The sequence below is a fragment of the Nannobrachium achirus genome (genome assembly GCF_963921795.1).
Source record: "Nannobrachium achirus genome assembly, chromosome: 9".
Taxonomy (NCBI): Eukaryota; Metazoa; Chordata; class Actinopteri; order Myctophiformes; family Myctophidae; genus Nannobrachium; species Nannobrachium achirus.
Window position 1 is genome coordinate 67,184,534 of NC_137818.1, and position 72,089 is coordinate 67,256,622.

General features: G+C 41.4%; 3 protein-coding genes across 3 annotated transcripts; all 3 read right to left on the reverse strand.

Moving 5' to 3' along the window:
- Positions 1-500: 500 nt before the first annotated feature.
- LOC308291084 (protein FAM200A-like) lies at positions 501-2,630 on the reverse strand (the record flags this gene model as incomplete). The annotated part of the gene is made up of 1 exon (XM_080732998.1): positions 501-2,630. The coding sequence occupies one exon, from the start codon at positions 2,628-2,630 to the stop codon at positions 501-503; it is 2,130 nt and encodes a 709-aa protein (XP_080589124.1).
- An 8,442-nt stretch (positions 2,631-11,072) lies between these two features.
- On the reverse strand, positions 11,073-13,214 carry LOC308291085 (protein FAM200C-like; the record flags this gene model as incomplete). The annotated part of the gene is made up of 1 exon (XM_080732999.1): positions 11,073-13,214. The coding sequence occupies one exon, from the start codon at positions 13,212-13,214 to the stop codon at positions 11,073-11,075; it is 2,142 nt and encodes a 713-aa protein (XP_080589125.1).
- A 10,833-nt stretch (positions 13,215-24,047) lies between these two features.
- LOC308291086 (protein FAM200C-like) lies at positions 24,048-26,195 on the reverse strand (the record flags this gene model as incomplete). The annotated part of the gene is made up of 1 exon (XM_080733000.1): positions 24,048-26,195. The coding sequence occupies one exon, from the start codon at positions 26,193-26,195 to the stop codon at positions 24,048-24,050; it is 2,148 nt and encodes a 715-aa protein (XP_080589126.1).
- Positions 26,196-72,089: the final 45,894 nt, after the last annotated feature.

The following is a 72,089-nucleotide window of genomic DNA, read 5'->3' on the forward strand; positions in this document are numbered from 1 at the left end:
TAACATTTTCTCTCTTTTGAATAATTCTGTGGCAGTGCAATGATAATTCTAAGAGCACATTCAACACAAACAACTGTTTCCATAAAACAAATTAATGTACATTTGTCTGCTATCTGTCAGTCAGACAGACAGACAGACATTCATTAACATTAAACATTAAAGATAGCTGAGCAAATCTCTTTCAATTGCTTCCCAATGGCATGCATGCCATGGCCCACATTTAACACAAAAACATAACCTTGTGAAAATAAATAGTTATATGGCTAATGAAAATAAAATAAAATAAAATAAAATAAAAGCAATCTACCTCAAAATAGATTAGCCAGCCTTCTGTCTGTGTAGCTAAAATTGATACAGTTGCTAAGTAGAGCTACAATTTGTAATTTATGACTGGGCCCACATTAAACAGTGTTCTCTCCATAAAAGCAAGGAAAACAGATAAAATAAATTAATGAAGTATAAAATAAAATCGACCTGAAAATGTATTCCCCAGTCTGAGTTTAGTGAGATGGGTGGCATTGCAGCCTGTCCATTGCAATGCTGCTGAACACTGGCTTGTGAGAGGTGAGGGCGATGTGCATGCACTGGTTGAGGTGCACGTCTGTCAGCCTGTTGCGCTTCTTGTCTTTAATCAGATTCATAGTTGAAAACCCCGACTCACAAATATAGGTTGATCCAAACATTGTCAAAAGGTAAATGGCAAGTTTGTTGCAGTTCTTGTAATGCTGTGCAGCGTGAGTCCACAACGCGCACAGCTCTTTTTCCTTGAACTTGGCTTTCAGGAGGTCGTCTGTCTGTAGTCGCGTCATTTCCAGCTGGAATCCGCCCTCGTCTATGCCGGGCAGCAGAGCCTTAGCCTCGGCTGGACATGTCCCCGTGGCTGCCACGTTGAACGGGTCCCGCAGAAATCGGAGCAATTCACTGGGGATTTTGAAATGCTCAAAACGGGTTTTAAAGTTATCTCTCAAACATTTCAGCAATTCTCCCATTGCTGACAGCGAGGCTGCGTTTGCAGGGACATCACGCAGAGTAGCGAAGTGTAACTTTCTCCCCTGCAGATCGGACAGGAACACATCTAGATCAGCTTGGAATGCATTCACTTTGTGGATAAGCTCTCCTACACTCGCACCTCCACCCTGCAGCTGCAGATTAAGCTTGTTAAGGTGGCTTGTGATATCACACAGAAAAGCGAGATAGGATATGAACTCTGGATCTTGCATTAATGACAACAACTCCCGTGATTTGGCAGACTTCTGACCAGAAAGAAACTCATTGACTTCTTTACGCAGGGCAAAGAATCTCTCCAGCACACGCCCCCTGCTGAGCCACCTGACATTGTTGTGCTGGAGGAGATCATCGTAGTCCGCGTCTTGCTCTTTAAGCAACATTTTAAAAAGACGGTGCTGCAAACTCAAGGTTGAGCGAATATGGTTCACTGTTTTAATCACCACCTCCATGGTTTCTTTCATCTTGCCAGACAGCTTCGCACACAAAACAGTCTGATGGATGATGCAATGTAGTGAGTTGACAGTGGGATATTCTGCTCTTACACGCGATGCAAAGCCCTTCTCCTTTCCGATCATAGATGCTCCTCCGTCAGTAACGAGAAGGTTGATTTTGCCCAGGTCTAATGAATTTTCAATAAAAAAATTCTTCACAGATGCATAAATCACCTCTCCAGTCGTGTTAGTTTTCAGGGGCAGAAGGCACAGTAACTCCTCTTTGAACTCATGTCCATCAAAGTACCTTACAAACACAGATAGTTGAGCTGTATCCGTTTGATCCGTTGATTCATCCACTGCAATGGACATACACTCCAACTCCGCTGATTTCAGATGTGACAGCAAAGATAAAAAGCTGTTCTCATACAAAACTTCCACCCTTCGCATCGCTGTTGAGTCAGATAGCTGGACTGTTTTCACACGGTTGACGATCTCCTCCTTCTGTTTCTCCCCAGCATATAATTCCTCCACAATGCTTAACGTGCATTTTTTCACCAGTTCAGCATCCATAAATGGCTTGCATTGTTTAACCAGATCCCAAGTCACACGTAGTGAGGCCACGGTGGCCTTTTGCGTTGCTGTTGTAGCTGTTGTTAATATAGTTGTGGAGGTGATGTATGACTTTTTCAATGTAGAAATCCTTTCTTGTCTGGCTGTGCAACCGAGGGGGAACTCGGCGTGGAAGTCGGCATGTTTACCTGAGTGTGTTTCTAGAACATGTGTGGTAACATGTGTGTTAGCGTGAACACCCTCAGCAACGTTTGTGTTAGTGTGAACACCCTCAGGTAAGTGTGATGAAACATTAGCATCAGAAAAAGCATCAAATACAACATCTGCACTAGCCCCTGTAGTAACATCACTCTTATTACGTTTAGCAATGATTTCTTCAATAACCTTCAGCATATCAATTAACTTTGACATGCCACAATCATCCAATAATAGCATATCACTGCTCTCCATGTATGAACACAAATAATCAATACAGCTCTCTTCATCCTGGTTGACCAACTTAGCTTGAGCAGGCTCTTGTGAGATGACCGTGGCAAGCTGTAGCAGTTCATCTGAAGAAAGGTGGAACAGCTTCTTCTTGACGGTCCAAATCAGCTTCTTCCTCTCGCTGTCTGCCATCGTGAACATCAATCAGACGCCCTCAGCTCGTGCAGTCCTTGCTCTGGCAACAGTCAGACGCTCTCGACTCCCACAGCTCCTCGCTCTGATGATGAAGCACCCTGGCCCACAGGTTCAGAAATGTTACTCATTATGCATGCCCTGCATGTTAAACAACTATCAATGTCCTCACCTTGTTATTCAAGCAGAGCCATTAAGACACATTCAAGGCCATTCAAGTTCCTATAGAAACCTCCTGTGTACATTACAGCGTCACACAGAAGCAGTGAACATAAAAGAGCATGTGGAAGAGGAGGTACACACCCAAAGAACACAATAGTGCAGACAAGGTGGTATGTACAATGTTATAATTATTAACCCTTTGTGATGGGAATGAAACCAGATCTAGGTAATATCTGACATGGACAGTGAAAGTCTACTCGACCAAAGCCTTTGTTTTGTAACCATTATATTACTAAAGGTGAAATAACTTAGATAAGTTGACTACAGGTTTAGAAGTACAAATTTAATGTAAGGTAATGGGGTACAACTTCACACTGGCTTTAACTCTATACAGTTCATTACTACTCATTATGCATGCCCTGCATTCACATGTTAAACAACTATCAAGTTTCTAGACCACCTACAGGATTCTACTTCCTGTAGGAGCTAGGATGCAGCAGATAGGACAGATCAGAATAAGGGCCACTTGTACGCATGCCCCTAGCCACAAAATTCATCAACATGTTTGGATGAATTTTGAGCATTTTTTAATGAAAACATTTTAACGCTCTTCTTTTATTTTGTTCTAATTACAACCTAAAATATGAACCTTTGTTGTAAAAAAAATGTTGCAGGTATAACAGAAGAAATATTTACCTTTACAAACCACCGTTGGACACAGTGGATATCATAATCATGTGACAGCACATCATTGCACAATAAGGCATGCATATCCATGAATTGCTCATACTTTTCATAGACAGATAACGTTTGCAGACAGGTTCCCAAAGCATGCTTCTCTATATCAATCCTCATATATATACACAGTACATATAATGTGCACCCGTGTGCACTCTCTGGTGTATTTCAAGTTTGGAGATGCTAAGGAAGTGTTTTCCACACTGATCAAAGCAATGTTGTGTTTGCTTAGCCAATCGTCTGTTTTCATTCACCTCTGGTAGGATGAGCTGATGATGCATTTGGAAACAAATACAAAGGAAAAATCATTGAGATGTAGACATTACCTTCAACGTAATACATAGCATGACACAAACTATAGGTATTGAGTGGTTAAGTCATACTAAAATCAATTGCACTCTCGAATGGATATAATATGGATATAATATGTTATAATTATTAACCCTTTGTGATGGGAATGAACCAGGTCAAGGTAATATCTGACATGGACAGTGAACGTCTAGTCGACTGAAGCCTTTGTTTTGTAACCATTGTATTACTAAAGGTGAACTTTAGTAAGCTTTAGAAATGTGCAGATACCCTCTATATGCCAAACTTTATGTTAGTTTGACATAAGACTGTATAGAAAGAAAAACAACAAAACATTTGAGGTACTAAGCTACAGGTCATTACACAGAAACAAAGAAATGCCATTGAGAAGGAAAATAAGGTTGAGATGTGTTTATTTCTATATACAGCAACATGTCTGAGGGACATGTTCCACAAAAAACAAAAATAGATGCATACAGTACATACGTATAATGTGTGTATAACAATTTCGCTGTCTTAATGGAAAAAATGATCATAATGCTACACTTGGTATATGAATGGGCTTATGTTTCGTCCTCTATTGTGAAGCTCTAGTCTGTTCACACCAATCAGTTTTATCTTTAATGCCTCTCTCTGGTATGAATTATCTGGTGGCGTTTAAGGCTAGACATTTGAGAGAAGTGTTGTCCACACTGATCACAACCATAATGGTTTCTCACCAGTGTGAATTCTCTGGTGGCTTTTAAGGCTGGACATTTGAGAGAAGTGTTGTCCACACTGATCACACCCATATGGTTTCTCCCCAGTGTGAATTCTCTGGTGGTTTTTAAGGGTCTTCGTTCCAGAGAAGTGTTTTCCACACTGATCACAACCATATGGTTTCTCTCCAGTGTGAATTATCTGGTGGTTTTTAAGATTTGTCATTTGAGTGAAGCGTTGTCCACACTGATCACAACCATATGGTTTCTCTCCGGTGTGAATTATCTGGTGGCGTTTAAGGTGTGCCATTTGAGAGAAGTGTTGTCCACAATCATCACACCCATAGGGTTTCTCTCCAGTGTGAATTCTCTGGTGGCTTTTAAGGCTGGACATTTGAGAGAAGTGTTGTCCACACTGATCACAACCATATGGTTTATATCCAGTGTGAATTCTCTGGTGGCTTTCAAGGCTGGACATTTGAGAGAAGTGTTGTCCACACTGATCACAACCATATGGTTTTTCTCCTGTGTGAATTCTCCGGTGGCCTTTAAGGCTGGACATGTGAGAGAAGTGTTGTCCACACTGATCACAACCATATGGTTTCTCTCCGGTGTGAATTAGCTGGTGTCTTTTAAGGCTGGACATGCAAGAGAAGTGTTGTCCACACTGATCACAACCATATGGCTTCTCTCCAGTGTGAATTCTCTGGTGTATTTCAAGTTTGGAGATGCCAAGGAAGTGTTTTCCACACTGATCACAGCAATGTTGTGTTTGCTTAACCAATCGCCTGTTTTCATTCACCTCTGGTAGGACGAGCTGATGATGCAACACTGTATTGGAAACAAAGACAAAGGAAAAATCATTGAGATGTAGACATTACCTTCAACGTAATACATAGCTTGACACAAACTATAGGTATTGAGTGGTTAAGTCGTGCTAAAATCAATTGCACTCTCGAATGGATATCATATTCAGACTTTTGAAGAAAAAAAGTAAGTAAAATACCAAAGTCTTTATTTTCCTCCTGTTCGGCAGAGTTGAGGTTGAGAGAGTTCATCTTCCCCTGAAGTCTGGAGTCCACAGTAAGATCTGATCAGCAATGATGGATATCCTGGAAGACTTGTGGAGAAATGACACAGACCAACTCTTCTTATACTAGAGAGTCTGGGGTGAAAACACTGACTGCTATGAATGATTGGCCAACGACAACAATAGAACCATCTCTCCACCAATCACAGTTTAACATAATGTGCTCCACCCCTCCCTCCTCCCCCATGCATGCTCCATCCAACCTTCTACAAATACAGTGGCAACAAAATAAAATAACAATCTCTGAGAAAAATAAAGAATTAAATAACTTAAATGTATGTTAGTTTCAATATACTAATCTATCTATAATAATGACTTAGCTCTATCCAATTAATACATGTATGGGTATACACTATGCACATCAATAATGTGAATATTATTTTACTGTTGAGCTTTAGTGCTGGGGTAGGAGATTAGGAGAGGTGACCTGAGGATCTCGGAAGGTTTTCATACCTGCTCTGAGGTAGCTCATTTTAAATATAAAATATTGATTTGCTGAGTTTTGACCCTTACACAATGTAGACCTATATTCTTTTATAACGATTGTTTTATGTATGTACATGTTTCCCACTTTGTGATACACGTTAGTCAGCCATGTTCACACATTTATACTATTGCATATGCTTTCTTGTTTATTTTCATATATACAAGAATGCAGATTGTTGAATGTTTCACATCCTCATCACATCTTACACCAGCAAAGTACACATACAGACTTTCTCCATCACCCTGGCTGCCAGCTTATAAACTTATAAAAAATAAAGAAAAACTATAAAGCATTTGAGCTACTAAGCTGTTTTAAAACACCATTTTCAGGTTGAGATTAAATAATGTTGAGATTCTATCTACAGCTAAATGTGTGTGGGAGTCTGCAACCCCAAAGAACACAATAGTGCAGATACGATTGGATGTACAATGTTCTAATTATTATAATTATTAACCCTTTGCGGTGGGAATGAAACCAGGTATAGGTAATATCTAACATGGACAGTGAAAGTCTAGTCTACTGAAGCCTTTGTTTTGTAACCATCGTATTACTAAAGGTGAAATAACTTGACTACAAGATTAGAAGTACAATTTTAATGTCACAGTGTGGACTTGGAGATCTTAAAGAGTAATGGGGGACAACTTCACACTGGCTTTAACTCTGTAAATGTCATTGTTACTCATTATGCATTCTCTGCATGTTAAACAACTATCAATGTCCTCACCTTGTTATTCAAGCAGAGCCATTAAGACACATTCAAGGCCAATCAAGTTCCTATAGAAACCTCCTGTGTACATTACAGAGTCACACAGAAGCAGTGAAAATAAAAGAGCATGTGGAAGAGGAGGTACACACCCAAATAACACAAAAGTGCAGATTGTGCAGGTGGGATGTACAATGTTATAATTATTAACCCTTTGTGATGGGAACACTGAGAAAAATTTCTCTTCCCATTTACAAAAAAAAAAATCCATGCAACCAATTGCATCACTGAATTATGTAAATTATACTAGAATATGTCTTGTATCAAATACTTAATTTGTTTAAGTGGTCAACTTATCTTCTCCACTAAAATCTACGGCAGTACATCTAAGGCAATAAAATCTATTAGAATTATAAAGTAAATTCTACAATGTTTGTCACAGTAAAATATACAACACATTTTAAGTAAAGTCTGCATTCATAAAATCTACAATAATTGTCCCGTAAAATCTACAAGTATAATAAAATTAATTAATGTAATAAATATTAATATACATTTTAAAGAATAACTTATTTTTTAAATTGTAATTATATGCCATTTCTGAAAATACTGTAAATGCTTATATTGTCCTATGAACACCACCAGCATGAGTCAGGTTTAATAACATTTATACAAATATATATAAGTGTTCTAAAGGTCAGTAGGGCCTAATTGTTTCATGGAGGCTAGCCCTCAGGGCTAGTTCCAACATTTCAACATCTATTTTCCCTTAAATGTAACATTTTTAGTTTATGTTCTTGGGCCAGAAGCAAAGGAACTTATAAGCAGTATAGATTAAGACACAGCCACAGTGAAGTTCTTCACTGTTTACTAGTGATGCGCGGGTCATGTTTTTTTCATAACCCGCACAACCCACAGCCCGCACGGAACGTAACCCGCCCGCGCCCGCCCCGCAGGACAATATATAAATCAACAAATCCGCCCGCCCCGCAACCCGCATTTAAAAAAAAGATGGTATATCATCTCCACAATAGCTCATCTTTATATATGGCTCTTCTAAGTACCCAAAGTCGCTTTACAGAAACTTTTACAGTAGCACAATATTGTCATGGGCTAAATTAAATAAACAAACGTGGTGTTCAAATTGGGGTTTAGCCTATAAGACATTCATTCAAAGACGTTCATTCTCTCTGGGGCATCGTCGGGGTAAGAATGGCGTTTCAGGTTTTATGTCAATCATATTTATACAGCGCCTCGCACTTAAACAGACAGCAAAAGACGGACAATATTAAATCCTGTTGGTTATTGATTAATCACCAGATTGGAGAGATGCATGGGAGCGACTGGAGTCTCGAGGTGAGCGTGCAGTCAAAAAATCCATCTCATATGCGAAAGTTGTGTTTCAAATCGTATCCGTTGACTGGCTGGTTATATAACTTAACCGACACAAAGTATTTATAAACGGACTTGTGTGGATGACAGAGACATATAAGTGAAATCCTGATCAGCGACACACGCTGAATTGTTTGTGCATCTTCTCTGCTGTGCTCACGACCTCACGTTGTGTAAAATGTTGGCAAACTGTGGTTCGCGGTCCCAAAAGGAGCGGAATTGGGACGGTCTTCGCACCAAGGAGCGGAGGAGAAACCTCGCTCCTCTCTGGCGCATTTTAAAACTCACTCGCTCGTGCTCGTATTCAAACGTTGTAGCCTATTCTTATTCTTATAGGCCTACTCTTATTAAGAATAAAAGGCAAATAAGAACAGGAGATTATTCGTATTTATTTTTTGCACATGAGAGTGGTATAACCCGCCCGCCCGCCGCCCGCCAATTGAGTCTGAAAACCTCGACCCACCCACCCGCGTGCGGGCGGGTTGGCGGGCGGGTGGGGGCACCGGGTCGATCCGCGCATCACTACTGTTTACAATGTGATTGCCCCTGCTCCTTCAAAACCTGGGGTGCCCTCAAGTTACACTTGTCAAGGAAACATTCAACAAGTCAACTACCGAAGGCATTTGTTTCAAGTGTGAATATTGCAGTTCTACTCTTTCCAACGAGAAGGATTATTTCCAACATCTTGGAGTTCATCTTTAAAAAAAAAAAGGAAACTGTGCGCTGTGTCTTCAAAGACTGTCATTATGAGACAAATGTTAAAGGAACCTTTGCATCTAGGTCTAGAAATCACACAGCACATTCTTCAATTGACTTCCGTGCTGAAATTGTACACAAGTATCAGTCAAATATTACAGATGACATTGAAGAAGCACAATCTTGTGACACTTGAAGTGAAGTATTAAAAGAAGATGAAATTGAGCTTAATTGTCTTCCAAGGTGTATTATTATAGAAAATATTAATGTTCCACAAGGATGAAGGTTTTGAAGAATTGACAGGTTTATTCATCAAAGAGGCAAAAAGTTGAACAGAGTATCAGCATTTACAAAAGACAGAGCTCTGACCTCCATGGCCAGAGCTTGGGCCCCGTGGGGCAGAAGCCTCCTGAAGTGTCATATGGGACACCTCTTATACACTAAGGTGCTCTCCCTAGATGGAGAGAGAATCTAAACAGCTATACTAAGTACCTCACAGTATATAATAAGGCTGACTGGTTAAGTTGCAATGACCATGTATAGCATCACTTAGTACAGATTTTATGCTGACACAGAGTGAAGTAGTGGGGGAGAGAACTCAGCTGTTAGAGTGACAGCTGCAGGTACATCTACATGAGTAAGTAGCCTTGTGAGAGATTTATACTACATACACATATTGCACATTTGTAATAGATTTGTTACACTATAAATATTTCTACCACAGTATGATTTAAGTCTCAAATTAAAGGACTAGGCCAGCCCTCAGGACTAGGCCAGCTCAGGGCTGATTCCGAATATATTTCAAGTGTTCTAAAGGTCGGTAGGGCCACATTTTTTTCATGGAGGCTATCCCTTAGGGCAGGGATACTCAAACTTCTGAGCCAGTGGGCCACTTTACAAAAATGGCAAGGGGCCGTGGGCCAGTTGATAAAATGAGACATTAACACAACTTCCTCCATCCATTTTCTTTATTTCCATAATACTAACATGAAGACAAACGCAAAATGCATTCTTTTTTCCATTTCTATTCTGCTAATGACACATTTTGTAATCAAAGTCATTTTTAACATTTTCTCTCTTTTCAATAATTCTTTGGTAGTGCAATAATGTAAGAGCACATTCAACACAAACAAGTAACAACTGTTTCAATAAAACAAACTAATGTACATTTGTCTGCTATCAGTCAGTCAGTCAGTCAGTCAGTCAGTCAGTCAGTCAGTCAGTCAGTCAACCAGTCAGTAAACCAGTCAGTCAGTCAGTCAGTCAGTCAGTCAGTCAGTCAGTCAGTCAGTCAGTCAGTCAGTAAACCAGTCAGTCAGTCAGTCAGTCAGTCAGTCAGTCAGTCAGTCAGTCAGTCAGTCAGTCAGTCAGTCAGTCAGTCAGTAAACCAGTCAGTCAGTCAGTCAGTCAGTCAGTCAGTAAACCAGTCAGTCAGTCAGTCAGTCAGTCAGTCAGTCAGTAAACCAGTCAGTCAGTCAGTCAGTCAGTCAGTCAGTCAGTCAGTAAACCAGTCAGTCAGTCAGTCAGTCAGTAAACGAGTCAGTCAGTCAGTCAGTCATCAAGTATGTTAACATTAAAGATACCTGAGCAAATCTCTAAACGCAATGTGCATTCTTTTTCCATTTCTATTCTGTTAATGACACAATATGTAATCAAAGTAATTTGTAACATTTTCTCTCTTTTGAATAATTCTGTGGCAGTGCAATGATAATTCTAAGAGCACATTCAACACAAACAACTGTTTCCATAAAACAAACTAATGTACATTTGTCTGCTATCTGTCAGTCAGACAGACAGACAGACAGACAGACAGACATTCATTAACATTAAACATTAAAGATAGCTGAGCAAATCTCTTTCAATTGCTTCCCAATGGCATGCATGCCATGGCCCACATTTAACACAAAAACATAACCTTGTGAAAATAAATAGTTATATGGCTAATGAAAATAAAATAAAATAAAAGCAATCTACCTCAAAATAGATTAGCCAGCCTTCTGTCTGTGTAGCTAAAATTGATACAGTTGCTAAGTAGAGCTACAATTTGTAATTTATGACTGGGCCCACATTAAACAGTGTTCTCTCCATAAAAGCAAGGAAAACAGATAAAATAAATTAATGAAGTATAAAATAAAATCGACCTGAAAATGTATTCCCCAGTCTGAGTTTAGTGAGATGGGTGGCATTGCAGCCTGTCCATTGCAATGCTGCTGAACACTGGCTTGTGAGAGGTGAGGGCGATGTGCATGCACTGGTTGATGTGCATGCACTGGTTGAGGTGCACGTCTGTCAGCCTGTTGCGCTTCTTGTCTTTAATCAGATTCATAGTTGAAAACCCCGACTCACAAATATAGGTTGATCCAAACATTGTCAAAAGGTAAATGGCAAGTTTGTTGCAGTTCTTGTAATGCTGTGCAGCGTGAGTCCACAACGCGCACAGCTCTTTTTCCTTGAACTTGGCTTTCAGGAGGTCGTCTGTCTGTAGTCGCGTCATTTCCAGCTGGAATCCGCCCTCGTCTATGCCGGGCAGCAGAGCCTTAGCCTCGGCTGGACATGTCCCCGTGGCTGCCACGTTGAACGGGTCCCGCAGAAATCGGAGCAATTCACTGGGGATTTTGAAATGCTCAAAACGGGTTTTAAAGTTATCTCTCAAACATTTCAGCAATTCTCCCATTGCTGACAGCGAGGCTGCGTTTGCAGGGACATCACGCAGAGTAGCGAAGTGTAACTTTCTCCCCTGCAGATCGGACAGGAACACATCTAGATCAGCTTGGAATGCATTCACTTTGTGGATAAGCTCTCCTACACTCGCACCTCCACCCTGCAGCTGCAGATTAAGCTTGTTAAGGTGGCTTGTGATATCACACAGAAAAGCGAGATAGGATATGAACTCTGGATCTTGCATTAATGACAACAACTCCCGTGATTTGGCAGACTTCTGACCAGAAAGAAACTCATTGACTTCTTTACGCAGGGCAAAGAATCTCTCCAGCACACGCCCCCTGCTGAGCCACCTGACATCGTTGTGCTGGAGGAGATCATCGTAGTCCGCGTCTTGCTCTTTAAGCAACATTTTAAAAAGACGGTGCTGCAAACTCGACGTTGAGCGAATATGGTTCACTGTTTTAATCACCACCTCCATGGTTTCTTTCATCTTGCCAGACAGCTTCGCACACAAAACAGTCTGATGGATGATGCAATGTAGTGAGTTGACAGTGGGATATTCTGCTCTTACACGCGATGCAAAGCCCTTCTCCTTTCCGATCATAGATGCTCCTCCGTCAGTAACGAGAAGGTTGATTTTGCCCAGGTCTAATGAATTTTCAATAAAAAAAATCTTCACAGATGCATAAATCACCTCTCCAGTCGTGTTAGTTTTCAGGGGCAGAAGGCACAGTAACTCCTCTTTGAACTCATGTCCATCAAAGTACCTTACAAACACAGATAGTTGAGCTGTATCCGTTTGATCCGTTGATTCATCCACTGCAATGGACATACACTCCAACTCCGCTGATTTCAGATGTGACAGCAAAGATAAAAAGCTGTTCTCATACAAAACTTCCACCCTTCGCATCGCTGTTGAGTCAGATAGCTGGACTGTTTTCACACGGTTGACGATCTCCTCCTTCTGTTTCTCCCCAGCATATAATTCCTCCACAATGCTTAACGTGCATTTTTTCACCAGTTCAGCATCCATAAATGGCTTGCATTGTTTAACCAGATCCCAAGTCACACGTAGTGAGGCCGCGGTGGCCTTTTGCGTTGCTGTTGTAGCTGTTGTTAATATAGTTGTGGAGGTGATGTATGACTTTTTCAATGTAGAAATCCTTTCTTGTCTGGCTGTGCAACCGAGGGGGAACTCGGCGTGGAAGTCGGCATGTTTACCTGAGTGTGTTTCTAGTGTGGTAACATGTGTGTTAGTGTGAACACCCTCAGTAACGTTTGTGTTAGTGTGAACACCCTCAGGTAAGTGTGATGAAACATTAGCATCAGAAAAAGCATCAAATACAACATCTGCACTAGCCCCTGTAGTAACATCACTCTTATTACGTTTAGCAATGATTTCTTCAATAACCTTCAGCATATCAATTAACTTTGACATGCCACAATCATCCAATAATAGCATATCGCTGCTCTCCATGTATGAACACAAATAATCAATACAGCTCTCTTCATCCTGGTTGACCAACTTAGCTTGAGCAGGCTCTTGTGAGATGACCGTGGCAAGCTGTAGCAGTTCATCTGAAGAAAGGTGGAACAGCTTCTTCTTGACGGTCCAAATCAGCTTCTTCCTCTCGCTGTCTGCCATCGTGAACATCAATCAGACGCCCTCAGCTCGTGCAGTCCTTGCTCTGGCAACAGTCAGACGCTCTCGACTCCCACAGCTCCTCGCTCTGATGATGAAGCACCCTGGCCCACAGGTTCAGAAATGTTACTCATTATGCATGCCCTGCATGTTAAACAACTATCAATGTCCTCACCTTGTTATTCAAGCAGAGCCATTAAGACACATTCAAGGCCATTCAAGTTCCTATAGAAACCTCCTGTGTACATTACAGCGTCACACAGAAGCAGTGAACATAAAAGAGCATGTGGAAGAGGAGGTACACACCCAAAGAACACAATAGTGCAGACAAGGTGGTATGTACAATGTTATAATTATTAACCCTTTGTGATGGGAATGAAACCAGATCTAGGTAATATCTGACATGGACAGTGAAAGTCTACTCGACCAAAGCCTTTGTTTTGTAACCATTATATTACTAAAGGTGAAATAACTTAGATAAGTTGACTACAGGTTTAGAAGTACAAATTTAATGTAAGGTAATGGGGTACAACTTCACACTGGCTTTAACTCTATACAGTTCATTACTACTCATTATGCATGCCCTGCATTCACATGTTAAACAACTATCAAGTTTCTAGACCACCTAGAGGATTCTACTTCCTGTAGGAGCTAGGATGCAGCAGATAGGACAGATCAGACTAAGGGCCACTTGTACGCATGCCCCTAGCCACAAAATTCATCAACATGTTTGGATGAATTTTGAGCATTTTTTAATGAAAACATTTTAACGCTCTTCTTTTATTTTGTTCTAATTACAACCTAAAATATGAACCTTTGTTGTAAAAAAATGTTGCAGGTATAACAGAAGAAATATTTACCTTTACAAACCACCGTTGGACACAGTGGATATCATAATCATGTGACAGCACATCATTGCACAATAAGGCATGCATATCCATGAATTGCTCATACTTTTCATAGACAGATAACGTTTGCAGACAGGTTCCCAAAGCATGCTTCTCTATATCAATCCTCATATATATACACAGTACATATAATGTGCACCAGTGTGCACTCTCTGGTGTATTTCAAGTTTGGAGATGCTAAGGAAGTGTTTTCCACACTAATCACAGCAATGTTGTGTTTGCTTAGCCAATCGTCTGTTTTCATTCACCTCTGGTAGGATGAGCTGATGATGCATTTGGAAACAAATACAAAGGAAAAATCATTGAGATGTAGACATTACCTTCAACGTAATACATAGCATGACACAAACTATAGGTATTGAGTGGTTAAGTCATACTAAAATCAATTGCACTCTCGAATGGATATAATATGGATATAATATGTTATAATTATTAACCCTTTGTGATGGGAATGAACCAGGTCAAGGTAATATCCAGCAAGAGCCGCTGATACAAACGACCTACGGCCTGGTCGCGACTTAGGCCACGACTTGGAGGTCGTAGGTCCCGGTTCTGGAGGTTTTGCGCGATCTCGGTCGTAATTCAGCGACCTGGGAAGTCCGCGATCGAAACTCTACGCTTGCTAAGGGAAGGGACGCGAGTTTAGAAACTCTACGCTTGCTAAGGGAAGGAGCGCCGCGATCGAAACTCTACGCTTGCTAAGGGAAGGGACGCGAGTTTAGAAACTCTACGCTTGCTAAGGGAAGGAGCGCTCGTTTTCAACAGCGTCGGCAGGTTAGCTACTCAGTGTCGGCAGGTTAGGGTTAGGGTTAGGGTTAGGGTTAGGGTTAGGGTTAGGGTTAGAGTTGGGGTTAGGGTTAAGGTTAGGGTTAGAGTTAGAGTTGGGGTTAGGGTTAAGGATAGGTTTTGGTGCACCTCGCGCGGTCCAAGTGACTACAATGGAGCGCTTCCTACCTCCGGTTCAGCCAATCACAAGCTTCAAAAGGTTGAATAGCGCTGCTGCTCTAGAATATTCTGCAAAAAGACCTTTTAAATACGACCGCGGACTTCCCAGGTCGCTGAACAACGGCCCGATCGCGCAACAACGGCCCGGGGACGACCGAGGTGGCGCAACCACGGCCGGGGGTCGCGAAACTAGACCGGCCGCGACCTAACAAGTATGTACCGCGAACTACGACCTCCAGAACCGGGACCTACGACCTCCAGGTCGTGGCCTAGGTCGCGACCAGGCCGTAGGTCGTTCGTATCAGCGGCTGTCTCTCGTAATATCTGACATGGACAGTGAACGTCTAGTCGACTGAAGCCTTTGTTTTGTAACCATTGTATTACTAAAGGTGAACTTTAGTAAGCTTTAGAAATGTGCAGATACCCTCTATATGCCAAACTTTATGTTAGTTTGACATAAGACTGTATAGAAAGAAAAACAACAAAACATTTGAGGTACTAAGCTACAGGTCCTTACACAGAAACAAAGAAATGCCATTGAGAAGGAAAATAAGGTTGAGATGTGTTTATTTCTATATACAGCAACATGTCTGAGGGACATGTTCCACAAAAAACAAAAATAGATACAGTACATACGTATAATGTGTGTATAACAATTTTGCTGTCTTGATGGAAAAAATGATCATAATGCTACACTTGGTATATGAATGGGCTTATGTTTCGTCCTCTATAGTGAAGCTCTAGTCTGTTCACACCAATCAGTTTTATCTTTCATGCCTCTCTCTGGTATGAATTATCTGGTGGCGTTTAAGGTTAGACATTTGAGAGAAGTGTTGTCCACACTGATCACAACCATATGGTCTCTCACCAGTGTGAATTCTCTGGTGGCTTTTAAGGCTGGACATTTGAGAGAAGTGTTGTCCACACTGATCACACCCATATGGTTTCTCCCCAGTGTGAATTCTCTGGTGGTTTTTAAGGGTCTTCGTTCCAGAGAAGTGTTTTCCACACTGATCACAACCATATGGTTTCTCTCCAGTGTGAATTATCTGGTGGTTTTTAAGATTTGTCATTTGAGTGAAGCGTTGTCCACACTGATCACAACCATATGGTTTCTCTCCGGTGTGAATTATCTGGTGGCGTTTAAGGTGTGCCATTTGAGAGAAGTGTTGTCCACAATCATCACACCCATAGGGTTTCTCTCCAGTGTGAATTCTCTGGTGGCTTTTAAGGCTGGACATTTGAGAGAAGTGTTGTCCACACTGATCACAACCATATGGTTTATCTCCAGTGTGAATTCTCTGGTGGCTTTCAAGGCTGGACATTTGAGAGAAGTGTTGTCCACACTGATCACAACCATATGGTTTTTCTCCTGTGTGAATTCTCCGGTGGCCTTTAAGGCTGGACATGTGAGAGAAGTGTTGTCCACACTGATCACAACCATATGGTTTCTCTCCGGTGTGAATTAGCTGGTGTCTTTTAAGGCTGGACATGCAAGAGAAGTGTTGTCCACACTGATCACAACCATATGGCTTCTCTCCAGTGTGAATTCTCTGGTGTATATCAAGTTTGGAGATGCCAAGGAAGTGTTTTCCACACTGATCACAGCAATGTTGTGTTTGCTTAACCAATCGCCTGTTTTCATTCACCTCTGGTAGGACGAGCTGATGATGCAACACTGTATTGGAAACAAAGACAAAGGAAAAATCATTGAGATGTAGACATTACCTTCAACGTAATACATAGCTTGACACAAACTATAGGTATTGAGTGGTTAAGTCGTGCTAAAATCAATTGCACTCTCGAATGGATATCATATTCAGACTTTTGAAGAAAAAAAGTAAGTAAAATACCAAAGTCTTTATTTTCCTCCTGTTCGGCAGAGTTGAGGTTGAGAGAGTTCATCTTCCCCTGAAGTCTGGAGTCCACAGTAAGATCTGATCAGCAATGATGGATATCCTGGAAGACTTGTGGAGAAATGACACAGACCAACTCTTCTTATACTAGAGAGTCTGGGGTGAAAACACTGACTGCTATGAATGATTGGCCAACGACAACAATAGAACCATCTCTCCACCAATCACAGTTTAACATAATGTGCTCCACCCCTCCCTCCTCCCCCATGCATGCTCCATCCAACCTTCTACAAATACAGTGGCAACAAAATAAAATAACAATCTCTGAGAAAAATAAAGAATTAAATAACTTAAATGTATGTTAGTTTCAATATACTAATCTATCTATAATAATGACTTAGCTCTATCCAATTAATACATGTATGGGTATACACTATGCACATCAATAATGTGAATATTATTTTACTGTTGAGCTTTAGTGCTGGGGTAGGAGATTAGGAGAGGTGACCTGAGGATCTCGGAAGGTTTTCATACCTGCTCTGAGGTAGCTCATTTTAAATATAAAATATTGATTTGCTGAGTTTTGACCCTTACACAATGTAGACCTATATTCTTTTATAACGATTGTTTTATGTATGTACATGTTTCCCACTTTGTGATACACGTTAGTCAGCCATGTTCACACATTTATACTATTGCATATGCTTTCTTGTTTATTTTCATATATACAAGAATGCAGATTGTTTAATGTTTCACATCCTCATCACATCTTACACCAGCAAAGTACACATACAGACTTTCTCCATCACCCTGGCTGCCAGCTTATAAACTTATAAAAAATAAAGAAAAACTATAAAGCATTTGAGCTACTAAGCTGTTTTAAAACACCATTTTCAGGTTGAGATTAAATAATGTTGAGATTCTATCTACAGCTAAATGTGTGTGGGAGTCTGCAACCCCAAAGAACACAATAGTGCAGATACGATTGGATGTACAATGTTCTAATTATTATAATTATTAACCCTTTGTGGTGGGAATGAAACCAGGTATAGGTAATATCTAACATGGACAGTGAAAGTCTAGTCTACTGAAGCCTTTGTTTTGTAACCATCGTATTACTAAAGGTGAAATAACTTGACTACAAGATTAGAAGTACAATTTTAATGTCACAGTGTGGACTTGGAGATCTTAAAGAGTAATGGGGGACGACTTCACACTGGCTTTAACTCTGTAAATGTCATTGTTACTCATTATGCATTCTCTGCATGTTAAACAACTATCAATGTCCTCACCTTGTTATTCAAGCAGAGCCATTAAGACACATTCAAGGCCAATCAAGTTCCTATAGAAACCTCCTGTGTACATTACAGAGTCACACAGAAGCAGTGAAAATAAAAGAGCATGTGGAAGAGGAGGTACACACCCAAATAACACAAAAGTGCAGATTGTGCAGGTGGGATGTACAATGTTATAATTATTAACCCTTTGTGATGGGAACACTGAGAAAAATTTCTCTTCCCATTTACAAAAAAAAAAATCCATGCAACCAATTGCATCACTGAATTATGTAAATTATACTAGAATATGTCTTGTATCAAATACTTAATTTGTTTAAGTGGTCAACTTATCTTCTCCACTAAAATCTACGGCAGTACATCTAAGGCAATAAAATCTATTAGAATTATAAAGTAAATTCTACAATGTTTGTCACAGTAAAATATACAACACATTTTAAGTAAAGTCTGCATTCATAAAATCTACAATAATTGTCCCGTAAAATCTACAAGTATAATAAAATTAATTAATGTAATAAATATGAATATACATTTTAAAGAATAACTTATTTTTTAAATTGTAATTATATGCCATTTCTGAAAATACTGTAAATGCTTATATTGTCCTATGAACACCACCAGCATGAGTCAGGTTTAATAACATTTATACAAATATATATAAGTGTTCTAAAGGTCAGTAGGGCCTAATTGTTTCATGGAGGCTAGCCCTCAGGGCTAGTTCCAACATTTCAACATCTATTTTCCCTTAAATGTAACATTTTTAGTTTATGTTCTTGGGCCAGAAGCAAAGGAACTTATAAGCAGTATAGATTAAGACACAGCCACAGTGAAGTTCTTCACTGTTTACTAGTGATGCGCGGGTCATGTTTTTTTCATAACCCGCACGACCCACAGCCCGCACGGAACGTAACCCGCCCGCGCCCGCCCCGCAGGACAATATATAAATCAACAAATCCGCCCGCCCCGCAACCCGCATTTAAAAAAAAGATGGTATATCATCTCCACAATAGCTCATCTTTATATATGGCTCTTCTAAGTACCCAAAGTCGCTTTACAGAAACTTTTACAGTAGCACAATATTGTCATGGGCTAAATTAAATAAACAAACGTGGTGTTCAAATTGGGGTTTAGCCTATAAGACATTCATTCAAAGACGTTCATTCTCTCTGGGGCATCGTCGGGGTAAGAATGGCGTTTCAGGTTTTATGTCAATCATATTTATACAGCGCCTCGCACTTAAACAGACAGCAAAAGACGGACAATATTAAATCCTGTTGGTTATTGATTAATCACCAGATTGGAGAGATGCATGGGAGCGACTGGAGTCTCGAGGTGAGCGTGCAGTCAAAAAATCCATCTCATATGCGAAAGTTGTGTTTCAAATCGTATCCGTTGACTGGCTGGTTATATAACTTAACCGACACAAAGTATTTATAAACGGACTTGTGTGGATGACAGAGACATATAAGTGAAATCCTGATCAGCGACACACGCTGAATTGTTTGTGCATCTTCTCTGCTGTGCTCACGACCTCACGTTGTGTAAAATGTTGGCAAACTGTGGTTCGCGGTCCCAAAAGGAGCGGAATTGGGACGGTCTTCGCACCAAGGAGCGGAGGAGAAACCTCGCTCCTCTCTGGCGCATTTTAAAACTCACTCGCTCGTGCTCGTATTCAAACGTTGTAGCCTATTCTTATTCTTATAGGCCTACTCTTATTAAGAATAAAAGGCAAAATAGAACAGGAGATTATTCGTATTTATTTTTTGCACATGAGAGTGGTATAACCCGCCCGCCCGCCGCCCGCCAATTGAGTCTGAAAACCTCGACCCACCCACCCGCGTGCGGGCGGGTTGGCGGGCGGGTGGGGGCACCGGGTCGATCCGCGCATCACTACTGTTTACAATGTGATTGCCCCTGCTCCTTCAAAACCTGGGGTGCCCTCAAGTTACACTTGTCAAGGAAACATTCAACAAGTCAACTACCGAAGGCATTTGTTTCAAGTGTGAATATTGCAGTTCTACTCTTTCCAACGAGAAGGATTATTTCCAACATCTTGGAGTTCATCTTTAAAAAAAAAAAGGAAACTGTGCGCTGTGTCTTCAAAGACTGTCATTATGAGACAAATGTTAAAGGAACCTTTGCATCTAGGTCTAGAAATCACACAGCACATTCTTCAATTGACTTCCGTGCTGAAATTGTACACAAGTATCAGTCAAATATTACAGATGACATTGAAGAAGCACAATCTTGTGACACTTGAAGTGAAGTATTAAAAGAAGATGAAATTGAGCTTAATTGTCTTCCAAGGTGTATTATTATAGAAAATATTAATGTTCCACAAGGATGAAGGTTTTGAAGAATTGACAGGTTTATTCATCAAAGAGGCAAAAAGTTGAACAGAGTATCAGCATTTACAAAAGACAGAGCTCTGACCTCCATGGCCAGAGCTTGGGCCCCGTGGGGCAGAAGCCTCCTGAAGTGTCATATGGGACACCTCTTATACACTAAGGTGCTCTCCCTAGATGGAGAGAGAATCTAAACAGCTATACTAAGTACCTCACAGTATATAATAAGGCTGACTGGTTAAGTTGCAATGACCATGTATAGCATCACTTAGTACAGATTTTATGCTGACACAGAGTGAAGTAGTGGGGGAGAGAACTCAGCTGTTAGAGTGACAGCTGCAGGTACATCTACATGAGTAAGTAGCCTTGTGAGAGATTTATACTACATACACATATTGCACATTTGTAATACATTTGTTACACTATAAATATTTCTACCACATTCCATCCTTTTTTTTGTGAATGAATAATCTATTCATTTACATACAACAGGATATTTATAGAGTGCCAAATCAATAGACCTTTCAGACAATTACATGTTGATATAGCAAGTTAAATAATTAATTAATTAATTCACTATTCCCGACTTCGTTAATAGTTAATACTTGTGCATTACTTTTACGTGGATTAAGATCGTCTGGCTACGCAATAATCACTTTACGACTTTTTCATGCATGGTCAATCACAGTTCTGAAACATATGAAATTTGAATTTAGTAAATGTGAATCCATATTTGTTTGTACTTTGAAATTCTGTTTTCCAAAATCAAGAGCCCGCATGTCCACTCTCATCTGACTCAGTCATTCCTTGACCCTTAGTCACCATGCAGAGCTGCGACAACTCTTATGTTGGAATATCAGAATGTAGACCATAAAAACAAATATTCTCACATTAGTGGCAAATGCCTTGTTGACTCATATTTTAGATATCAACTTTTAGCTAATATTATTCCTATATAAATTACTCAGCTTAATATCAAACACATAGTTGTTGTAGTCTTCATGGCATCTCCCCGTTCCTCCCATCTTCATTTGGCTTATGGCATGTGGCGGTTAGTGTCTCTGCTTCAGTGATCTCCTCTGGGCTGGAGGGGTCCAGCGTCCAGTGGCTCTCACACCGCATGTGTGTCTCCTTGGCTTGGTATCCTGCTGTGGCAAAAGTCTGTTGTTGTTCGACGTGGTGTCGATTTCGTCACCTCCGCTGTCAATCTGTGTGATTTGGTGGTAGGCTTGCTTTCCTTGTTAGCGAAGCTTCCCTCTGTCCATGATGTTGGAGCTGTCTTCACAGACCAGATTGATCCGTGAGGTTTCATCCTTGTAGATCTGCTGAAAGTCAGTTCTTGCTGGTTTTGCACAGCTTGCAAGTATCTTCTGTAGCGGTCTCCTCTTTGTTCTTCATGGTGGTGGACCTGCTTTAGGTCTGCTTTCAAAAAATCTCCTTTCCAAAAAAATTCCTTCATCCCCAGATTCTTTGAGCAAGTATCCATCTATGGTGAAAGATGAAATATTGCTCCTAGCTGGCTCGCCAAATATTATAGAAAATATTAATGTTCCACAAGGATGAAGGTTTTGAAGAATTGACAGGTTTATTCATCAAAGAGGCAAAAAGTTGAACAGAGTATCAGCATTTACAAAAGACAGAGCTCTGACCTCCATGGCCAGAGCTTGGGCCCCGTGGGGCAGAAGCCTCCTGAAGTGTCATATGGGACACCTCTTATACACTAAGGTGCTCTCCCTAGATGGAGAGAGAATCTAAACAGCTATACTAAGTACCTCACAGTATATAATAAGGCTGACTGGTTAAGTTGCAATGACCATGTATAGCATCACTTAGTACAGATTTTATGCTGACACAGAGTGAAGTAGTGGGGGAGAGAACTCAGCTGTTAGAGTGACAGCTGCAGGTACATCTACATGAGTAAGTAGCCTTGTGAGAGATTTATACTACATACACATATTGCACATTTGTAATACATTTGTTACACTATAAATATTTCTACCACAGTATGATTTAAGTCTCAAATTAAAGGACTAGGCCAGCCCTCAGGACTAGGCCAGCTCAGGGCTGATTCCGAATATATTTCAAGTGTTCTAAAGGTCGGTAGGGCCACATTTTTTTCATGGAGGCTATCCCTTAGGGCAGGGATACTCAAACTTCTGAGCCAGTGGGCCACTTTACAAAAATGGCAAGGGGCCGTGGGCCAGTTGATAAAATGAGACATTAACACAACTTCCTCCATCCATTTTCTTTATTTCCATAATACTAACATGAAGACAAACGCAAAATGCATTCTTTTTTCCATTTCTATTCTGCTAATGACACATTTTGTAATCAAAGTAATTTTTAACATTTTCTCTCTTTTCAATAATTCTTTGGTAGTGCAATAATGTAAGAGCACATTCAACACAAACAAGTAACAACTGTTTCAATAAAACAAACTAATGTACATTTGTCTGCTATCAGTCAGTCAGTCAGTCAGTCAGTCAGTCAGTCAGTCAGTCAGTCAGTCAGTCAGTAAACCAGTCAGTAAACCAGTCAGTCAGTCAGTCAGTCAGTCAGTCAGTCAGTCAGTCAGTCAGTCAGTCAGTAAACCAGTCAGTAAACCAGTCAGTCAGTCAGTCAGTCAGTCAGTAAACCAGTCAGTCAGTCAGTCAGTCAGTCAGTCAGTCAGTCAGTCAGTAAACCAGTCAGTCAGTCAGTCAGTCAGTCAGTCAGTAAACCAGTCAGTCAGTCAGTCAGTCAGTCAGTCAGTCAGTCAGTCAGTCAGTCAGTCAGTAAACCAGTCAGTCAGTCAGTCAGTCAGTCAGTCAGTCAGTCAGTCAGTCAGTCAGTAAACCAGTCAGTCAGTCAGTAAACGAGTCAGTCAGTCAGTCAGTCATCAAGTATGTTAACATTAAAGATACCTGAGCAAATCTCTAAACGCAATGTGCATTCTTTTTCCATTTCTATTCTGTTAATGACACAATATGTAATCAAAGTAATTTGTAACATTTTCTCTCTTTTGAATAATTCTGTGGCAGTGCAATGATAATTCTAAGAGCACATTCAACACAAACAACTGTTTCCATAAAACAAACTAATGTACATTTGTCTGCTATCTGTCAGTCAGACAGACAGACAGACAGACAGACAGACATTCATTAACATTAAACATTAAAGATAGCTGAGCAAATCTCTTTCAATTGCTTCCCAATGGCATGCATGCCATGGCCCACATTTAACACAAAAACATAACCTTGTGAAAATAAATAGTTATATGGCTAATGAAAATAAAATAAAATAAAAGCAATCTACCTCAAAATAGATTAGCCAGCCTTCTGTCTGTGTAGCTAAAATTGATACAGTTGCTAAGTAGAGCTACAATTTGTAATTTATGACTGGGCCCACATTAAACAGTGTTCTCTCCATAAAAGCAAGGAAAACAGATAAAATAAATTAATGAAGTATAAAATAAAATCGACCTGAAAATGTATTCCCCAGTCTGAGTTTAGTGAGATGGGTGGCATTGCAGCCTGTCCATTGCAATGCTGCTGAACACTGGCTTGTGAGAGGTGAGGGCGATGTGCATGCACTGGTTGATGTGCATGCACTGGTTGAGGTGCACGTCTGTCAGCCTGTTGCGCTTCTTGTCTTTAATCAGATTCATAGTTGAAAACCCCAACTCACAAATATAGGTTGATCCAAACATTGTCAAAAGGTAAATGGCAAGTTTGTTGCAGTTCTTGTAATGCTGTGCAGCGTGAGTCCACAACGCGCACAGCTCTTTTTCCTTGAACTTGGCTTTCAGGAGGTCGTCTGTCTGTAGTCGCGTCATTTCCAGCTGGAATCCGCCCTCGTCTATGCCGGGCAGCAGAGCCTTAGCCTCGGCTGGACATGTCCCCGTGGCTGCCACGTTGAACGGGTCCCGCAGAAATCGGAGCAATTCACTGGGGATTTTGAAATGCTCAAAACGGGTTTTAAAGTTATCTCTCAAACATTTCAGCAATTCTCCCATTGCTGACAGCGAGGCTGCGTTTGCAGGGACATCACGCAGAGTAGCGAAGTGTAACTTTCTCCCCTGCAGATCGGACAGGAACACATCTAGATCAGCTTGGAATGCATTCACTTTGTGGATAAGCTCTCCTACACTCGCACCTCCACCCTGCAGCTGCAGATTAAGCTTGTTAAGGTGGCTTGTGATATCACACAGAAAAGCGAGATAGGATATGAACTCTGGATCTTGCATTAATGACAACAACTCCCGTGATTTGGCAGACTTCTGACCAGAAAGAAACTCATTGACTTCTTTACGCAGGGCAAAGAATCTCTCCAGCACACGCCCCCTGCTGAGCCACCTGACATCGTTGTGCTGGAGGAGATCATCGTAGTCCGCGTCTTGCTCTTTAAGCAACATTTTAAAAAGACGGTGCTGCAAACTCGACGTTGAGCGAATATGGTTCACTGTTTTAATCACCACCTCCATGGTTTCTTTCATCTTGCCAGACAGCTTCGCACACAAAACAGTCTGATGGATGATGCAATGTAGTGAGTTGACAGTGGGATATTCTGCTCTTACACGCGATGCAAAGCCCTTCTCCTTTCCGATCATAGATGCTCCTCCGTCAGTAACGAGAAGGTTGATTTTGCCCAGGTCTAATGAATTTTCAATAAAAAAAATCTTCACAGATGCATAAATCACCTCTCCAGTCGTGTTAGTTTTCAGGGGCAGAAGGCACAGTAACTCCTCTTTGAACTCATGTCCATCAAAGTACCTTACAAACACAGATAGTTGAGCTGTATCCGTTTGATCCGTTGATTCATCCACTGCAATGGACATACACTCCAACTCCGCTGATTTCAGATGTGACAGCAAAGATGAAAAGCTGTTCTCATACAAAACTTCCACCCTTCGCATCGCTGTTGAGTCAGATAGCTGGACTGTTTTCACACGGTTGACGATCTCCTCCTTCTGTTTCTCCCCAGCATATAATTCCTCCACAATGCTTAACGTGCATTTTTTCACCAGTTCAGCATCCATAAATGGCTTGCATTGTTTAACCAGATCCCAAGTCACACGTAGTGAGGCCGCGGTGGCCTTTTGCGTTGCTGTTGTAGCTGTTGTTAATATAGTTGTGGAGGTGATGTATGACTTTTTCAATGTAGAAATCCTTTCTTGTCTGGCTGTGCAACCGAGGGGGAACTCGGCGTGGAAGTCGGCATGTTTACCTGAGTGTGTTTCTAGAACATGTGTGGTAACATGTGTGTTAGTGTGAACACCCTCAGTAACGTTTGTGTTAGTGTGAACACCCTCAGGTAAGTGTGATGAAACATTAGCATCAGAAAAAGCATCAAATACAACATCTGCACTAGCCCCTGTAGTAACATCACTCTTATTACGTTTAGCAATGATTTCTTCAATAACCTTCAGCATATCAATTAACTTTGACATGCCACAATCATCCAATAATAGCATATCGCTGCTCTCCATGTATGAACACAAATAATCAATACAGCTCTCTTCATCCTGGTTGACCAACTTAGCTTGAGCAGGCTCTTGTGAGATGACCGTGGCAAGCTGTAGCAGTTCATCTGAAGAAAGGTGGAACAGCTTCTTCTTGACGGTCCAAATCAGCTTCTTCCTCTCGCTGTCTGCCATCGTGAACATCAATCAGACGCCCTCAGCTCGTGCAGTCCTTGCTCTGGCAACAGTCAGACGCTCTCGACTCCCACAGCTCCTCGCTCTGATGATGAAGCACCCTGGCCCACAGGTTCAGAAATGTTACTCATTATGCATGCCCTGCATGTTAAACAACTATCAATGTCCTCACCTTGTTATTCAAGCAGAGCCATTAAGACACATTCAAGGCCATTCAAGTTCCTATAGAAACCTCCTGTGTACATTACAGCGTCACACAGAAGCAGTGAACATAAAAGAGCATGTGGAAGAGGAGGTACACACCCAAAGAACACAATAGTGCAGACAAGGTGGTATGTACAATGTTATAATTATTAACCCTTTGTGATGGGAATGAAACCAGATCTAGGTAATATCTGACATGGACAGTGAAAGTCTACTCGACCAAAGCCTTTGTTTTGTAACCATTATATTACTAAAGGTGAAATAACTTAGATAAGTTGACTACAGGTTTAGAAGTACAAATTTAATGTAAGGTAATGGGGTACAACTTCACACTGGCTTTAACTCTATACAGTTCATTACTACTCATTATGCATGCCCTGCATTCACATGTTAAACAACTATCAAGTTTCTAGACCACCTAGAGGATTCTACTTCCTGTAGGAGCTAGGATGCAGCAGATAGGACAGATCAGACTAAGGGCCACTTGTACGCATGCCCCTAGCCACAAAATTCATCAACATGTTTGGATGAATTTTGAGCATTTTTTAATGAAAACATTTTAACGCTCTTCTTTTATTTTGTTCTAATTACAACCTAAAATATGAACCTTTGTTGTAAAAAAATGTTGCAGGTATAACAGAAGAAATATTTACCTTTACAAACCACCGTTGGACACAGTGGATATCATAATCATGTGACAGCACATCATTGCACAATAAGGCATGCATATCCATGAATTGCTCATACTTTTCATAGACAGATAACGTTTGCAGACAGGTTCCCAAAGCATGCTTCTCTATATCAATCCTCATATATATACACAGTACATATAATGTGCACCAGTGTGCACTCTCTGGTGTATTTCAAGTTTGGAGATGCTAAGGAAGTGTTTTCCACACTAATCACAGCAATGTTGTGTTTGCTTAGCCAATCGTCTGTTTTCATTCACCTCTGGTAGGATGAGCTGATGATGCATTTGGAAACAAATACAAAGGAAAAATCATTGAGATGTAGACATTACCTTCAACGTAATACATAGCATGACACAAACTATAGGTATTGAGTGGTTAAGTCATACTAAAATCAATTGCACTCTCGAATGGATATAATATGGATATAATATGTTATAATTATTAACCCTTTGTGATGGGAATGAACCAGGTCAAGGTAATATCTGACATGGACAGTGAACGTCTAGTCGACTGAAGCCTTTGTTTTGTAACCATTGTATTACTAAAGGTGAACTTTAGTAAGCTTTAGAAATGTGCAGATACCCTCTATATGCCAAACTTTATGTTAGTTTGACATAAGACTGTATAGAAAGAAAACAACAAAACATTTGAGGTACTAAGCTACAGGTCATTACACAGAAACAAAGAAATGCCATTGAGAAGGAAAATAAGGTTGAGATGTGTTTATTTCTATATACAGCAACATGTCTGAGGGACATGTTCCACAAAAAACAAAAATAGATACAGTACATACGTATAATGTGTGTATAACAATTTTGCTGTCTTGATGGAAAAAATGATCATAATGCTACACTTGGTATATGAATGGGCTTATGTTTCGTCCTCTATAGTGAAGCTCTAGTCTGTTCACACCAATCAGTTTTATCTTTCATGCCTCTCTCTGGTATGAATTATCTGGTGGCGTTTAAGGCTAGACATTTGAGAGAAGTGTTGTCCACACTGATCACAACCATATGGTCTCTCACCAGTGTGAATTCTCTGGTGGCTTTTAAGGCTGGACATTTGAGAGAAGTGTTGTCCACACTGATCACACCCATATGGTTTCTCCCCAGTGTGAATTCTCTGGTGGTTTTTAAGGGTCTTCGTTCCAGAGAAGTGTTTTCCACACTGATCACAACCATATGGTTTCTCTCCAGTGTGAATTATCTGGTGGTTTTTAAGATTTGTCATTTGAGTGAAGCGTTGTCCACACTGATCACAACCATATGGTTTCTCTCCGGTGTGAATTATCTGGTGGCGTTTAAGGTGTGCCATTTGAGAGAAGTGTTGTCCACAATCATCACACCCATAGGGTTTCTCTCCAGTGTGAATTCTCTGGTGGCTTTTAAGGCTGGACATTTGAGAGAAGTGTTGTCCACACTGATCACAACCATATGGTTTATCTCCAGTGTGAATTCTCTGGTGGCTTTCAAGGCTGGACATTTGAGAGAAGTGTTGTCCACACTGATCACAACCATATGGTTTTTCTCCTGTGTGAATTCTCCGGTGGCCTTTAAGGCTGGACATGTGAGAGAAGTGTTGTCCACACTGATCACAACCATATGGTTTCTCTCCGGTGTGAATTAGCTGGTGTCTTTTAAGGCTGGACATGCAAGAGAAGTGTTGTCCACACTGATCACAACCATATGGCTTCTCTCCAGTGTGAATTCTCTGGTGTATATCAAGTTTGGAGATGCCAAGGAAGTGTTTTCCACACTGATCACAGCAATGTTGTGTTTGCTTAACCAATCGCCTGTTTTCATTCACCTCTGGTAGGACGAGCTGATGATGCAACACTGTATTGGAAACAAAGACAAAGGAAACATCATTGAGATGTAGACATTACCTTCAACGTAATACATAGCTTGACACAAACTATAGGTATTGAGTGGTTAAGTCGTGCTAAAATCAATTGCACTCTCGAATGGATATCATATTCAGACTTTTGAAGAAAAAAAGTAAGTAAAATACCAAAGTCTTTATTTTCCTCCTGTTCGGCAGAGTTGAGGTTGAGAGAGTTCATCTTCCCCTGAAGTCTGGAGTCCACAGTAAGATCTGATCAGCAATGATGGATATCCTGGAAGACTTGTGGAGAAATGACACAGACCAACTCTTCTTATACTAGAGAGTCTGGGGTGAAAACACTGACTGCTATGAATGATTGGCCAACGACAACAATAGAACCATCTCTCCACCAATCACAGTTTAACATAATGTGCTCCACCCCTCCCTCCTCCCCCATGCATGCTCCATCCAACCTTCTACAAATACAGTGGCAACAAAATAAAATAACAATCTCTGAGAAAAATAAAGAATTAAATAACTTAAATGTATGTTAGTTTCAATATACTAATCTATCTATAATAATGACTTAGCTCTATCCAATTAATACATGTATGGGTATACACTATGCACATCAATAATGTGAATATTATTTTACTGTTGAGCTTTAGTGCTGGGGTAGGAGATTAGGAGAGGTGACCTGAGGATCTAGGAAGGTTTTCACACCTGCTCTGAGGTAGCTCATTTTAAATATAAAATATTGATTTGCTGAGTTTTGACCCTTACACAATGTAGACCTATATTCTTTTATAACGATTGTTTTATGTATGTACATGTTTCCCACTTTGTGATACACGTTAGTCAGCCATGTTCACACGTTTATACTATTGCATATGCTTTCTTGTTTATTTTCATATATACAAGAATGCAGATTGTTTAATGTTTCACATCCTCATCACATCTTACACCAGCAAAGTACACATACAGACTTTCTCCATCACCCTGGCTGCCAGCTTATAAACTTATAAAAAATAAAGAAAAACTAAAAAGCATTTGAGCTACTAAGCTGTTTTAAAACACCATTTTCAGGTTGAGATTAAATAATGTTGAGATTCTATCTACAGCTAAATGTGTGTGGGAGTCTGCAACCCCAAAGAACACAATAGTGCAGATACGATTGGATGTACAATGTTCTAATTATTATAATTATTAACCCTTTGTGGTGGGAATGAAACCAGGTATAGGTAATATCTAACATGGACAGTGAAAGTCTAGTCTACTGAAGCCTTTGTTTTGTAACCATCGTATTACTAAAGGTGAAATAACTTGACTACAAGATTAGAAGTACAATTTTAATGTCACAGTGTGGACTTGGAGATCTTAAAGAGTAATGGGGGACAACTTCACACTGGCTTTAACTCTGTAAAGGTCATTGTTACTCATTATGCATTCTCTGCATGTTAAACAACTATCAATGTCCTCACCTTGTTATTCAAGCAGAGCCATTAAGACACATTCAAGGCCAATCAAGTTCCTATAGAAACCTCCTGTGTACATTACAGAGTCACACAGAAGCAGTGAAAATAAAAGAGCATGTGGAAGAGGAGGTATATGAAAACAGGTCTAGGTAATATCTGACATGGACAGTGAAAGTCTACTCGACCGAAGCCTTTGTTTTGTAACCATTGTATTACTAAAGGTGAAATAACTTAGATAAGTTGACTACAGGTTTAGAAATACAATTGGACACAGTGGATATCATAATCATGTGACAGCACATCATTGCACAATATGGCATGCATATCCATGAATTGCTCATACTTTTCATAGACAGACAACGTTTGCAGACAGGTTCCCAAAGCATGCTTCTCTATATCAATCCTCATATATCTAGAGATTTATTGTTTCCCCCTACGTATGACTCCTCATGTGTATATTCAGTAGATATGGCCTTTGCCACAAAGTATAAAAGTAAAGGGTCTTTTCCCTGTATGAGTACTCAGGTGTCTTTAGATTACCCTTTTGACTACAGCCGTTGCACAAACTGTACGCGCAAAGGGCTTTTCGCGTGTATGAGCCCTTGTGTGTGTTTTTAGTTTAAGCGTGTCATGACAGTCTTTGCCAATGAAAAATTTGTCATTAGAGGTTAAATTGTCGCTTTAGAAAGCTGCAGATACCCTCTATATGCCAAACTTAAACTTTATATTAGTTTGTTTACTGTTGAGAGAAAACAATGTTGTTTTGTTTACTTACTTTGCCTTATTCACATAAGATTGTATAGAAAAAAAGATAAAAAAAACAACAATATTTGAACTAAGCTACAAGTCATTACACAGAAACAAAGCAATGCGATTGAGAAGGAAAATATTGTTGAGATGTGTTTATTTCTAAATGCAGCAACATGTCTGTGGGACATGCTCCCAAACAAAAAAACAGATGCATTTACAATACGTATAATGAGTGTATAACAGTTGTCTTAATAGAAAAATGATCATAATGCTACACTTGGTTATATGAATGGGCTGATGTTTCCTCCTCTATAGTGAAGCTCTAGTCTCTTCACCAATCAGTTTTATCTTTCATGTCTCTCTCGTATGAATATCTGGTGGCTTTTAAGGCTGGACATTTGAGAGAAGTGTTGTACACACTGATCACAACCATATGGTTTCTCTCGAGTGTGAATTCTCTGGTGGCGATTAAGGTGTGCCATTTGAGAGAAGTGTTGTCTATACAGTTCATAAAACCCCAGGTAACATAAAGTGATGGATGCACTAAAAGGTACGACCAGAGTCAAATAGTGGGCGGCTTAACACTGCACAGGGGCCATTAAGCTAAAGGATAAAAGTCAGGTTTCTCTTTATGCCCAATCTAGAACTATAATCACACTGAAGAAATTACACAAAGCATGCAGCTAATATAAAAGGTGCCACAGTGAAGAGAGGTTCACACTATCACACAGTAAAAACAAACCTTTAAAGTGGACTACAGTGAAACCTATATTGAAGCCCCTGTAGCAAGTCAGCTGCACCACTGGACTCAACACTGGACTGTCAGGCTCAATATAACCAGAAAACATCAATGAATAAGAACTGGTTCAAATAATCAAAATAAATAAACACTGACACTAAAATCAATCTGATCTAATCTAAAGAGGTTTGGAATATAAAACAAACATTAGTATTGTATAAAAAACAAAATAAAATCACAACAACAATTTGATTGATTATATACCTTGAATGTCTGTGCTCATTATTTCTATACACAGCAACATGTCTGAGGGACATGTTCCACAAAACACAGAGACACAGTATGTATAATGAGCGTATAACAGTTTTGCTGTCTTAATGTCTTAATTAAAACAAATGACCATAATGCTACACTTGGTTATATTATTGGTCTGAAGTTTCTCGTCCTCTATAGTGAATCTCTAGTCTGTTCACACCAATCAGTTTTATCTTTCATGTCTCTCTCTGGTATGAATTCTTTGAGAGAAGTGTTGTCCACACTGATCACAACCATATGGTTTCTCTCCAGTGTGAATCCTCTGGTGGCTTTTAAGGTGTGCCATTTGAAAGAAGTGTTGTCCATACTGATCACAACCATATGGTTTCTCTCCAGTGTGAATTCTCTGGTGGCTTTTAATGTTGGGCATGTGAGAGAAGTGTTGTCCACACTGATCACAACCATATGGTTTCTCTCCAGTGTGAATTCTCTGGTGTGTTATAAGGGTCTTTAATTCAGAGAAGTGTTTTCCACACTGATCACAACCATATGGTTTCTCTCCAGTGTGAATTCTCTGGTGGATTTTAAGGCTGGACATGCAAGAGAAGTGTTGTCCACGCTGATGACAACCATATGGTTTCTCCCCAGTGTGAATTCTCTGGTGGCTTTTAAGGCTGGACATGTGAGAGAAGTGTTGTCCACACTGATCACAACCATATGGTTTCTCTCCAGTGAGAATTCTCTGGTGGCTTTTAAGGTCTGCTATTTGAGAGAAGTGTTTTCCGCACTGATCACAACCATATGGTTTTTCTCCAGTATGAATTATCTGGTGGCGTTTAAGGTGTGCCATTTGAGAGAAGTGTTGTCCACAATCATCACACCCATATGGTTTCACTCCAGTGTGAATTCTCTGGTGGCTTTTAAGGCTGGACATGTGAGAGAAGTGTTGTCCACATTGATCACAACCATAGGGGTTCTCTCCAGTGTGAATTCTCTGGTGGCTGGTTGAGCAGAGGGCGATGTTTAATGCCTTCATAGCCTAGGTTGTGTTGTCTTGGTGTTCTTTTTATATCTGTTTATATTCCTTTATGCCCGTGTTGTTATATTTCACAGAGTCCAAGTACGCACGGAGAGACAGACGCACAGACAAGTTAAAAGGGACGTCCTTTGAAAGCCATTTCCTCTCTAAACAGTGCCCAGAAGCACATTTCAAAACAAGAGTCGGTAACACTTTCTATGAAGCCCACATTTATAATTCATTATGAGGGCATTCATAATGCATTATAATGCACTCATAATGCTTCATAACTACACTCATAAACACACATAATGCTTTATGATGCACTATATCAACAGTCATACAACATTATAATGACACTTATTTGACTTAAGACCAGTATTCTATGGATGCTCTTGAATACTTATGAAGACCACATCTATAATGCATTATGAGGACACTCATAGTGCATTATAATGCACTCTTATGACTGCTTGTAATACATTATGATTACCTATACACACAACTCAAGTCAACAGTAGTAACGACTCATAGTATGTTATAATAGCCCATGACGTATCATGAGTCATCATTGTATGTGTTATGTAAAGTGACATACTTATGGATGCATCTATAATAATGCATAATTCATCATAACACTTCATTGTCGGGGTTAAGTAAAGTGTGATGCATTTGCATGCATTTAACCCTTAAGTTCTGTTCAGATTCACTACACCTTCGTTCTGTTCGGGTCATTTTGACCCGGGGGATATTTGGTTTTTAAAAAAAACAACACTAATATAAATTTTAACTTAACAAATCATCATGATACATTGCCTTTGACTCAATACCAAACAATTCATATGATACATATGGTAAATGTTTGCATTTCTGCTTTGCTATATCACATTAAACACTGAAAGAGCGAGGCGTTTTTACTGATTTAGCTGAAATTCATGTAATAAAACTACTATTTAATACTGGGCAATATTGCTCATGCTTATAGGAAAAAAATTAAATCAGACAATGTTTTTATGAACTTTCTTTTTTCTTTTTTTCAATATGCCCATTAATTGAATACTTGTGGTTGAAGAACAGGACATCGTTCTCACATAGAGCTGAACACACATGTGAGGAGGAGAGGGGGTGAAGGGTGTGTGTGTGTGTGTGTGTGGGGGGGGGGGGGGTGAGGGCGATAGGAGGGGGAGGGGGGGAAGGAGGTGACTGTGTGTCTGTGTTAGTATACATGCTTTCTTTTATTTCTGTGCATGGGTGGTGGGAGGGAGGTGGGGTTGGGTTGGGGGGTTTGGAGGGGAGGGGGTAAGGGTGAGGTGAGGTGAGGTGAGGTGAGGTGAGGTGAGGGGGGTTGGAGGGGGGAGGGGTGGAAGGGGTTAGGGGGTGATTGTATATCTGTGTTTGTACATGATTCCGTGTATTTCTGTGCATCAGGGGAGGGGGGGTTAGGTGTGTTTGGGGGGGAGGTGTGTGTGTGTGTGGGGGGGGGGGGGGGGGGGGGTTCGGAATGGGGCTTCGGAAGGGGGGTGTTAGAAGTGGGGGTGACTGTGTGTTTGTGTTTGGGCATAATACTGTATATTTCTGTGCATCTGTGCTTCCGGGTCAAAATGACCCGAACAGCACTTAAGGTTCAAAAAATATGAGGGGGGTGTAGCATGGGTGTAGTGCAAAAATATTTTTTCTACATGTTCATCTCAGAAGAATCTTTAAGGCCAGTGAGTTTCAGGTGGAAAAATGTAAACTTCTACCTTTTTTTTTCAAATGAAAATGTTAAACGGGTCAAAATGACCCGAACAGAACTTAAGGGTTAAAAGAATCTAAGCTGCATCTTAAGTGATTATTATGCACAGATAATAATAATACAGTAAAATGTGGGTGCTGTAGGAATGGAAGCTCAATGTATTAAAAATCCACCCATATTCAAAGTAAGAAAAAGACCAAATACATTTGTCAAGTTTATTTGACACAATGGGTGCTCAGACAGCTAAACGGGAAAGTTTGAAACTGACAGAGAGAGGAATAAGAATGATATACAACATTATGGAGTAGATAGACAAAAATAGTATAATGCCAACACAACATTTCACCAATACAAAAATTACAGTAAGAGGCCTATTAGCTGTTGTATACAAAGTGAATGTAAAGTGAAATAAAAACAAACTGCAACATAAATTAGCAAGCATGCCTAGTTAGCATGGCAGCATAGCAGTTAGCATATTAAACAAACATACTGTACAGTTCACACATGAGAATTATGCACCTACTGTATGAACTATCAAACAAATGCACACTTCTATGCTAAAAATCAGCTTACAGACAATGCCATGTGTAAATGATGAAGCACAGCAGCAACATGTAGCTGCTTCTGGCAAGATCTTGAGAATGAATGAGAAGCACTTCCTGCTTGTGAGGTTATCAAAATAAGATACAAGTGTGCAAATACACAGAACAACCACCAGGGGTGTCAAACATAATACAGACAAATACAATAAGATTCTGCCAGCTGCTTTGAAAACCAAGTGTAAGGTTGAATTAGATGTTTTTCAATAGCTCAAACATTATGAATACACAAGTTTCAGTTAAATGCCAGCTTCAAATTAAATGGGCAGGAAGTTACAATTATCCTTAAAATGATGTGACAATACACACGTTTTTCTAACTCTAATCATAGCAGTCTAATTAATTAATTCAACCTTGCAATCTAATAAAGGAATAGCACTAAAATGCCCATTTAATATGAAACTTCTGGTGAATACGTTTGTCAATAAATAATGTTTTTATTGACACAAGTATTCTCCCATTCAAAGTTTCATATTAAATGGGCATTTTAGTGGTATTAGTTTATTTAGGGTGTCATTAGATTGTTTGATTGAATTAATTAATTAGACTGCTATGATTTGCACTAGGCCTATACTTGTTATGTAATAGCATTCTTTGTGTATTATTCTGTGTTACGTTTGACATCCCCTGGTGGTTGTTCTGTGTATTTGCACACTTGAATCTTATTTTGATAACCTCACAAGCAGGAAGTGCTTCTCATTCATTCTCAAGATCTTGCCAGAAGCAGCTACATGTTGCTGCTGTGCTTCATCATTTACAAATAGCATTGTCTGTAAGCTGATTTTTAGCATAGAAGTGTGCATTTGTTTGATAGTTCATACAGTAGGTGCATCATTCTCATGTGTGAACTGTACAGTATGTTTGGTTAATATGCTAACTGCTATGTTGCCTTGCTAACTAGTTTGTTTTTATTTTATTGTTTAGTATGTTTAAAAGCGGTTGTAATGCTGACATGCAAACACACTTATGGTCTATGTGAAGTTGTAGACAGTACATTTACTTTGTATACAACAGCTAATTAGGCCTCTTATGTTTGGGATGGTGAAATGTTGTGTAAGTCTCATGCTATGTTCTATATCATTCTTATTCCTGTTTCTGTCATTTTACAGTTTCACACTTTCCTGAGTAAAGCTACTAAAATCAACACACCTGCATTTTTCTTGGGAGCTTGATTCGGAACTTGTTTAGCTGTCTGAGCACCCATAATAACCAAATAAACTTCCATCCATCCATCTTCAACCGCTTATCCGGAATCGGGTCGCGGGGGCTCCAACTGAGACTTCCAGATTTCCTTATCCTGCGCAACTTCCTCCACACCCTCTGGGAGTATACCAAGGCGTTCCCAGGCCAGTCTTGAGATATAATCCTTCCATCTGGTCTTAGGTCTGCCACGTGGTCTCCTCCCAGTGGGATGTGCATCGAGGACCTTCCTAGGAAGGCGCTCGGGGGGCATCCGTACTAGATGCCCGAACCACCTAAGCTGACTCCTTTCCAAGTTAAGGAGCAGCGGTTCTACTCCAAGTCTCTCTCGGGTGACTGAACTTCTCACCCTATCTCTAAGGGAGATACCAGCCACCCTTCTGAGAAAACTCATTTCGGCCGCTTGTACCCGAGACCTTATACTTTCGGTCATGACCCACACTTCATGACCATAGGTGAGAGTGGGAACGAAGATTGCTCGAAAGACAGAGAGCTTTGCCTTACGGCTCAACTCTTTTTTCTTCACAACAGTGCGATTAAGCGACTGCAAAACCGCTCCTGCTGCTCCGATTCTCCGGCTGATCTCCTTCTCCGTCTTCCCCTTTCTCTCACTTGTGAACAAGACCCCGAGATACTTAAACTCCTTCACCTATTTGGTCTTTTTCTTACTTTTGAATATGTATGGATTTTTATACCTTGACTTTCCACCCACATTTTACTGTATTATTATTATCTGGGTAACACTTTCTCATAACCTCCAAAAAAAACTAGTAAGTAATACTTTACTAATACATTAGTTAAGTATTACTATTACATTACTTAGACATTACTTAAGCATTTATTAAGCTTCAATTCATGATGAAGTACCATGAAGTACCATGAATTGATCATTACTTCCTGCTTTAGTAACACTATTAGTTAAGGGTGTTACTTAATATATATTAATTCATATGAGCCTACATAGGGGGGTTTGTAGATCTATTTTTTTCTGTAAATGTTATGCCCAGCACGAGTGCTCATATTAGGGGAAGGATACCAAGGATCCAGGGCTAGAGGGGGAAATTGGGACTTGGGAACCAGGTGCAAGGGGCCTTCATTGCTCCACTCGCATCCGACTCTGGGGCCTCGGCCTCGGACCGCAGAGTGGGGACCACCCCCGGGGACCACCTCCAGGGACCCCTGGCAATATGATGACTGTGGACTATATGGCTCTGGAGCAACAGGCGGCCGCCGCTCTGCTCCTATCCGACTTCGGGGCCTCGGCCTGGTACTGCAGGTGGCACACGCTCAGGGACCCCCTCCAGGGACCCCTGGAGGTATCGCAGAGCTCTGGGGACCCCCTGGCTGCACCGCGCCGCCTCCTGCTGGAAAAATTACCTCTCCAACGGAGCTGCTCACGGGGGATTCTCAGGGAACACCGCTCCGGGGACCCCCAGGACGGAAGCAAAAGTGGTTGCACCTAGTGGAGGACCCCTGCAGCCCGCTAAAAAGGCCGTAACTCAGCCCCTGACACTGGTTGGTCCAACTGTTACTTAATAGTTAGTTACTAGTTACTTAATAGTTAGTTAATAGTTAGGTGGAGTTTGAAGTAAAGTGACACATTATTATTATTAACTAATGAGGTACTAATGAGGAACTAATACTTACTTGGAGCCCCAAGTAAAGTGAGACACTATGCATTATTAAGTAATGTTGAAAGTCATTAAGTAATGAATAAACAAGACAACATTTGCTTCTCAATGATTTATTCTCAATTTATTCAAAGGAAAAAAATACAAAAAGTTGACCGTAATAGAACTAACCATTGTTAACCCAAAGAAATATGAAAAATTAAAGGGATATTCCACAAAAAAAACGTGGTAATTTTAATAATAATGTGTCACTTTACTTCAAACTCCACCTAACTATTAACTAACTATTAAGTAACTAGTAACTAACTATTAAGTAACAGTTGGACCAACCAGTGTCAGGGGCTGAGTTACGGCCTTTTTAGCGGGCTGCAGGGGTCCTCCACTAGGTGCAACTACGTTTGCTTCCGTCCTGGGGGTCCCCGGAGCGGTGGTCGCTGAGAATCCCCCGTGAGCAGCTCCGTTGGAGAGGTAATTTTTCCAGCAGGAGGCGGCGCGGTGCAGCCAGGGGGTCCCCAGAGCTCTGCGATACCTCCAGGGGTCCCTGGGGGGTCCCTGAGCGTGTGCCACCTGCAGTCCCAGGCCGAGGCCCCGAAGTCGGATAGGAGCAGAGCGGCGGCCGCCTGTTTCTCCAGAGACATATAGTCCACAGTCATCATATTGCCAGGGGTCCCTGGAGGTGGTCCCCGGGGGTGGTCCCCACTCTGCGGTCCGAGGCCGAGGCCCCAGAGTCGGATGCGAGTGGAGCAATGAAGGCCCTTTGCACCTGGTTCCCAAGTCCCAATTTCCCCCTCTAGCCCTGGATCCTTGATATCCTTCCCCTAATATGAGCACTCGTGCTGGGCATAACATTTACAGAAAAAAGTAGATCTACAAACCCCCCCTATATAGGCTCATATGAATTAATATATATTAAGTAACACTGTTAACTAATAGTGTTACTAAAGCAGGAAGTAATGATCAATTCATGGTACTTCATCATGAATTGAAGCTTAATAAATGCTTAAGTAATGTAATAGTAATACTTAACTAATGTATTAGTAAAGTATTACTTACTAGTTTTTTTTGGAGGTTATGAGAAAGTGTTACCATTATCTGTGCATAATAGTCACTTAAGATGCAGCATAGATTCTTGCAAATGCATCACACTTTACTTAGCCCCTACAATGAAGCGTTATGATGAATTATGCATTATTATAGATGCATCCATAAGTATGTCACTTTACTTAACACATACAATGATGACTCATGATACGTCATGGGCTATTATAACATACTATGAGTCGTTACTACTGTTGACTTGAGTTGTGTGTATAGGTAATCATAATGTATTACAAGCAGTCATTCAAGAGTGCATTATAATGCACTATGAGTGTCCTCATAATGCATTATAGATGTGGTCTTCATAAGTATTCAAGAGCATCAATAGAATACTGGTCTTAAGTCATCATAATGTTGTATGACTGTTGATATAGTGCATCATAAAGCATTATGTGTGTTTATGAGTGTAGTTATGAATCATTATGAATGCATTATAATGCATTATGAATGCCCTCATAATGCATTATAAATGTGGGCTTCATAGAAAGTGTTACCCAAGAGTCTTTCTTTTTTTGTTTGTCTATACAATCGATCATTCAACACATGTTTATTTTGAAATTGTACTGGAAATAGAAGTAGCCAATAGCCCCTACTTCAAGCCACTGATGTCAGAGCCTGACTGATTGCAGAGGAGCAATATTTTTCCCCCAACCCCCCTTTAAGGGGTGCGGTGGGACCTGGGGGAGAGGGTGCGGCCGCCCCCCCAGCACCCCTACTTCCCTCGGGGATGGATTGGATGTACTCATTTCTAATTTCTAATTGTTATAATTATTAACCCTTTGTGGTGGGAATGAAACCAGGTCTAGGTAATATCTAACATGGACAAAGAAAGTCTAGTCTACTGAAGCCTTTGTTTTGTAACCATTGTATTACTAAAGGTGAAATAACTTGACTACAAGCTTAGAAGTACAATTTTAATGTCACAGTGTGGACTTGGAGATCTTAAAGAGTAATGGGGGACAACTTCACACTGGCTTTAACTCTGTAAAGGTCATTGCTACTCATTATGCATGCATGCCCTGCATGTTAAACAACTATCGATGTCCTCACACATTAAGACACATTCACGGCCATTCAAGTTCCTGTGTACATTATACACGTACAAAATGAATAATGATTGGCTCCACTTGGTGAGCAGGAGCTCCACCACCAATCATTACATGATATTAATTACACTTTGAGGACCCTTGACATGAAAAAGTTTGAGAACCACTGATTTAGAAGACATTTATAGAATCGTGTCAAAATATTCAAAGACTTGCACAAATGTTGACCATAAACAATAAAATAAAATAAAAGCAGATCTACAAGCTCGCAGCACGCAGCACTCTTTGTTTTTTTACAAGAAGGGTCATATTTTTTTGTAATTAGAGAAAAGAAAAAGTGAGTGTTAAAATGTTTTCATTTGCTTTGTTCTATTGTTTTATTACGTTTAAGGTGCTAAAAATTTGGGGCATGCGTACGCATGGGGGCATGAGTACAAGTGTCTAAATAAGCCAGCAGTTTCTTTATTGCTATTTACAATAACACTTCTAGCCCCCATAAGTCACATCCAACCATGAAAGTTTGCATTGCATCTTAGGATTGGGCTTATTCTGTGTAAAATGACATATTTAGCCACGTGTACGCATGCCCCCAACCACTGAAATATGAATCTCTAAAACAATAGAAAGAAGTAAATTAAATCATTTTAACACTCATCTTTTATATTATTTAGTTACTATCTAAAATATTAACCCTTGTTGTAAAAAACTAAAGTTGTCCTTTAAAGCATAAACTAATGGTTAACGTAATAATGCGTAATGCGTTCCAGGTCTTCCTCTTCAATGGGTTAATAGCGACTTTAAGCTAGATGATTTTCAGTACGCCAACGCCCGGCGGACTACGGCTGCTATGACGTAATCGCCGTAGCGATCAAAATGGTTAAGCAAAGGCTCGGCGGCGACGGGTTCCCGACGGGTTCCCACCCCTTTTTGGTTTCCATGGTGACGCCACCGACGCGTCTTTGAAGCACGCGTCAAACATAAACACAGACATAAACAAAGAGAACACCCCGTCGCTCATCAGCTAACATGCTGATAACTTGATTCTTAACATTCGCTCGTCATGATCAGCAGTTGAAAGAGGAAGGTGCTGGAGCAATCTGTGTTGTTCTAAAAACGGTTTTAATAAACATGGTTATTATGTTAATATGTGGTATTGGTGTTATTTCTTCATTCAGAGCATGCCAACACAAGGTGATGGAGTAGAATGGACCAATCCCCAATCACATACACACCCATTGTAACAGTTACAATGGGTGTGTATGTGATTGGGGATTGGTCCATTGGTGCAAATGTGTTACAGTTTATTTTATAAACAATATTATTTACAAACAATGTATTATTATAGGTGAGAACCTTGTATAAGCCCCATGGGCTCCCTTTCTCGCCTGCACTTATTCCCATACCTTTTAATAATGTTAACCTTGTACTGTTTTTTATTGTGCAAATACAAAATAATAATAATAAGGGTAATAATAATAATAATAATGGTTAAGACATGGCAGTAGTGTGATTTATGTGGTCAGAGTAGGCCAACAAATTGGCTGATCTAATACAGGTGGCCAAAGGACTCACATGCATTCATTCATCAATCAAGCCCAAAGCATATAAATGGCCTACCCAAACAAACACATTCAGGGCTAATACAAGATGTCATTCAGACGAGCAAGAGAGGAGCTGCTGTATGCCCTGGATGAAAGGGTAATTTCTGATGAGGAGTTCCTTCTTCTATATGATGTCAACAGCTCCCCCAATTTGGATCTGCCCTGCACACACCCAAGATTCGGTCAGAGGATGTGCATTTATGGCGACCCGGCCTACCCTCTACGCACCCATCTCCAGGCCCATTTCCGCAATGCACATCCCACTCCAGACATGATGGCCTTCAACAGGGCCATGAGTGAAGTCAGGGTGTCAGTGGAATGGATATTCGGCGACATTGCCAACTATTTTAAGTTTGTAGACTTTAAGAAGAACCAGAAAATTGGCCTGAGCAGTGTCGGGAAGCAGTACATGGTGTCTGCTCTCCTCCGGAATGCCCTTACTTGCCTTTATGGCAATCAGACCTCTCAATTCTTTGGCCTTGACCCTCCACACACAGCGCCGGCCCCATGGGGGGGCCCCGAGGGGCCAGTCCCCCCCAAATTGCCCTTTGGGCCCCCCCAGTTCAGATTGGGCAGTAGTACCCCACAACACCATTATTTTAATATGTTTTACAGGTTTTAAATATAGGTTATTTTTATGTTCTTTGTGATTATTATAAAATATATACATCTTCAAATTAATTAATAGAAAATAATCATAGAACCGCCCCTGGCCTGCACGATTCATAGAACCGACCCTGCACGGTGCGCACCGCACCGAGTCGGATTTGTTTTGCTGTTGCACCTGACTGCGACGCATGCGTCATTACCTGTGTTGATTGTTGTGGAGGGGAATTCAACACTTAGAATCATGGACATAAGAAACTGGCTCAAAAAGCCACAAAAGTCTACAGCTGACCCAGACCCACCGTTTGAATATGAGGCGACAGATGATGAGGAAAACAATAGGCCTAGCACTAGTAGTGACATGCCGGTTGCGGGGAGTTCAAACGCACCGCCAGCTCCTGCAGCAACTCCCACAGCCAGCAACAGCTCAGCAGAGTTTGGACCAGAGCCCCCTCCTCCTCCACACACTTCTCCACCGGAGGATCTTGGGTCTGAGGCACCGAATCAGGTGAAACGGGACAAATATCCGACCACCATTTATAGTGGGAAGAAACGCTCGTTTGCGAGTTCATGGTTTAATGGGAGAGACTGGCTGGAATACAAGGTGCAGACAGATGCAGTGTTCTGTTTCCTGTGCAGGAAATTTCGCGCAGCATTTAGTGGCAATGTTGATACAACTTTCACACGGAAGGGATATCGCAATTGGAAGCATGCAACAGAGTCTAACAAAGGCTTAAATAAACATGCTCTCTCTAAAGAGCATTTGATGTGTACCAGCATCTGGAGGGAGCGAGAAAGACGTGCTCAGACTGACAGTGACATTTCACCGCTGGTTAATTCGGAACAATTGGAGAGAAACCGATATTACATATCCTCCCTCATAGACATAGTAGAATTCTTGGCATCAAATCAGTTGCCTTTACGAGGAAAACTGGATGCGTTCAGTGATATGTCAGAAGGGGGCAGTGGACTGTTCCTTTCCCTATTCGAATACACGCTAAGAAAAGACGACAAGCTGGCCAACATAACGAAGAGTATTAAACGCAATGCAACTTACACCAGTCACACCATACAGAACCAAATGATAGAAGCAATGAGCAGCGTGGTAACAGAAGAGATTGTAAAGGACATAGGCAACCATTGGTTCACAATCAAAGTGGATGGGACTGGGTAACAGAGCGCCTGGTTACCATGGCAACCACCCAAGTCGGCGACGCAGAAACACTCACTGACACAATATTGCAAGAACTCGCAACAGTTGGGCTCAGCTCTGATAAAATATTAAGTCAGTGTTATGATGGCGCTTCCGTCATGTCGGGGAAGCATGGAGGGGTCCAGAAATGACTACAGAATAAACTTGGCCGAGAAATTCCATACGTCCATTGTTTTAATCACCAACTCCACCTTGTGGTTGTCCATGCGCTGTCAGCAGAGAAGGCAATAAGCGACTTCTTTGATATCTGTGGCTTGCTGTATAATTTCTTTAGAAAGCCCACTGTTGCCATTCACTACAAAGGTGATACCTTGAAGCGTCTACTAGACCAGCGTTGGACAGGCCACTTGGCCACGGTCTCAGTGATATTTAAAAACATGGATACTATCTGTGCAGTACTATCGGAGGTAAAAAGCACCCGCGACTATGTTTCAGAGGTTAGAGTGGAGGCTGTTGGACTTCTTCAGGCGGTGCAAGAAACAGACTTTCTGTTTATTGGACATGCCGTGCAGAAGATATTGCTGCTGCTGGATGCACCAAACCAACAGCTGCAAGCTGAGGGAATGGAACTCCTTAGTGGAGTAAAACTTGTGCGCAGTGCTACAGCTAGTGTTCGTAAAGTGAGATGTGACACAGCCTTTTCCGAGTTATGGAAAGCAGCAACTAACAACAACAGCAATACAGCCACTAACAGCGACAACACAGCCACTAACAACAGCAGCAACACACCACCACCAGAGAAAAGGAGGCGCACCATGAACAGGAACCTTGAAGCCTATGTTGTTGAGCAAAGTGTGGGACAAAACGACAACAACACAGAGACAGAGATGAACACACACACACACACACACACACACACACACACACACACACACACACACACACACACACACACGCGTGAACTGCAGCTAAAACGCATACAAAGCCCCTGCCCCTCTCCCGCACAGTGAACTATTGTGACGCTTTCCCTCAGCCCGCAGGGCTAAAAGTGACAAGCATAAACACTATACTTTCCTTGTGTGACTGATGTCAATGAGGATGCTAAGGACTATTAAGGCAACGGGAAAACTTATTGCAAATCGCAGATGGAGCGATTAGCACTAAAAATCAATGGACATAGAAATAGAAAAATCTATTTCCCTTGACTCTATTTTTCTATCTTTCTCCCATCACTGGCTGCTGCATTGTGCACGCACGCGTGCACACACGCACACAAACAAGCACGCACGCACACACACACACACACACACACACACACACACACACACACACACACACACACACACACACACACACACACACTCACTCCTGCACCCAAAATAACTATGAATGTATTCTTCAAAAAAAAAGAAAAAAAAATTAAAAAATAAAGAAAAAATATAAAGAAAAAAATGTATATATCTGTTGTATTAAATCAACTGTTCTGCACTCACGCTCTGGTATTGGTCCTGCTGACCCGATATCAATGCTGATTATGACGATTGCTGTTGTTGTTCCATTACAATACCTTCCTGATGTTTGGCTTTAGAAGATCATTTACACAGTCCTGTGTTTTGATTGGGCTGACTTGGATGGTGATGTGGTGTTGGTACTGGGAGCTGGTCTGGGTAGGGGGGGCTGGCGGGCGGCCCTTTGCCCCTGATCCTCTGCGGCTTGGTTGGGGTCTGGTTGTGTCTGATGATGTGGGGTTTGGTGGGGGGGGTCTTCCTCCTCCCCCCCGCCCCTCTCCCCCTTCCCCTACTATTAATAAATACATAACTAAATAATAAAAATAATTACAATTACTAATAAAATAATAATAATAATAATAACAATGCTGGTAAATAAAGTAATGAGGCTATGGGAGCGGCTCATGGCAGAATTCCTTATGGTCTCATGGGGGGGGGGGGGGGAGAGGGGCGGGGGTGGTCTGTCTCCTTCCGAATGTACCTTGATGCCTCATCGATGGGACCTGCCTTATCTGTGCTGTGTTGGGCCCAGGTGGTGGGGGAACCACCGCCTGTCCCTCTCGTCCCCCAGTCCTGTCTCACTTAACACCACCACACTCTACCTTCCTTGTCTCTAAAAAATGCTAAACACATTAAATAACACACCCTAGTCTTACAAACACTCACCTCAATGTTACTCTGCTGTTTAGCCTACTGGATAACTGCTTGGTAACCATGTCGTCAAGCAGGGGCGCAGGAGGCATTTTAAAAGTGAAGGGGACATATCTGGGAGGTACGCGCGCGCGAAAAAATTTGGGGTATCCCCCCCACTTTTGGTGATATCCCCCCCACTTTTGCCCCGAGGAGGGGGGGACATATCCCCTCCACTTGAGCTGAATTACACAGTTGTTTTACGCAGAATTCAAGGCAGGCAGGCCACTGCCTGCCTGCTTGTCACTATCGCGTCGCATTAATTAAACTCATTCAGAACAGCTGAGCTGAGCTGCCGACTGCACTGCACTGGTGGGACTGTGCCTCTAGAGGGCAGTAATACGCCTTGAAATGAGAACTACTCAGTGTGTACAGTATAATCGATCATATTTGCGGCTTTTTCTTGGACCTGAACACTGGGGGCAGGGGCGTCACTAGAAATTCTGGGCCTCTAGGCCAGAAATCTGTATGGGCCCCCCCATGCAAGCGGAGAACCGGCCAACCGGGAACACTTTGTTACTGTTTGAATGACATGTCTCACAATGATACGGTAGCCGTGATCGCCTCAGCAATCATGTTCACCTTATTTGTCAAATTGTAACACCATTTACCATTTTTTCTCACTCTTTTAGTTTTACTATTGTAGCCTAAGCAGGCTATAAACAAAAATGTGGTGTCTGGTGTAACAATTTGACAATGCTAGCTCTTGAAACAAAGTCCAGGAATTCTAGCTTGATCTAACCATGATCACTACACATAATCATCCATTACATGCACACTCAGATACAGCTACTGTATTATTAATGCAGTATAATAAAAAGTGCAGACCACCATCATCACCAGCAAGTGAATGAGACACCAGAACTCTGACTTGAGCCCAGCCTCCCATGCAAGCCAATATAAAACAGTATAACAATAAAACACTACATTGTATTTTTAGTAGCAGCTTAAATATGTGCAGGTGTTGTGCAGAATATACAATCACTAATCAATAGCAGCAGTGCTCAAGCAAATGCACATGAGGAGTGAAGCATATAGGCTATACATAGGAAATAGAATAGGAGGAAAAATAAGCAGTATAGGACTATTCAGATTGGGTGAAGTATGAAAATGATTAGCCTACATGCAAAAATGAGTCTGCATGCAATCAGAACTTTGGCTAGTTAGCTAAGCTATGGAAAACAAGGGTTGGCTATAATGATCTGAGAATACATCTACTGTATAACATGCTAGATCATATAAGGCTATATGAGAATGGCATAACATGACATTCTTGTGTGTACTGTGTGTATGCACATACATTGTTTTAACCAGCAAGAGCCGTTGGCCGCCGCGTCCACGTCCATGGACGCGTCCATGGACGCGGACGCGGACGTGGGACGCGGACGTGGGACGCGGCCGTGGGACGCGGCCGGCCGTGGGACGCGGCCGGCCGTAGGACGCGGCCGTGGGACGCGGCCGTAGGACGCGGCCGGCCGTAGGACGCGGGACGCGGCCGTGGGACGCGGGACGGCCGGCCATGGACGGGGCCGCGAAAAAAGGCAGCGAAAAAAAACAAATTTGGTGTCTATTGTATGTATTTTTTGATGGAGAATTCAAATATGACCTTCTTTTTTGCATAGGACAACTCTAAACTGCATCAATTGGTATTTTATTATTGCCAATTGTACCCTGTCCATCTAAAAAACACTACTACTCATAACACTACTACTACTACTACTACTAGTACTACTGCTACTAAATTTATATAAAGCTGGTCTTGCATTTGAATTCAAGTCTGACACAAGTTAAGGTTAACTTAGGTATTAGTTCATTTTACTGGCTTTTAGGGACTGTGTCTGAGTGGGTAGGCCCACAAATTATTATAATTGTCATTAAGTGACTCTATCTATCTATCTATCTATCTATCTATCTATCTATCTATCCATCTATCTATCTATCTATCTATCTATCCATCTATCCATCCATCTATCTATCTATCTATCTATCCATCTATCTACATCTATCCATCTATCCATCTATCTATCTATTTATTTATACTTCACCTTTAGTCCAGAAGAGAGTTCAGCCTCAGGAACCTGCACACATGGAACTGTGTCATGACTGTGTCATAGAGCTAAACAGGGCTATGTTAAATACTCACAATGACTCTGATGGACCAATCAGGGTGGTGGTGGGGGGAGGGATCAACAATAGACAGAAACTGGATAATGCTTTGTTAACTGTCCCACCTAAGTCCCTGCTAGTCTGAACAAACATCACCTTCCCTCTCATAACACTACTACTACTAGTACTACTACTACTAGTACTACTGCTACTAAATTTATATAAAGCTGGTCTTGCATTTGAATTCAAGTCTGACACAAGTTAAGGTTAACTTAGGTATTAGTTCATTTTGCTGGCTTTTAGGGACTGTGTCTGAGTGTGTAGGCCCACAAATTATTATAATTGTCATCAAGTGACTCAAAGGGAGACATCTAATGGGTGTTTATTATTCAAATATTAACTGTGGGAATATTATATATTTTTTTATTTTGCACTTACAGTGTGATATTATTCCTGAAGGAAGAGGGGTATTTTCACAGTCCAGGTTTTGAACCTAAATGCTGTTTACATTTTCTATAAATATTTATTTATATATAAAACTCAGTTGTGTGGAGTTATTGTGTGCCTTTTCTTGTAGCTGAAGAGTCCATTTGTTCACTAGACATTAAGTCAAGGTTACTATTTTGAGTTGAAGCTAAGTGTTTTATTGCTTTGTGGTTTAACATGATTTAAAAGGCAAATTGACTGCTTTTGCAATCATGAGTTAAAAAGAGAGCCAAGCTAATTCAAAGAGTTAAGTTAAAGGAACACAAAACATGACCTAACTCACAGCTGCCATTGGACAGACAGTTACAGCATACTCTTATCTTTCACAGAACAGACAATTATCATTTTATCTATTTGAGACTATGTAGCTTCTCTAGGGGAAATAGAGCATTATATCAGCCTATTCAATTGATAATGACCAATGGGTGCCAGTTTCTAAGTAGTTAAGCATATTAACATAACAATATATGTGGCCTAGACATGGATATTGCCCAATCAACGTGTAATCTACAGAAATGTTCACCACATCACACAGTATAAAACCTAGTAGGCTTAGTGGATTGACCTATGTTAAATCATGTCAGGTTAGTTTGGTTCAAGGTTCAAGTATAATAATTTATGAGACAAAAATGTAAACAGCACAAATATACAATCACATCTAGGCTAGAATGATAACATAAAGTCCTGACTAGTCCTTGTTATTGTGGTCCTAAATACTACAATGATTAGTTTGGATGCATTGCTTCTATCATGTCCAATTAAAAATAAATACATTACATACATACAGAAATCTGCCTTCTCCTGTATTGTATTAGTGACATTCATTATAAATAGTAAAATAACAGGACATAGCAAAAAAGGCCTCTGTTGTGTCTTTATCTGATCACATGCAATCAGACACTCACACTGCACAGCAATATATAAACTTTATTACAGGCTCAAGGCGCACAGGGTAAGAAGACAATACATTACAAAGATAATAATTAAAAAAACAACAACAGAGAGTACATTCACAGAGCCCCACCGGAGCTAAAGAGGCACTCATGCCAGTGTCCTCTAACGGTAGACGTGTACCTGACAGAGCTTTCTCCACATTAGTTACAGATATAAGGTTTCTCTCCGGTGTGAATTTGTTGGTGTATTGTGATATGTTCCAGTCTAGGAAAGCTCTTTCCACACTGGGCACAGCAATAAGGTTTCTTTCCAGTGTGATTTTTCTGGTGTGCTTTGAGATGATGCATATCACTGAACCTTTTCTCACACTGGACACAGCAGTATATGGCTTTTCACCAGTGTGGATTTTCAAGTGTCTTCTCAGAGCCGTCTTCAGAGTGAACCTTTTCCCACATTGGTGACAGCAGTAAGGTCTCTCTCAAGTGTGAATCTTCTTGTGTTGTACAAGGCTAGATTTTACAGTGAAACGTTTGCCACAGTGTTCACAGCAGTAAGGCTTTTCTTCGGTGTGAAATCTCTGGTGTACTTTCAGTGCAGCCATTAAACTGAACACAGCCGTATGGTGTATGGTTTCTCTCCTCTGTGAATTCGTTCATGTATTTTGAGATAAGACAATCGAGTAAAGCTTTTCCCACACTGGTCACAGCAATAGGGCTTCTCTCTAGTGTGAATTCTCTGGTGTTCTTTTAAAATCCCCTTTTGAACAAATCTTTTCCCACACTGGTCACAACAATAAGGTTTCTCTCCAGTATGTGAACGCTTATGATCTTTTAATTGTCCAGACCGAGCAAAATACTTCCCACATTGTTCACAGCTGAATGGCTTCACTCCGGTATGAATTCTCTGGTCTACTTTGAGATAATAAATTGAGCTGAAGGCTTTTTCCACATTGGTCACAACAGCACTGTCTTGGTTTAACTGAGGACAGCACAGGACAGGGATAGAAAACACACACCTGATAAGAGCCAGATTCACACATTGATCAGCATTTAAGTAACATCATCATTATTATTTTTGAGTCTAAAAAGAACAATACAATGCGATATATCTTTACACATCTGACCCATAACATTATTAGCAATTCACATGGTTACTATAATAGGTTAGGGTTAGGGTTAGAGTCCCCTAGCTTTTTAAAAATGTAATATTTCATTCATTCATTCTTTCTCTTACTAAGTGGAACATCCCACTTCTTAATTGTATATTATTTGGAAAGGGTTGAGTAGCAAAATGTTTGCCATAAATTCAATGCTGAGTTGCATTTGTTTTCCTACATTTTCCCCTTCAATGTATTATTACAATGTATTTACTATTACCGTTTCTTACTTAGGTCTACTTAACTTTGTATTTTTACATTATTATATTGATCAACATTAACACATAGTGTGTGTTAGGTTAGGTTAGTTGCAGAGTGTCCACAACTGTCCAGAATACACTGTACATAATTACAAGACTCCAGACTTCAAGTGAAGATGAAATCTCTAGACGCTCTAGACGGCACCAGCGGCCATTCTGATGAACAGGTGGAACCCAAAGACCATCAAGATCTGTTGTTGTTTTTTTAATGATTATCTTTGTAATGTATTGTCTTCTTACCCTGTGGGCCTTGAGCCTGTAATAAAGTTTATATATTGCTGTGCAGTGTGAGTGTCTGATTGCATGTGATCAGATAAAGACACAACAGAGGCCTTTTTTGCCCTGTCCTGTTATTTTACTATTTATAATGAATGTCACTAATACAATACAGTAATGTATTTATTTTTAATTGGACATGATAGAAGCAATGCATCCAAACTAATCATTGTAGTATTTAGGACCACAATAACAAGGACTAGTCAGGACTTTATGTTATCATTCTAGCCTAGATGTGATTGTATATTTGTGCTGTTTACATTTTTGTCTCATAAATTATTATACTTGAACCTTGAACCAAACTAACCTGACATGATTTAACATAGGTCAATCCACTAAGCCTACTAGGTTTTATACTGTGTGATGTGGAGGACATTTCTGTAGATTACGAGTTGATTGGGCAATATCCATGTCTAGGCCACATATATTGTTATGTTAATATGCTTAACTACTTAGAAACTGGCACCCATTGGTCATTATCAATTGAATAGGCTGATATAATGCTCTATTTCCCCTAGAGAAGCTACACAGTCTCAAATAGATAAAATAAATGATAATTGTCTGTTCTGTGAAAGATTAGAGTATGCTGTAACTGTCTGTCCAATGGCAGCTGTGAGTTAGGTCATGTTTTGTGTTCCTTTAACTTAACTCTTTGAATTAGCTTGGCTCTCTTTTTAACTCATGATTGCAAAAGCAGTCAATTTGCCTTTTAAATCATGTTAAACCACAAAGCAATAAAACACTTAGCTTCAACTCAAAATAGTAACCTTGACTTAATGTCTAGTGAACAAATGGACTCTTCAGCTACAAGAACAGGCACACAATAACTCCACACAACTGAGTTTTAGATAGAAATAAATATTTACTGAAAATGTAAACAGCATTTAGGTTCAAAACATGGACTGTGAAAATACCCCTCTTCCTTCAGGAATAATATCACACGGTAAGTGCAAAATAAAAAATATATAATCTTCCCACAGTTAATATTAGAATAATAAACACCCATTAGATGTCTCCCTTTGAGTCACTTGATGACAATTATAATAATGTGTGGGCCTACACACTCAGACACAGTCCCTAAAAGCCAGTAAAATGAACTAATACCTAAGTTAACCTTAACTTGTGTCAGACTTGAATTCAAATGCAAGACCAGCTTTATATAGATTTAGTAGCAGTAGTACTAGTAGTAGTAGTAGTAGTAGTAGTAGTAGTGTTATGAGAGGGAAGGTGATGTTTGTTCAGACTAGCAGGGACTTAGGTGGGACAGTTAACAAAGCATTATCCAGTTTCTGTCTATTGTTGATCCCTCCCCCCACCACCACCCTGATTGGTCCATCAGAGTCATTGTGAGTATTTAACATAGCCCTGTTTAGCTCTATGACACAGTCATGACACAGTTCCATGTGTGCAGGTTCCTGAGGCTGAACTCTCTTCTGGACTAAAGGTGAAGTATAAATAAATAGATAGATAGATAGATGGATAGATGTAGATAGATGGATAGATAGATAGATGGATAGATGGATAGATAGATGGATAGATAGATAGATAGAGTCACTTAATGACAATTATAATAATTTGTGGGCCTACACACTCAGACACAGTCCCTAAAAGCCAGTAAAATGAACTAATACCTAAGTTAACCTTAACTTGTGTCAGACTTGAATTCAAATGCAAGACCAGCTTTATATAGATTTAGTAGTAGTAGTAGTAGTACTAGTAGTAGTAGTGTTATGAGAGGTAAGGTGATGTTTGTTCAGACTAGCAGGGACTTAGGTGGGACAGTTAACAAAGCATTATCCAGTTTCTGTCTACTGTTGATCCCTCCCCCCACCACCACCCTGATTGGTCCATCAGAGTCATTGTGAGTATTTAACATAGCCCTGTTTAGCTCTATGACACAGTCATGACACAGTTCCATGTGTGCAGGTTCCTGAGGCTGAACTCTCTTTTGGACTAAAGGTGAAGTATAAATAAATAGATAGATAGATAGATGGATAGATGGATAGATGGATAGATGTAGATAGATGGATAGATAGATAGATAGATAGATCGATAGATAGATAGATAGAGTCACTTAATGACAATTATAATAATTTGTGGGCCTACACACTCAGACACAGTCCCTAAAAGCCAGTAAAATGAACTAATACCTAAGTTAACCTTAACTTGTGTCAGACTTGAATTCAAATGCAAGACCAGCTTTATATAAATTTAGTAGCAGTAGTACTAGTAGTAGTAGTAGTAGTAGTAGTGTTATGAGTAGTAGTGTTTTTTAGATGGACAGGGTACAATTGGCAATAATAAAATACCAATTGATGCAGTTTAGAGTTGTCCTATGCAAAAAAGAAGGTCATATTTGAATTCTCCATCAAAAAATACATACAATAGACACCAAATTTGTTTTTTTTCCGCTGCCTTTTTTTCGCGGCCCCGTCCATGGCCGGCCGTCCCGCGTCCCACGGCCGCGTCCCACGGCCGCGTCCCACGGCCGCGTCCTACGGCCGGCCGCGTCCTACGGCCGGCCGCGTCCCACGGCCGCGTCCCACGTCGCGTCCGCGCGGCGGCCAGCGGCTGTCTCTCGTTTTAACAGCAAAGTCAGTCAGTGCGTTTAATCTACAGCAAGATCCTGTGAACATTTTGGGAGTTCACAAAACAATAATACTGTGACTGACTGAAACAAAAATATTGTGATGCCTAGATTGTTAATTTTGTATGACATAATCATATGACTACTAGATAGATGATGGGATATTATACAATTATTGTTATTACTAGGGACATCCAGCAGTTTAGTTTCTAGTATCTCCATCTATCTCTCTGGAAGAGGTTGCACATGAACTCTGCAGCGGCCGCACTGAGGCGCTCAAACACAAACACTCTAACATTAATCCTCACACTACTTGACACTATTACCATACTTTAGATAACTAGTCATTGTTGCAACAAACCAAACCATTTTTCACTTTTCACAATTTGGGAACCTACATACATTCATAACGTGATGTGATTGTGATCAACTGATCATGTCACTAGTTTGGGAGTGCTTCCTTCCAGAACTTAGCAAACAGGTGTTTCGTTCGAAACACTTGCGTTTGTGCTTAAAACGTTATCCATGCTTATTGCTTAATGGTGTTGGATAAAGAAGGAAGAAGGAAGAGGGGAGAAGATTTTCTGTTGCATGCTTACCCACAGACATCAGCTGCTTCCTTGAGTGTAAACAGTCAAGCTCTCCTCTCAGTTTACAGTAATGAAACATGCTGCTCTATGTTACATTACGTCTTTTTTTCTCTCTCTCCCTGTCTCTGTTCAATGCATGTTGTGTGTGGAAGAAGCCGGGGGAGGGTGGAGCGAACAGAACCTGAAAGTTGATCTTATGTTTGCAGTCTTTTTTTTTTTTTTTTTCCTCCCTGTCTCTGTTCAATGCATGCTGTTGTGTGCTGAAGAAGCTGCTTTACAGTCAGGACCGGGGGAGGGTGGGGCGAACAGAACCTGAGAGTTGATATTATGTTTGCAGGACCAATGAAAAGACTTTTCCATTTACTTCAGATGATCATAATTATCCTTTATAGCACACCTAAGTTTCACAACCATAACATGATGCAAGCGGACACACAAACCGCAAAGCTACTATAGGTCTCAAAACAACATGAAAGCAGGAGAAACCATTTTAGCTTTATAAGGGGTGAGTATATAATATAGGTACCCTCAATTATTTAAATTGTATCGCTCATTGGTTTTATTCCAGCAGTAATTTTAAGTTTTTAGACACAATAAACATAACAATAGTTAAGCCGTACACGATAGGGAGTTCCAATAGAAAAATATAAGCCTTGTGTACAATATAGGCTCGAAGTACACGCGAGCGTACACGCCCCCATAGTTATAATGGGGCGTGTACGCTTGCAACAGGGTGTCGTGTACGGCACCTGTGCCGACTACAATTTCCCAATGGAGGGCAGCAGAGAGCCATTTGTTGAGATCTAATAGGCCCATCCACATGTTTTACAGATCTAATTCCATCAGCAGTTCCATACCATGATTTGTAGCTCTAAATCCATCACCTGTCACATCCACATGATTTGTAGATCTAATTCTAAAACCAGTCACATCCACATGATTTGTAGATCTAATTCTAAAACCAGTCACATCCACATGATTTGTAGATCTAAACCATACCACAATTTGTAGCTCTAAATCTATCACCTGTCACATCCACATGATTTGTAGATCTAATTCTAAAACTAGTCGCATCCCCATGATTTGTAGATCTAATTCCATCGGCAGTTCCATACCATAATTTGTAGCTCTAAATCCATCACCTGTCACATCCACATGATTTGTAGCTCTAAATCCATCACCTGTCACATCCACATGATTTGTAGATCTAATTCTAAAACCAGTCACATCCACATGATTTGTAGATCTAATTCTAAAACCAGTCACATCCACATGATTTGTAGATCTAAACCATACCACAATTTGTAGCTCTAAATCTATCACCTGTCACATCCACATGATTTGTAGATCTAATTCTAAAACTAGTCGCATCCCCATGATTTGTAGATCTAATTCCATCGGCAGTTCCATACCATAATTTGTATCTCTAAATCCATCACCTGTCACATCCACATGATTTGCAGATCTAATTCTAAAACCAGTCACATCCACATGATTTGTAGATCTAATTCTAAAACCATTCACATCCCCATGATTTGTAGATCTAATTCCATCGGCAGTTCCATACCATAATTTGTAGCTCTAAATCCATCACCTGTCACATCCACATGATTTGTAGATCTAATTCTAAAACCAGTCACATCCACATGATTTGTAGATCTAATTCTAAAACCATTCACATCCATATGATTTGTAGATCTAATCCATACCATAATTTGTAGCTCTAAATCTATCACCTGTCACATCCACATGATTTGTAGATCTAATTCTAAAACTAGTCGCATCCCCATGATTTGTAGATCTAATTCCATCGGCAGTTCCATACCATAATTTGTAGCTCTAAATCTATCACCTGTCACATCCACATGATTTGTAGATCTAATTCTAAAACCATTCGCATCCACATGATTTGTAGATCTAAATCCAACGGCAGTTCCATACCATAATTTGTAGCCCTAAATCCATCACTTGTCACATCCACATGATTTGTAGATCTAATTCTCAAACCGGTCACATCCACATGATTTGTAGATCTAATTCTAAAACCATTCCAATCCCCATGATTTGTAGATCTAATCCATACCATAATTTGTAGCTCTAAATCTATCACTTTTCACATCCACATGATTTGTAGATCTAATTCTAAAACTAGTCCCATCCCCATGATTTGTAGATCTAATTCCATCGGCAGTTCCATACCATAACTTGTAGCTCTAAATCTATCACCTGTCACAAAGGCTCTGGTGGGCTGTTTTGGGCTCTGGTGGGCTGTGCTGGGCTCTGGTAGGCTATACAGGGCAGTACTGTAGTATAGCCTAGACATGTTCATGTAAAACTATTGGCCGTGTACACTAAGGCATGTAGAAACTAGGGCCCGTGTACACAGTGGATAATCCCATCAACGAGGAGCTACAGGACTGGCGGGAGCCTTGAGCAGCCCGGTGGAGACTGCTGGAGTCTGGTGCAGTCCTGTGCACCCTGGTCTGGCCTTTAACAGCCGGATCCAGCCTACTGTAGGCTAGTGAAGCCATCTAAGCTCTCCACTTCCCTAATCTATTCTCCCACTGTGCTGGACTTGGATGTGCTGGGCTGTGCTGGACTCTATCAGGCTCTGGTGGGCTGTTTTGGGCTCTGGTGGGCTGTGCTGGGCTCTGGAAGGCTATAATAATGGGCTCTAGTGGGAATTAGATCTACAAATCATGGGGATGTGAATGGTTTTAGAATTAGATCTACAAATCATGTGGATGTGACTGGTTTTAGAATTAGATCTGCAAATCATGTGGATGTGACAGGTGATGGATTTAGAGCTACAAATTATGGTATGGAACTGCCGATGGAATTAGATCTACAAATCATGGGGATGCGACTAGTTTTAGAATTAGATCTACAAATCATGTGGATGTGACAGGTGATAGATTTAGAGCTACAAATTGTGGTATGGTTTAGATCTACAAATCATGTGGATGTGACTGGTTTTAGAATTAGATCTACAAATCATGTGGATGTGACTGGTTTTAGAATTAGATCTACAAATCATGTGGATGTGACAGGTGATGGATTTAGAGCTACAAATCATGTGGATGTGACAGGTGATGGATTTAGAGCTACAAATTATGGTATGGAACTGCCGATGGAATTAGATCTACAAATCATGGGGATGCAACTAGTTTTAGAATTAGATCTACAAATCATGTGGATGTGACAGGTGATAGATTTAGAGCTACAAATTGTGGTATGGTTTAGATCTACAAATCATGTGGATGTGACTGGTTTTAGAATTAGATCTACAAATCATGTGGATGTGACTGGTTTTAGAATTAGATCTACAAATCATGTGGATGTGACAGGTGATGGATTTAGAGCTACAAATCATGGTATGGAACTGCTGATGGAATTAGATCTACAAATCATGTGGATGGGCCAATTAGATCTGTAAAACATGTGGATGGGCCTATTAGATCTCAACAAATGGCTCTCTGCTGCCCTCCATTGGGAAATTGTAGTCGGCACAGGTGCCGTACACGACACCCTGTTGCAAGCGTACACGCCCCATTATAACTATGGGGGCGTGTACGCTCGCGTGTACTTCGAGCCTATATTGTACACGAGGCTTATATTTTTCTATTGGAACTCCCTATCGTGTACGGCTTAACTATTGTTATTATCACAGTGGCTTTTTCCTTGACCTTTCGAGTTAGGAGTGTCGTAGAGACACGAGACCGGGTTTGTTGGATTCAGCGTCAAAAAGTAAGTCAGAATAAGTGTATTTTATCCGAAAGAATGTGTAATCGTGTTGGTGGCGTGCAAATTTTGTGTCTTTTTCGCAATCGTAAAGGGTTCAAATTGTCGGAGAGACACGAAACCCATTCCATCGGATCAGGCATCCTTCAAATATGAAAAGTGTTTCCTGCGTGAAACAAACGTTTTTTTTAAGATTTTTTTATTGATTTTAAGGACAAAAATCCGGGTTTCGGTGTCTTTTTCGCAATCGTAAAGGGTTCAAAGTGTCGGAGAGACACGAAACCCATTCCATCGGATCAGGCATGCTTCAAATATGAAAAGTGTGTCCGGCCTAAAACAAAACATATTTTTTAGATTTTTTTATTCATTTTAAGGACAAAGGGCCCGTTTTGACGCCTAAAACGACCCTTTCCCTTGACCGTTCGAGTTAGGAGTGTCGTGTACACAGGATCTACAGAGCTGGCTGGAGTATGGAGCAGCCTGGTGGAGTCTGGTGCAGTCCTGTGCACCCTGGTCTGGCCTATTCAAGCCGGATCCAGCCTACTGTAGGCTAGTGAAGCCATCCAACCTCTCCACTTCCCTAATCTATTCTCCCACTGTGCTGGACTTGGATGTGCTGGGCTGTGCTGGACTGGACTCTATCAGGCTCTGGTGGGCTGTTTTGGGCTCTGGTGGGCTGTTTTGGGCTCTGGTGGGCTGGGCTGGGCTCTGGTAGGCTATACAGGGCAGTACTGTAGTATAGCCTAGGCATGTTCATGTAAAACTATTGGCCGTGTACACTAAGGCATGACTTCTATGTAAACCATACTATATGGACAGTTTTTTTCTGCATGTCACTATGATGGAAAGCATCTTCAGCCTCACAATAACCATATTGAGTTACCACATGGTTTTGTGTGCACGCCACAGCCAATAGTTTTACATGAATATTTCTAAGCTATAGTACAGTACTGCCCCATACAGCCTAACAGAGCCCAGCAAAGCACAGCACAGCCCACCAGAGCCCAATACAGCCCACAGGAGCCCAATAGAGCTCCAGCACACCTAAGTCCAGCCCAGTCCTGCCAAGTAGGAGTATAGACCAGGGAAGGGGGGTAGTTAGATGTCTCCACCAGGCCATTACAGGCTGGACCTGGCTTGAATAGGCCAGACCAGGGTGCACAGCACTACACCAGACACATCACTGTGACATCACAGGTGATATCATAGGTGACATCACCTATGTAAAAGTCCATATATAGGTATTCCCAGAATCCCTTTTATGCCCATGTATGAAGATCCCTGATGTCATTGATATATACTATATCACTGGCCAGATGGCCAAGACATGGCCCATATCTGTGTGGCTGGTTCAGACAGGGATCTCCATGTATGGGCATAAAAGGGATGTACTATATACAGTACATGGATCTCCATATATGGGTAACTGGTCCGATATACATCACTGGCCAAATGGCCAAGAATTGGCGCGACCTTGGCAAGGTCGCATGTCGCCCTGAGGCGTCTTACTAGTAATAAACATTATTTGTAGAGCACCTTTCATGACATGAAATGCTTAACAAGGCTGTACTTGGTCTCCACTTATGTTTTACTTCTACATCAAACCTCTTTGCCTAAAATAGCCGGACTGCAAGCTCAAGCTTGTAGATCTGCTATTTCCCTCAGAATAGGGGTGTAATGTACACCGTTCCCGTCACACAAAGATTCTGTTACAACAGAACTAAAGACGTTCCTATCACACATTCTGTTACAACAGGGCCCCCTGCAGTAGCTCTGAGGACCCCCTAGGGGTGCCGGACCCCCTATTGAAGACCCCTGACCTATCCCATAATTGGTAAATGGTGCATTTATATAGCACTTTTATCCAAGGCACTTTACATAGATTGTGCACTACATTCACCCATTCACACACACATTCATTACATTCACTTCACACACACACATTCATACAGCGATGGCAGAGGAAACCATGCTTGGCACCAACCTGCTCATCAGGAGCAGTTAGGGGTTCAGAGTCTTGCTCAAGGACTCTTCGACATTAACTCAGGGGGAGCCCGGGATCGAACTGGGAACCCTTCGTGTTCTAAAGACGGACCAACATACTATTATGAGTGTGGGCAGATGTAAACAGGCATACAAGACAACACTATGTGGTGTTTCTAGTTCATGGCAGGGCCGCTCCATTTGGTTCCATTAGTACACTCTGAGTTACATATACCCATATTAGGGTCCATTTGGTTCCATTAGTACACTCTGAGTTACATATACCCATATTAGGGTCCATTTGGTTCCATTAGTAGGGTCCATTTGGTTCCATTAGTACACTCTGAGTTACTTATACCCATATTAGTGTCCATCTACACCAGAACATGCCTAGGCTATACTACAGTACTGCCCTGTATAGCCTACCAGAGCCCAGCCCAGCCCACCAGAGCCAAAAACAGCCCACCAGAGCCTGATAGAGTCCAGCACAGCCCAGCACATCCAAGTCCAGCACAGTGGGAGAATAGATTAGGGAAGTGGAGAGTTTAGATGGCTTCACTAGCCTACAGTAGGCTGGATCCGGAGCAATAGCTTGTAGATCGGCTAATTGAGTATTTTCCATATTTCTTTTCCCAGTGGCGCTGGGGTCCCTGGGGGTCCCTGGAGCTCCAGGGGTCCCTCGGGGCCCAGGCGGTGGCCCTGCCGCCGGGGACCCCCTGGGTGCCGTCCCCGTCTCTCCCGGTCGCTCCGGGGCCGAGTTAAAGCCTTTTTAGCGGACTGCAGTTGCAGGGGTCTGCCACTAGGTGGCGCTCTATGAACGGCCGTCTCCGGGCCGCCGAGGCGGACGCGTGGGTACCGGCCCCAGCTCTCCCGGTCGTTCCTAGATCGAGTTACAGCATTTTATTTGCGCTGCAGTGGCGGGGGGTCCTCCACTAGGGGCGCGACCTGGTGCGTCGTTCCGGAGCACCAGGAGTCGTGGTCCCCGGGAATTCCCTGTGAGCAGCCCCTTTGGGGGGATCATTTGGTCATTTTTTAGCTTTTTGGCGGTGGTCCCCGGGGGTCCCCGGAACTCCAGGGGGTCCCTGGCTACTCTGCAGTCCCAGGCCGAGGCCCCAAAGTCGGACAGGAGCGGAGGTGGTCCCTGATCGGTAGTCCCCGGACTCTGCAGTCCGAGGCCAAGGCCCCAGAAACCCCTCAGGGACCCAGAGAGGTCCCCGAACCACACTTTGGGAACCAGCCAAGGACCCCTTTGAAACCCTGTAGGGCCCCCCAGAGGTCCCCGAAACACACTTTGGGAACCAGCCATGAATGTACTAGGCAGTTGTGAACCAGCCATGGAAACCCTGGGGGTCCCCAAACCACACTTTGGGAACCAGCCAGGGACCCCCTGGAAACCCGGGGTCCCCACCAGGCTGCTCAAGGCTCCCGCCAGTCCTGTAGCTCCTCGTTGATGGGATTATCCACTGTGTACACGGGCCCTAGTTTTTAGTCATGAACATGCCTAGGCTATACTACAGTACTGCCCTGTAAGTTAGGCGATGAGCATATGCTATTCCTTTGGTCTTGGTTGCAAACACACCAACAAAACACAGTAAGTCCAAATGGAAAACAAACACACTTTGCTCTGAGCTCAAACATGCTTCTCTCCTAGTGAACTCCAAAGAAAGACTGAGGCCACTTGGCAGGAGGCACTGATCAAAAGACAGGCACTAATTGACCACACCTGGCTTGGTGACCTGATTGGTAGGCAGGTGATGGTTGGTGTAGTAGTGTGTTGACAGCAAGGCTTATACAGGCCAACCAAACTGTGTCCCTGGCAGGTGCTTGTAGATCTGCGAGGTGCTTGTAGATCTGCTGTATTGGGTTGAGCCCCCCTCACCCAAAAAATATATATGGAATAAATACATTAAATATATATGAATACGTGAAGGACAACTGCCTACATGCGGCTTACTTTGAATATGGATGGACAGAAGTTTTAGATTTTTACAATATGTTTGGAGCAATTTATTACAGATTTTATGCCCCTCACAAGTTTGGATCATGCACTGTACACGGGCAATAGATTGTGATTCTGTCTGTACACGGTGGGCTGTTTCAATAGCTTTGAAAATAGCCTGCCACACTGTGGAAATGTGCTTGAACTGCAAGATTCCTAGCAGTTATAATAAGGAACACATAAAAAGGAATAAAAGATCATCCAGACGGCTGATGGGCGATCAAGTGGCGTCCATACGTAGATGGGGTCCCAGAGAACATGCAAAGCCCACCCCCTTATTTTTCACGCCCACAGGATCCATATGGTGGGCCATGGAAATTTGGTGCCGTACACCAGCAATAGCACTGGTTGTCGTGTACGCAAATAACGATAGGGGTAATAATAATAATTATTATTATTGGGGGAAAAAAGAGTTTTAATCCAGACTTTTTGACTGGGGGGGATATCCCCTCCACCCAAAAAAAGTGGAGGTGTTAATCCCCCCCGTCCCCTCCTATCTATGAGGATGCTAAGGACTATTAAGGCAACGGGAAAACTTATTGCAAATCGCAGATGGAGCGATTAGCACTAAAAATCAATGGACATAGAAATAGAAAAATCTATTTCCCTTGACTCTATTTTTCTATCTTTCTCCCATCACTGGCTGCTGCATTGTGCACGCACACACGCACACAAACAAGCACGCACGCACGCACACACACACACACACACACACACACACACACACACACACACACACACACACACACACACACACACACACACACTCCTGCACCCAAAATAACTACGAATGTATTCTTCAGAAAAAAAGGGGAAAAAAAATAAAAAATAAAGAAAAAATATAAAGAAAAAAATGTATATGTCACCGGATGATAGAGAAACAGGACGGTCGAGAAACGTAGCACTCGTCATGCAGCACGGGGCGGAGCGGAGCCGCTCGATTGTCCACGACATTGCAAGCGGCGCGCAGGCCAGCGGACCGGTGCGAGTGGCCGCGAAGAGCGCCGCGCGAGTTACGAAGCCGTGGTGAATGCAATCGTTATATTTATGCCCAGGCCGTAAGGCCTGGGCAAGCCCACGATAAACGCCCTGTCCAAGTGACTACAATGGAGCTAATGGCTAAGCTAGGCTAGGCTAGGCTAGGCTAGGCTAGTAAATAAAGTCGCAAATAGAGTCGCACACGAGTGACGTCAGCGCCTTCACTAGTGAATGGCTGTTGTCGCCACCTGGTGGTGATTGGTGTGTGGTGAACGACAAAACAAGCGCTCTTACATAGAACGTCCTGCGTTACCCAAACATCCGGTAACATATATATCTGTTGTATTAAATCAACTGTTCTGCACTCACGCTCTGGTATTGGTCCTGCTGACCCGATATCAATGCTGATTATGACGATTGCTGTTGTTGTTCCATTACAATACCTTCCTGATGTTTGGCTTTAGAAGATCATTTACACAGTCCTGTGTTTTGATTGGGCTGACTTGGATGGTGATGTGGTGTTGGTACTGGGAGCTGGTCTGGGTAGGGGGGGCTGGCGGGCGGCCCTTTGCCCCTGATCCTCTGCGGCTTGGTTGGGGTCTGGTTGTGTCTGATGATGTGGGGTTTGGTGGGGGGGGTCTTCCTCCTCCCCCCCCGCCCCTCTCCCCCTTCCCCTACTATTAATAAATACATAACTAAATAATAAAAATAATTACAATTACTAATAAAATAATAATAATAATAATAACAATGCTGGTAAATAAAGTAATGAGGCTATGGGAGCGGCTCATGGCAGAATTCCTTATGGTCTCATGGGGGGGGGGGGGGGGGGGGAGAGGGGCGGGGGTGGTCTGTCTCCTTCCGAATGTACCTTGATGCCTCATCGATGGGACCTGCCTTATCTGTGCTGTGTTGGGCCCAGGTGGTGGGGGAACCACCGCCTGTCCCTCTCGTCCCCCAGTCCTGTCTCACTGAACACCACCACACTCTACCTTCCTTGTCTCTAAAAAATGCTAAACACATTAAATAACACACCCTAGTCTTACAAACACTCACCTCAATGTTACTCTGCTGTTTAGCCTACTGGATAACTGCTTGGTAACCATGTCGTCAAGTGACGGCTTTGTGTGGTATGTCTGCTGTGTCGCTGCTGTCCTTGTCCCCGGAACTGTTTCCGGTCTTGTCTTGTTTTTGTTCTTGTTCTTGTTCTTGTTCTTGTTTTTGTTTTTGTTTTTGTTTTAGTTTTAGTTTTTGATCCTGTTCTTGTTTGTCTTTGTTTTGTTAGTGTCTTGCTTGCTGCTCTTACGTTATACTCTTACCTCCGCTCACTACTCCATTGATCTATCTCTGAAAAAGGTACAATAGAATCAGCTAAAGGACTAAAGGTCATTCATATAAATATACAGAGCCTTGCACCAAAAAATAAAATAAATAAACTTAAAGCCTGGGTCAGTCTTTACAATCCCGACATTATCACTATATCCGAAACTTGGTTGAAGAACAAAATTACTGATAAAGAAATTCAATTAGATAACTTTATATTATATCGAGCTGACAGGCCCTCCAGAGCAGGTGGGGTTGCCACATACGTTTCATCCAATCTAATATCTGAGCGTCTCACCCCCTCTGTTGATCCTGTCAACTTTGAGTGTCTTTTCATTAATATAAGGTTCCATGACAATAAACATTTAATCATTGGAAACATCTACAGGCCCCCCTCTGCCCCAACTAACTCTAATGAATGTATACTGTCAACTATTAACTCCCTGGGGAGGCAAAATGAGCTGATAATTCTGGGTGACTTTAATAAAGACTGGCTAAGCCACGCTTCCTCTAACGACAAGAAAATACTAAGCAGTATAAATCTTTGTCAGTTAATCACTGAACCCACAAGGGTGGATCCTCTTCGAGGGTCTTCAACTCTGTTAGATTGGATACTCGTTAGCAATCCTGAAAGAATTTCTATGTCTGGTGTAATGTCAGATGCCCTAAGTGACCACTCCTTTATTTTCTGCGTCTGGAAAATAAAAATACCAAAGTCTCCCCCTAAATATATTACAGTAAGACAAGGCAGGAATATTGATGTAGATCATTTTAATAATGACTTAATCTCCATTAACTGGGACAGATTTCAGCTAATTCCTACGGTTGAGGACGCATGGAACTTCTTTCACTCAGAGGTCACTAATGTAATTGATACTCACGCTCCGTTCAAAACAATGAGAGTTAAGGGAAGGCGCCTACCTTGGATAAATGCACATCTTATTAATCTGTTTAAACAAAGGGACAAAGCCTGGCGCAAACATCGCACAACCAATGAACCTGCTGACTGGGAAAACTACAGACATCTGAGAAACCAATGCAAAACCCAAACACGGAACGCTCAATCTGACTTCTACAAGAACAGCTTCAATCACGACTTCCATAACCCTAAACAGTTTTGGAATAAATTGAATCATTTTCTCAACAAAAACAATAAAAGCTCGATAAAACAGCTAAAAATGAATAATGAAATAATTTCTGACCCTTTACTCATGTCTCAAGCCCTTAACAATCATTTCACCTCCATCTCTGCTAGTTCCCAGGATGCAAACTCATATATCACATCTGGTTCCCTAACAATGAACAGCCAAAATGGATCTTTTTCTTTTAAGAGGATCCAACCTTTGGACGTTCATCGTGTGATCTGTGACCTAAAGGAAAGCTGTGGTGCTGGTCCGGATGGCCTTGAGGCCAAGTACATCAAACTTGCTGCCCACACATTAATGTTTCCCCTTGCAGATTTATTCAACTTGTCTCTGACTACCTGCTCATTCCCATCCATTTGGAAATGTGGAAAAGTTACTCCCATTTTTAAGAATGGTGACACATCTGATCCTAATAACTACCGGCCCATCTCTATCATCTGTACCACTGCAAAAATCTTTGAAAAACTCATCTTTAATCAGCTCTCACAGTATCTGAGCCGCTTCAATATTCTATCCCCGGTCCAATCTGGTTTCAGGCAACATTTTTCCACCACCACAGCCTTATTAAAATTTACCAACGATGTGCTAATATCCTCAGATAATGATCAACTCACTGGAGCAATTTTTTTTTTTATAGACCTGTCCAAAGCCTTTGATGTGGTAGACCACTACCTACTCCTAGACAAACTTCATTCCATTGGACTACAGCGAAATGCCCTTCTTTGGTTCAATGCCTACCTCCATAAGGCGCCAGTGTGTTGTCCTTCAAAATACTCAGTCTGACTACGGGATTGTTGAGAAAGGTGTCCCCCAAGGCTCCACCCTGGGTCCACTCCTTTTTTCCATTTTTATTAATGATTTACCGGACACCTGCCTACACAGCAAAATCCAACTATATGCCGACGACACTGTAATCTACTATTCTAGCTCTAATTTATTACAAATTCAATCATCATTACAGTCTGACTTTAACAGAGTTCAAAGATGGCTCCTTAACAACAAACTTCTGCTGAATATGGGGAAGTCTTGCAGTATGGTGTTTGGCTCAAGAAATAGTCAAGCAAGCTCTCTGGGTGTTAGCATTAATTTCGCAAATGGCTCCTATCTTGAGAAAGTAGACTCATTTAAATATCTTGGACTTTGGCTTGATCCAGAACTCACCTTCAAACCACACATCGACTATATTATCAAGAAAACGTATGGTTGCCTGAGCTCACTCTACCGTTCAATTAATTGCTTTTCATTTGAAGTTAGAAAAAGGATTATCTCGCAAGTTTTACTCCCCATCATTGACTATGCTGATGTTGTGTACCTCAACACCACAGATACGCATCTTAAGCCTCTTAACGTCTTAAACAACTCTCTGTGCAGGTTTGTCCTGAGGTGTCCATATAGAACGCATCACTGCCACATGTACAACTCGCTCAATTGGCTACAGCCCAAAGCACGAAGGCAAATGCACTGGCTTCTCTTCATCTTCAAATGTATTTACTTCAAATGCCCCTCCTACCTGAAAGAGTACTTGGTTCAATCTACTTCATCATATCCACTTAGGCACCTGCGTTATCCTTACTTTGAAACAAACATTAGTATTGTATAAAAAACTAAATAAAATCACAACAACAATTTGAATGATTATATACCTTGAATGTCTGTGCTCATTATTTCTATACACAGCAACATGTCTGAGGGACATGTTCCACAAAACACAGAGACATATACAGTACGTATAATGAGCGTATAACAGTTTTGCTGTCTTAATGTCTTAATTAAAACAAATGATCATAATGCTACACTTGGTTATATTATTGGTCTTGAGTTTCTCGTCCTCTATAGTGAATCTCTAGTCTGTTCACACCAATCAGTTGTATCTTTCATGTCTCTCTCTGGTATGAATTCTTTGAGAGAAGTGGTGTCCACTCCACACTGATCACAACCATATGGTTTCTCTCCAGTGTGAATCCTCTGGTGGCTTTTAAGGTGTGCCATTTGAAAGAAGTGTTGTCCATACTGATCACAACCATATGTTTTCTCTCCAGTGTGAATTCTCTGGTGGCTTTTAAGGTTGGGCATGTGAGAGAAGTGTTGTCCACACTGATCACAACCATATGGTATCTCAGTGTGAATTCTCTGGTGTGTTATAAGGGTCTTTAATTCAGAGAAGTGTTTTCCACACTGATCACAACCATATGGTTTCTCCCCAGTGTGAATTCTCTGGTGGCTTTTAAGGCTGGACATGTGAGCGAAGTGTTGTCCACGCTGATCACAACCATATGGTTTCTCTCCAGTGTGAATTCTCTGGTGGCTTTTAAGGTCTGCTATTTGAGAGAAGTGTTTTCCACACTGATCACAACCATATGGTTTTTCTCCAGTATGAATTATCTGGTGGCATTTAAGATGTGCCATTTGAGAGAAGTGTTGTCCACAATCATCACACCCATATGGTTTCGCTCCAGTGTGAATTCTCTGGTGGCTTTTAAGGCTGGACATGTGAGAGAAGTGTTGTCCACATTGATCACAACCAGGCCTAGAATTTCGTCAGTTTAGGGGCAAGGCCAATTGGCCTTTGGTGTTGTCAAATTTTTGAGGGCACAAAGGCCAAGTGCCAGGGCAGGAAGGCCATCATTAAAACAATGATTTTAAGTCCACGCCACAGTCATAATTAATTTAGCTTAAATGTTAATGTTTAATGTAATACCTTTCAATTAAATAAATATCAAGAACCTGTTTATTTCTGTTTTGCCATGTGCAGTGGTGTAAAGTAACTAAGTACATTTACTTAAGTATTGTACTTAATTGTTTATTGTAATTTTGAGTATTTCTAACACTTACTTCTACTCCACTACATCTCGGATCCAAATATTGTACTTTTACTCCACTACAATTATTTGAAATCTTTAGTTACCAGTTACTTTGCATATATAAATTATAATAATATTAAACATACATGAACCACTTTAGCCCTATTTAGGCTATTTGAAAATAATCAAGCTTGTAGAAAAAAATAGCAGATCTACAAGCTCAAGATGTGTCGCATAACTATGCATTGTGAGCTTGTAGATCTGCTATTTTCAAAAATGTTGTACTTTTACTTTTGGTACTTTAAGTACATTTTGATACCAATACTTTTGTACTTTTACTCAAGTATATTATTGAAGTATATATTGAATTTGAGGACTTTACTTGCAACGGAAGTATTTCTACATTGCAGTAGGCTATCGATACTTTTACTTAAGTAAAACATTTGAGTACTTTTTCCACCACTGGCCATGTGCACGCACGCACACACGCACACAAACTCCTCCCTCCCGTTCGCGGAGTGATCCCTTTCTCAACAATAATGTACTTTCTGACAGTTCAGCCTCTTTGATAAAGAATAGCTTTTGGTTCCCTTAGCGCTGCATTTTGGTTGTTGTCCTGAGCTCAGCAGAGCTCCGTTTGAAGGCATTCGTTCACACATTCGGATTTATTCAACAGGCTGCGTTAGATAAAACTCCTTGTTTAGCCCGGTGATGGTTTTGTGTTGTAACTTGTAGGTATAAACACTGTGTCGCGGGACTCCGTCGGCTCCACTATGCGGCGGCTGCTATGCTGCTACTACGAGCGTAAATGGAATCTACTACTGGTCATGTGCGCAGCTCAACCAACCACGCACTGCTGTTACAGTAATGACTAGACAATCGCGCAGAGGAAAAAACGGTAAAAAGCAGTTAATGGACTGCTGTGGGCGCAGGGGCACCACAGCCACGGTGGCCGTTTGGGCATGTAATTTTTCGAGGGGCACACGGCCAAAGAGAGGGGCAACGACGGCCCGCCGTGAATTTCCTGCCCTGATCACAACCATAGGGGTTCTCTCCAGTGTGAATTCTCTGGTGGCTGGTTGAGCAGAGGGCGATGTTTAATGCCTTCATAGCCTAGGTTGTGTTGTCTTGGTGTTCTGTTTATATCTGTTTATATTCCTTTATGCCCGTGTTGTTATATTTCACCGAGTCCAAGTACGCACGGTGAGACAGACGCACAGACAAGTTAAAAGGGACTTCCTTTGAAAGCCATTTCCTCTCTAAACAGTGCCCAGAAGCACATTTCAAAACAAGAGTCTTTCTTTTTTTTGTCTATACAATCGATCATTCAACACATGTTTATTTTTAAATTGTACTGGAAATAGAAGTAGCCAATAGCCCCTACTTCAAGCCACTGATGTCAGAGCCTCTTGCAGAGGGGCAATATTTTTCCCCCAACCCCCCTTTATAGCATGGCCACTACTACTGACTGCTCCCTACCTAATGACTTGAACTCGTTTTTTGCCCGCTTTGAACAAAGCAATGATGACCCGAGTGTTTCTAATGGTGGTGATTATAATAACGGTAGTGCTGTTTATAATGGCAATGTTATTGATAACACTAGCAATGATGTTACTGACCTGGTGATTTCAGAGTCTGAAGTGAGGAGGGTTTTTGGGAAGGTGAATGTGCGAAAGGCAGCAGGGCCGGATGGCATATCATCCAGAGTTGTGAAACTGTGCTCCTGTGAGCTGGCTCCTGTATTCTGCGAAGTGTTCAATCTCTCTATAAAATCCTCTGTTGTTCCTCAATGCTTTAAGAAATCTATCATTGTTCCTGTACCAAAGAAACCTAAGATAACTTGCTTGAATGATTACCGCCCACGCCCAGTTGCTCTAACATCTGTGTTAATGAAATGCTTCGAGAGGCTGGTATTAAAACACATTCAATCTGTTATTCCTCAATCCATTGATCCTTATCAATTTGCCTATCGCCAAAATATGTCTGTTGAAGATGCTATTTCATTGGCTTTGCACACTGTGCTAGAACATGTGGACAGGCTCAATGTATACTGCAGACTGATATTTATCGATTTCAGCTCTGCTTTTAATACAATTTTGCCGAGCAAATTGTATGTCAAATTGAGAGACCTGGGCCTGCCCTCGCCCATCTGTGATTGGATCCTGGATTTCTTGGTGGGGAGGGAACAGGCAGTGAGAATAGGGAGCTTCTCCTCCTCCATAATTCTAACAAATGTGGGCGCCCCTCAGGGCTGTGTTCTCAGCTCTTATCTTTACTTACTCTACACTCATGACTTCTTTGCAAAGCATGGAATGAACTGCTTTATTAAATTTGCGGATGACACAACCGTAATTGGGAAGATTGCGGACAATGATGAATCCGCCTACCGAAAGGAAGTGAAAGATTTAATACAGTGGTGCAACAACAACAATCTTGATCTAAATGTGAACAAAACCAAAGAGATCATTGTTGACTTCAGGTCAAACAAGCAAGCAGTCATTCCCATCACTATTAATGATGTCGATGTTGAGATTGTGGATAGCTTTAAATACCTAGGAGTGCAAATCTCTAACGATCTCAAATGGTCTCTTAACTGCACCTCAGTTATAAAAAAGGCGCAACAACGCCTGTATTTTCTGAGATGTCTAAAGAAAGCTGGAGTGTCCACAAAGACACTGATCAATTTCTATAGATCTACTGTTGAGAGCCTTCTCACAGGAAACATAACGGCTTGGTATGGAAGCTGCTCTGCAGAAGGTAGCCAGATAAGACGACCTCTTTTCAAGTCGACCTTAGTCGCGGAAAAGTCACTCGGGAAGTGTCGACCCCCATTCTAGGAAATCACGACCTAAAAAATTGGAAGTGTCAACCCCAGTATAGGGAATCCCCGACCTCATGAAAATCACGAAAATTGGAAATCTCATCCCCCATTATATGAAATCCCGACCCGAATATTTTCTCCCAGCACGCAGCAGCTGTGTGAGACACAGAGGGGAGACTGAGAGGGAGAGAGAAGTTTAGGCGTTCTCTGTTTGAAAGAGAAAATATTATACTTACTCCAACCGGAGGCCACTTACCCGAGTTTTGAACTCCAGCTATTTAAGCTGAATTTGTCCTCCCCTGTCTTATTTGCTCTGATATACCGACCACCAAAATGTACAAAGGACTTCATAAATGATTTTAGCGACTTTTTATCTGGCATAATGGTCACATATGACACTTTCATCGTCTGCGGAGATTTCAACGTGCATGTCTGTTGTCCATCCCACCCTCTTGCCAAGGACTTTTTAAGCCTCATTGATGCTTTTAATCTCACCCAATCTGTGAATGTTGCCACACATAACAAGGGTCACACCCTAGACCTCGTACTGTCTTTTGGTTTAAGTGTTTCTGTCACCGATGTCTTTAATATCCCCTTTATTTCTGACCACTCAACCATCTTATTTACTGTCTCAGTTCCACTCTCTGTGATTAACTCTAGTGTCTCTACTCGCCGCTCACGTACCATCAATTCATCAACTCCCTTACATTTCTCTAACAGTTTCAATGATATGATAGCAACTGCCCCAGCCCCAAATTGCACTTTTAGTGCAGATACGCTACTTGATAATTTCAATTTCACCTGTACTAATATACTGGACTCTATTGCTCCTTTTGCAAATAAACGCCCGAAAAACCTTTCCGAGCCGTGGCTCAACGAGTCTACCCGCACTCTCAGACGCACATGTAGGCGTGCGGAGCGAAA